Raw genomic sequence first — 72089 nt, 5'->3', positions numbered from 1 at the left:
ATTTCCTTGTACTTCTGGCAGCTTAGCTTTCAGGGTCATGTTGCACAGAATTCTTCCCAGCATATCAAGGTGCAGTCACTAGAAAGCGGTATGGTTGGTGGAAACACAAATTCTTCCAGAACATCAGACAATTAGATGATTGACAATAAAATGCTGTCAGCTACACTTCAACCTATAATGTAAATTCATTAAATGCTTAAATTAATCTTTCACAGCATGTGATTATTTGAATTTGCCTTCACAAAAGAGGAGAAACCTACCAGTAGGATGTGCGGCACAATTGGGAAAGATAAAAATAGATAAATGGCAGTGCTCAATGTAGAAAACTCACCAGGTCTTGATGGGATGGATCCTCGGCTGCTGAAGAGAGTAAGGGTGAAAATTGTGGAGACTCTGGTTACGATTTGTAAAACTTCTATGGATACAACAGAGGTGCCAGAACACAGGAGGGATTACAAAGTGCTGTTCAAAAAAAAACGGAGAGGCCGACAACGGAAATAGGATAGTCAACCTAACATCAATGGAAGACAATGTTCAAGTCAGCAACATCTGGGAGGAAGTTAATTCCCATTGGAATTATGGGTTATTAAACAACAGCTAACAGGAATTTGTAAAAAGCAAATCGTGTCAGAGAAACTTGATTAATTACATTAATAATGGAGAGAGTTGATGAAGATTGGTACATTTTACGACTTTGAAAAAGTGTTTGATGAAGTGATGTGCAAGAGACTTTTGGGCAATATTGAAGGCAATGGGATCAAAGAGGCAGTGGTAACATGGATACCAAAATGGCTAAAGAGAGACAGCAGAGAGTAGCCGTGAATAGTTATGTTCAGACTGTGGGAAGTATACCGCGCTGTCACCCCGGGGTTGATATTAGGAACACTGCCCTTTATGGCGTATATTTATCAGTTAGGTACTTAGGCGCAGGGGTGTAATTTCAAAGTTCACATATACAGAAACTTACAAATGTATTAAACTGTGAAGAAGAAAGTAACAGACTTCAGGAGGACAAAAAAGACTGACGAAGTGGGTACACACATGGCAGATAGAATTTAATGCACAGAAGCGTGAAGTGATGCATTTTGGTAAGAAGAATTATCAAAGACAATACTAGCGAAATGGCACAATTCTAAAGGGAATGCAGGAACATAGAGCTCTGAGGATGCGTGCACACAAATATTTGAAGGAGGCAGGAAAAGTTGATGAGATTGTTAAAAAAAAAAGCATACAGGGCCTGGATTTTATAAACAGATGCATAAAACCAAGGAAGTAAGGCGCAACTTTTATCAATCACGCGTTTAGCCTTTCAAAAGTTGAACTGGACCAATTACCTTTGCTTTATTTGAAATTTACCCAGAATATTAAACAGTCCCGAATACAATTAACATTGTTAATAACAGCAGAATCCAACCCCTGCAGTGACAGCACTTGTGAAAACAATTGAATCTCTCCCCACGCACAGAACATTTAAGTGCCTTCGCTCCCTTGTTAATACACTGGGGTGTGAGCAGATGGGAGGAGTGTTTGAATAGCTTTCCACATACGGAGCGGGTGGATGGCCTCTTCCCAGTGTGACTGTGTCGAATAATATCAAGCTCAAGGGGGTAATTGAATTCCATCCCACAGCCCCACATTTCCACGGTTTCTGTGTGATGTGGGTGTCCTTATGTCTCTACATTGAACACTCAGTTGAATTCTTGATCATACACAGAAGACCTATATGGTTTCTCTTCCCTGTGAATGATGCGATGTTTCTTCAGACTGTATTAATGGTTAAAGCTCTTTCCACAGTCAGTACACTGGAACACTTTCACTTGTATCTTGGTGCTTTTCCAGTCACACTGATGTCTGAAATGGTTTCCCACAGACAAAACATTTTCCTCTCTGCTTGGTTCAGTGCTACACTCAGGAATCCCTTCCCTCTCCTTTCACTGAAAGTACTGTTATGAAGGAAAATAGGAGCAAAAGGAGGCCATTTGGGTGCTTGAAACTGTTCTACATTCTAATAGATCATTCATATTATTATTATTATAGAATATTAACTCGATCTACATGTCTTGTTTTCGTAATCAATCAACCTTGCCAAACCAATGGTTTATCTATGTGAGTGTTCAAATTTTCAATTGTGACCACCTGTCTCAACAGCTGTTTGTAGAGAGAATTACAGATACCCACTACATTTTTCTGAAGGCATGCTTTCTGAAATCAACCCTGAATGGTATAACTTTAATTGTACATTAAGCCCTTTTTCCCTAAACTCCACAATCAAAAGAAGGACTTTCTCCTACCTACCCTATCAAACCATTAATATTCTTAGGAAAAGTGGCTGGGTGCAGTTCTGCACTCACTGGATCCCTACCTTCACCCCTCCTGAAGCTGCTGACTCTGGCTGGGTTCATTTCTGCACTCACTGGTTCTCCTCTCTCTCTCTCCCTCTCCTCCCATGGAGTTGCTAACTCTAACTGGGTTCAGTTCCACATTCACGGGTTTCTCTCCGTCTCTTCCTCTGAAGGTGTTGTCTCTGGCTGGGTTCAGTTGTACAATCAAAGTTTCAACTCCATTTCCTCTCCTGAAGGTGTTGACACATAGAAGGAAACATGATAATAGGAGGAATCCATTCAGCCCTTCGAGCTTACCATATGAACATACAGATTAGGAGCAGGAGTAGGCCACTCAGTCCCTCGACCCTGCTCCGTCATTCAATAAGATCATGGCTGATCTGATTGTAACCTTCACTCCACATTCCGGTTCGCCCCGATAAGTTAGATCCCCTTGCTTATCAAGAATCTATCTACCTCTGCCTTAAAAGACTCTGCTTCCATTGTTTTTTGAGGAAGAGAGTTCCAAAGACTCACGACCCTCTAAGAGAAAAAAAAATCTCCTGATCTCTGTCTTAAATGGGCACCCCTTTAATTTTTAAACAGTGACCCTAGTTCTAGATTCTCCCACAAGCGGAAAACCCTTTACACATCCACTCTGGAAAGACCCTTTGGGATCTTATATGTTTCAATCAAGTCGTCTCTTACTCTTCTAAACGCCAGTGGATACAAGCCTAGCCTGTCCAATCTTTCCTCGTAAGACAGTCCGCCCACTACATGGATGAGTAAACCTTCTCTGAACTACTTCCAATGCATTTACATCCTTCCTTAAATAAGGATACCAGTACTGTACACAGTACTCCAGATGTGGTCTCACCAATGCCGTGTATAACTGAAGCATAACCTCCCTACATTTGAACTCAATTCCCCTCATGATAAATGATAACATGTTCTCAGCTTTCCGAATTACTTGCTGAACCTGCATACAAACCTTTTGTGATTCATGCAATAGGATACCCAGATCCCTCTGCATCTCAGAGCTCTGCAATCTCTCACCATTTAGATAATGTGCTTCTTTTTTATTCTTCATGCCAAAATAGACAATTTCACATTTTCCACATTATATTGCAGTTTCCATATCTTTGCCCACTCACTTAACTTACCGATATCACTTTGTAGCCTCCTTATGTCCTCCTCCCAACTTACTTTCCTACCTATCTTTGTGTCATCAGCAAATTTAGTGACCATACCTTCGGGTCCTTCATCTAAGTCACTTATGTATAGTGTAAAAAAAACTGAGGCCACAGCACTGATCCCTGTGGCACACCACTCGTCACATCTTGCCAACCAGAAAATGATCCATTTATATCTACTCTCTGTTTCCTGTTAGCTAGCCAATCTTCTACCCATGCCAATGTCTTACCCCCTACACCATGAGCTTTTATTTTCTGCAGTAACCTTTGATGTGACACCTTATTAAGTGCCTTCTGGAAATCTGAGTACAATACATCCACTGGCTCCCCTTTGTCCCCAGCACATGTTACTTCTTCAGAGAACTACAATAAATTGGTTCAACATGATTTCCCTTTCACAAAACCATGTTGACTCTGCCTGATTACCTTGAATCGTTCCAAATGTCCTGCAGTAACGTCTTCAATAATAGCTTTTAACATGTTCTCCCCTTCCATCAGATCATTGATCTGTATATTATCTTCATCTATCTTCGTTCGTGACCATTGATATTCTTGCTTAACAAAAGTCTATCAATCTTAGTTTCGAATTAAACAGTGGTGATGATCCCTAAAGAACAGTCGGGTTAATTCCGTTGTTTTGTATGGATAGCTTGATTCTTGAGATGGAAGCTCTCATGTGTCAACCGTGGTAGCTGTCGTGCCCTTCAAGCAAAGGTTGTGTACTCTAGGCTTATATTCTCACTAGATACAGGCGAGATACCAGAGGATTGGAGGTCGGCGAATGTTGTGCCAATGTTTTCAAAACGGTGCAAGGGATAGACCAAATGATTATCAGTCTGACCTCAATAGTGGATAAATTATGAGAATCAATTTTGAAAGACAGAATAAACTGACATTTAGAAAGGCACAGACTGATCAGGGATAGTCAGCATGGATTCGTAAAGGGAAGGTCGTGTCTTACTAACTTGATTGAATTTTTTGAGGAAGTAACAAGGAGGAATGATGAGGGTAGTGCAGTGGATGTGGTCTACATGGATCTTAGTAAGGCAATTGACAAGGTCCCACGTGGTAGACTGGTCAGAAAAATGAAAGTCCCTGGGATATAGGGGAATGGGGCAAGTTGGATCCAAAATTGACTCAGTGACAGGAAACAAAGGGTAGTGATCAATAGATGTTTTTACAATTGGAAAGAGGTTTCCAGTGGCATTCCACAGGGCTCAATATTGGGTCCCTTGCTGTTTGTGGTATGTATGAATGATTTGGACTTAAATGGGGTGGCATGAATGGGAAATTTGTAGCTGACACAAAAATTGACCATGTAGTTGATAGTGCAGAGGATAGCTGGAGACTCCAGAATGATATGAATGGTTTGGTTGAGTGGGCGGAAAAGTGGGAAATTGAATTCAATCTGGATAAGTGTGAGGTATTGCATTTGAGGAGGTCAAACAAAGCGAGGGAATACACAATAAACGAGAGTATATTGTGAGGGATATAAGAAGTGAGACACCTTGGAGTGCATGTCCACAGGTCCCTGAAGGTGGCAGGACAGGCAGATAAAGTGGTGAAGAAGGCATATGGAATGCTTTCCTTTATTGGCCGAGATATGGTATGCAAAAGTAGGGATGTGATGTTGAAACTATATAAAATGCTGATTAGGCCACAGCTGGAGTATTGTGTACAGTTCTGGTCACCACATTACAGGGAGGACATAATTGCTCTGGGGAGAGTACAGAGGAGATTTACCAGAATGTTGCCAGGGCTCGAAAGTTGCAGCCATGAGGAAAGATTGGATTGGCTAGGGTTGTTTAGCTGAGAACAGAGGAGGCTGAGGGGTGACTTAATTGAGGTGTACAAAATTATGAAGGGCCTAGATAGAGTAGAGGGGAAGGACCTGTTTCCCTTGGTGGAGAGGTTGATTACCAGGGGGCACAGATTTAATGTGATTGGTAGAAGGATTAGAGGGGGCATGAGGAAAACCTTTTTCACCCAGAGGTTGGTGGGTGTCTGAAATTCACTGCCAGGATCGGTGGTGGAGGCAAAAACCCTCAACTCATTTAAAAGGTACCTGGACATGCACCTGAAGTGCTGTAATCTGCAAGGCTACAGACCAGGTGCTGGAAGGTGGGATTAGATTGGGCAGCTAGAGTTTTCGGCCGGCGCAGACATGATGGGCTAAATGGCCTCCTTCTGTGCTGTAATTAACTATGGTTCTAATTCGCCAAGCCTCCTTCATCAGAAAATGCATGACTTTTACCACCTGGAGGTATCACGGCAACAGACGCATGGGAACACCACCACCTGCATGTTCCACTCCAAGTCACACACCATCTTGATTTGAGACTATATCTTTGTTCCTTCACTGTCAGTGGGTCAAACTCATGGAACTCCCTTTCAGCAGCAATGTTTTTGTACCGGCACTTCATGGTCTGCAGTAGTTCACTGGCAATTCGGGATGGGCAAAAGAATGCCTGTCTTTCCAGCGAAGCTCGCATCCCATGAATGAATAATAATAATAAAAAGTTATGTTATCAGCACACTAAATATAGCAAAATATATTCCTTCAGTCGTATTTCTAGCGTAATTGAAAGCATGTTTGCGCACAATTTCGCTGGAAATCACAGAAAGATGATACTGTAATGTTTCTGTACATAGTAACGGGAATGTATCTCAGAGAAGTTTCGTTAATGATAATGTAGTAAACAACACATGCACATGTACATTACAATCGTTACAGTCTCTGTCACTGTAATTTGAAGAGCATTTCTTTCATTTTTTTGTCAATATTTTGCAGCTGATGAATTTACCCTTTAAATTACATTCACATCTGTTCCTGCAAAATAATTCGAATGTATATAGTGAGGCAGAAAAATATGAATGTATGGTGTCAATGTTGGGGGAAATACGGAGCTGTACTGAGCTAATGGATGATCAGGTAGTGTCTGCCACATGCTCAATATATAAAGGTACACCACAACATGCATGGCCTTTAAAGTAGTGTATGGCTGCTCCTCCATATGATGTTCCAATAACATCAATGGAAAAACAAGTAACTCCTCCATATGCTATTCCCTGACGTCTAGAATCAATATAACAGTGTGTAACTCCTTCATATGATGTCTCCTGACCATTGACATCAATAGAACAACACAATTCTCCATATTATATTCCTTTATGACTAATATCAGTACAGCAACACTGAAATCCTCCAGTGGTGCAATGGTTAGCACTGCAGCCTCACAGCTCCAGTGACCCGGGTTCGATTCCAGGTACTGCCTGTGTGGAGTTTGCAAGTTCTCCCTGTGTCTGCGTGGGTTTCCTCCGGGTGCTCCGCTTTCCTCCCACATACCAAAGACTTGCAGGGGATGGGCACAATCGAAATGTGGAGCTTATTCAAGGAGCAGCGACTGCGTGTCCGTGATAAGTATGTACCTGTCAGGCAGGGAGGAAGTTGTCGAGCGAGGGAGCTGTGGTTTACTAAAGAAGTTGAAGCGCTGGTCAAGAGGAAGAAGAAGGCTTATGTGAGGATGAGACGTGAAGGCTCAGTTCGGGCGCTTGAGAGTTACAAGCTCACCAGGAAGGATCTAAAGGGAGAGCTAAGAAGAGCAAGGAAAGGACACGAGAAATCATTGGCGGATAGGATCAGGGAAAGCCCTAAGGCTTTCTATAGGTATATCAGGAATAAAAGAATGACTAGAGTTAGATTAGGGCCAATCAAGGATAGTAGTGGGAAGTTGTGTGTGGAATCAGAGGAGATAGGGGAAGCGTTAAATGAATATTTTTCGTCAGTATTTACAGTAGAGAAAGAAAATGTTGTCGAGGAGAATACTGAGATTCAGACTACTAGGCTAGATGGGATTGAGGTTCACAAAGAGGAGGTGTTAGCAATTTTGGAAAGTGTGAAAATAGATAAGTCCCCTGAGCCAGATGGGATTTATCCTAGGATTCTCTCGGAAACCAGGGAGGAGATTGCAGAGCCTTTGTCCTTGATCCTTATGTCGTCATTGTCAACAGGAATAGTGCCGGAAGACTGGAGGATAGCAAATGTTGTCCCCTTGTTCAAGAAGGGGAGTAGAGACAGCCCTGGTAATTATAGACCTGTGAGCCTTACTTCGGTTGTGGGTAAAATGTTGGAAAAGGTTATAAGAGACAGGATTTATAATCATCTTGAAAAGAATAAGTTCATTAGCGATAGTCAGCACGGTTTTGTGAAGGGTAGGTCGTGCCTCACAAACCTTATTGAGTTTTTTGAGAAGGTGACCAAGCAGGTGGATGAGGGTAAAGCAGTGGATGTGGTGTATATGGATTTCAGTAAGGCGTTTGATAAGGTTTCCCACGGTAGGCTATTGCAGAAAAAACGGAAGTATGGTGTTGAAGGTGATTTAGAGCTTTGGATCAGAAATTGGCTAGCTGAAAGAAGACAGAGGTGGTGGTTGATGGCAAATGTTCATCCTGGAGTTTAGTTACTAGTGGTGTACCGCAAGGATCTGTTTTGGGGCCAGTGCTGTTTGTCATTTTTATAAATGACCTGGAAGAGGGTGTAGAAGGGTGGGTTAGTAAATTTGCGGATGACACGAAGGTCGGTGGAGTTGTGGATAGTGCCGAAGGATGTTGTAGGGTACAGAGGGACATAGATAGGCTGCAGAGCTGGGCTGAGAGATGGCAAATGGAGTTTAATGCGGAAAAGTGTGAGGTGATTCACTTTGGAAGGAGTAACAGGAATGCAGAGTGCTGGGCTAATGGGAAGATTCTTGGTAGTGTAGATGAGCAGAGAGATCTTGGTGTCCAGGTACATAAATCCCTGAAAGTTGCTACCCAGGTTAATAGGGCTGTTAAGAAGGCATATGGTGTGTTAGCTTTTATTAGTAGGGGGGTCGAGTTTCGGTGCAACGAGGTCATGCTGCAGCTGTACAAAACTCTGGTGTGACCGCACCTGGAGTATTGCGTGCAGTTCTGGTCACCGCATTATAGGAAGGATGTGGAAACTTTGGAAAGGGTGCAGAGGAGATTTACTAGGATGTTGCCTGGTATGGAGGGAAGGTCTTACGAGGAAAGGCTGAGGGACTTGAGGTTGTTTTCGTTGGAGAGAAGGAGGAGGAGAGGTGACTTAATAGAGACATATAAGATAATCAGAGGGTTAGATAGGGTGGATAATGAGAGTCTTTTTCCTCAGATGGTGATGGCAAACACGAGGGGACATAGCTTTAAGTTGAGGGGTGGTAGATATAGGACAGATGTTAGAGGTAGTTTCTTTACTCAGAGAGTAGTAGGGGCGTGGAATGCCCTGCCTGCAACAGTAGTAGACTCGCCAACTTTAAGGGCATTTAAGTGGTCATTGGATAGACATATGGATGAAAATGGAATAGTGTAGGTCAGATGGCTTCAAAGGTCGGCGCAACATCGAGGGCCAAAGGGCCTGTGATGTTCTAATTCTAATTCTAATAGGTTAATTGGCCATTATAAATTGCCCCTAGTATAGGTAGTTGGTAGGGAAATATAGGGACAGGTGGGGATGTGGTAGGAATATGGGATTAGCGTAGGATTAGTATAAATGGGTGGTTGATGGTCGGCACGGACTCGGTGGGCCGAAGGACCTGTTTCAGTGCTGTATCTCTAAACTAAACTAAATGATGTTCCGTTGATAAACAACTATCGGTAGAACAAGACATAACTCCTCCATATGACATTTTCTGACCACTAGCATCAGGACAACAAGTCACGAAGCCTCCAGAGATTGCTCCCCGGCAAATGTTATCAGCAGAACGACGTCTGACTGTTCCAAATAATGGCCACTGGTATGATTTTAACAGAGGCCATTAACTCTTAAAATCTCGGGATTACGTTATTGAATCGAGGAATGGACTTGTGAATTTGCCGTAGCTACAGTCACATCTGGCATTTGATAAAAGTATACAAAGAACTTGGAAGCCATTCAGCCACTCTAGCCTGTTCTGAAATGTAATTCCTTCATTTTAGATCATCATGTTAACTTCATTCGTCCAGCATGGATCCACTTCCCTTAATAATTTTATCTAACTTTACCACGCTTTAACACTAACTAGCCTCAAGCGTCATTTGGGGGGAGGCGGGGTTGTCTATTTTCACCACTCTGTGAAAAAGTACTTCCTGACCACACGGCTTAATTCTCTAGCTCTATTTTTAAAGTTACCCCTCTTTGAACTCACCACCTGAGAAAACAATTTTTCTTCATCTTTCCCTAATTGAGTGGCTTGCTAGGCCATTCCAGAGGGCATGTAAGAGTTAACCAGATTGCTGAGAGTCTGGAGTCACATGTCGGCCAGACCAGGTAAGGACAGCAAATTTCCTTCCCTAAAGGACATTAGTGAACCAGGTGGGTTTTTACAACAATTGACAATAGTTTCACAGCCATTACTAGACCAGCTTTTTAATTCCACATTTATTAATTGAATTCAAATTCCACCTTCTGCTGTGGTGGGATTTGAGCCCATGTCCCCCAGAGCTATACCCTCGGACCCTGGGTTATTAATCTAGTGACAATACCACTATGCCACCACCTCCCCATCACTTGCAAGGAGATAGAGACAGGTTAAGTGAATGGGAATCAAGGTGACAGATAGATGACAATGTGGGGAAGTATGATGTTATTTACTTTGGTCATAAGAATAGAATAACAGATTTTTTTAAGAGGCATGAAACTTGAAAATGTTGATGTTCAGAGAAAATTGGGTGTTCTCGTACAAGGAACATAAAAAGTTAACATGCAGGCACAATGAGCAATTATGAAAGCAAATGGCACGTTGGCCTTTATTGCAAGGCAATTTGAGTACAAGAATGACGAAGTCTGGCTACAATTGTACATGGTTTTGGTGAGACCACACCAGGAGTACTGTGTGCAATTTTGGTTTCCATATTTGATAGGGTTGTCCACTGATGAGAGGCTGAGTAAATTGGGTATATATTCTCTGGAGATTCGAAGAATGAGAGGTGACCTCATTGAATAAATAAAGATGCTATCGGGGCTTGTCAGTGTAGATACTGAGAGGTTGTTTCCCCTGGCTGGTGAATCTAGAACTAGGGGGCACAGCTTCAGGATAAGGGACAGATCACTTAAAACTGAGATAATGAGACATTTCTTGACTCAAAGGGTTGTGAATCTTTGCAATTCTTCACTTTGGTCCCCAATCTGCTCCACAACTCCTTGTTGTTTTATTATTTTCTTATTGTCTGTTTGCACCTATTATTAATTTTTTACCTCCCCTTTGTACTGAATTTGTTCATCCTGATTCTCCCTTTCACTATCAAGCCGATCTTTAACTCCAATTTACACGGGACAGATACCTGAAATTCGCTGAAAATCGTCCAGCTCCTGTTCAGTATATTTTTTTTAAATTTTAGATTGCTCCTTGTTCTTCTGCAAAACTAATCTAAACATTACAATATTATGGATCACTATTCCTGAGATGCTTATCGATCATGAATTTCTCAGGACTAGAGCTAGCATCACCTCCTTCCTCTTTGGGCAGGAAACAGACCGATAAAAAAAAAATCTTCTGAACATACTTCAGAAATTCATCTCTGCCCTTGACATGATCACTGCCTCATGCAATATTTCTGTAATTAAAATCTCCCATTATCAATACCCGAGAGCTCTTACCTTTCTCGTTATTTTTGATTCACATCTGCTCCTATATGTAGTCCCATTATTTTATGGTCCGTTAAATGCACCAAGTAGCGTAACAGCTCCTTCACTTTTTGCTTCTCAATTACCACGAAATTAATTCTGTCTTTGACGCCTGAAGGACATTCTTTACAGCGCAGCATTTATTTCTTCATCACAACGGCTACACTCCTTTTCCCCTCCCGTTCTTTCCTGAATGTCTTGCATCCATTCATGTTAAACACACAATCATCCCGTATCTTGACCCAGCTTTCAGACGTGGCCAGGACGTCATATTCCCACATGGCTAGTTGTGCCGAAAGCTCACCAACCTTATTAACCACAGTTCGCGGTTTCACACACTTGCACTCCAAACATGTATGTGAATGTTCAGGTAGTAGAGGACAGCTGTTTAATGTATCTTTGCGCTTCCCCAGGTGTGTGGTCAATGGAATAGAACGTACGTGTAATAGAGGATTAAGCAATCAAAGAATCTTTAACCAGACCAAGGTGCTTGGTTAATGGGGTAAAGTGTACAGGCAATAGAGGATTAGCCACTCAAAGTAGTTTTAACTGATCCAATGTGTTTAGTCAATGAGGTAAAATGGACAGGTAATGGGGGATTGACTGATCAATGTAGCTTTGCCCCTGTCCCAGATGTTTGGCGAATGAACAGAATTCTAAACTAATGAAAGCATAGCAGTTGAAATTATTTTATTCAGAACTCAGTGTTTGGTGAACTGAAAAGTAAGTCAAAGTAATAGAAATATGGCTGATCAATGTAGGTTGTTCCCTGGTATTTGTTCTCTCACCACCTGCCTGCCCTGTGAAGGTTTAATGGTGGTCTCCATTACCCAGCGTGCCCTGGGCTCTTGGGTTTACATAGGAACATAGGAGTGTCTTGGAATTTCCATTTTTTGTGTTAACCCTCGGGAATCTATATTTTTTTTAAAAAGCTAAAAAAAAGATTTAATGGACATTGAAACATCTGGAGACAGCTGAACTTTTTGGATGCTTAAAAAAACAGCAAGGTCAACAAGAGGTTCCTGGTTTTAACCAGTAAACAAATACTGGAAACCTGGTGATTTCAAGGAAACCAGAGGGGGGTTTGACCTAAGAGCTACCCTTTGTTCTGACAAGAGAGAATTTATGATTGCCATGGGACTTGCTCATAAAAATTTTAGTTTCACTTTGAACTGTTAAAAGATACTAGATTTTGGACTAAAAGTAGGCAGTTGGAATCTGCATATGGACCTGCCAGGAGATCAGAAGAAAAAACAGATTACTGTTACCTCTCTATGAAGGATCCTTGTTAGTGAAAAGCAAAAGATTGTATGAAAAGGTACTGTTGTTTTAGTTTTTAGAGATACAGCACTGAAACAGGCCCACCGAGTTTGTGCCAACCATCAACCACCCATTTGATACTAATCCTACACTATTTCCACATTGCTACCACATCCCCACCTGTCCCTATATTTCCCTACCTATACTCGGGGCTATTGCTAATGGCTAATTTACCTATCAACCTGCAAGTCTTTGACATATGGGAGGAAACCGGAGCACCCGGAGGAAACCCACGCAGACACAGGGAGAACTTGCAAACTCCACACAGGCAATACCCAGAAGTGAACCCAGGTCGCTTGAGCTGTGAGGCTGTGGTGCTAACCACTGCGCCACCCTGCATTTTTGAAGAAACCCTGAATATTTTCAGAAATCTTGCATCTCCCTCACAGCACACATTCCCACCTAGTTTTGTGTCATCTGCAAACTTGGAAATATTACATTTGATTCCCACATCCAAATCATAGATATATATTGTGAACAGCTGGGGCCCAAGTATTGATTCTTGTGGTACCCCACTAGTCACAGCCTGCCAATGCAAGAATGACCTGTTTATTCCTACTTTCTGTATTGGAGTACAAGAGTAAAGAAGTCTTACTACAATTATACAAGACATTGGTGAGGCCCCACCTGGAGTACTATGTGCAGTTTTGGTCTTATTACCTAAGGAGGGATATACTTGCCCTGGAGGAAATGCAACAAAGGTTCACTAGTCTGGGTCCTGGGATGAGGCAATTGTTCTACTTATTCACAGTATGTGGGTGTTGCTGAAAAGGCCAGCAGTTATTGCCCGTCCCTAATTGCCCTTCAAAAGGTGGTGGTGAGCCGCCTCCTTGAATATAACTGAGTGGCTTGCTAGGCCATTTCATAGGGCAGTTAAGAGTCAACCACATGTGTGTGGATCTGGAGCCACGGAGACCAGATAGGGTAAGGACGGCAGATTTCTTTCCCTAAAGGAAATTAGTGAACCAGGTAGGTTTTTAGGATAATCTGGTAGTTTCTTGGTCACCATTACTGATACTAGCTTTTTTTAAATCCTAGATTTGTTTAATTGATTGAGTTTAAATCCCTAAACTGCAGTGGTGGGATTTGAATTAGTGTCTCTACATCATTAGTCCAGGCCTCTGGATTACTAGTTCAGTAACATAACCACTCTGCTACAGCACCCCCCCACTATAATCCATCTCCTCCTATGAGGAGAGATTGAGTAGACTAGGCCTATATTCCATGCAGTTTAGAAGAATGAAACGTGATCTCACTGAAACATAAATTCTTAAGGACTTGTCAGGGTAGATGCTGAGAAAATGTTTCCCCTGTCTGGGGAATCTAGAACACCGGGTCACAGTCTCAGGATAAGGGGTTGGCCATTTAGGACTGAAATGAGGAGAAATTTCTTCACTGAAAGGGTTGTGAATCTTTGGAATTGTCTACCCCAGGGAGCTGTGGATGCTCAGTTGTTGAGTATATTTAAGACAGAGATTGATAAGAGTTTTGGGTACTGAGTGAATTAAAGGATATGGGGATAGTGCGGGAAGGTGGAGTTGAGGTAGAAGATCAGCCATGATCTTGGTGAATGGCAGAACAGGCTTGAAGGGCCAAATGGCCTCCTCCAGCTCCTATTTCTTATGCTCATTAACCTCAGTCTGGTTCCTCTCAAGCTGCTGAGTGAGTGAATTAAATCTTTCTTGACAAATCACCAAGATACCAGACTACAAGTCATGCCCGAGACATCATTTATTGGTTACAAATCACAACTTAGTTAAATCTGGGCACACAGACACTTTATAGACATGTATAAACACATAGAAATGTAATCAGAGTTACCCAGCAGTTGAGCACAAATAGGGAGAGTATTTCACAGAAACAAGTAACAAATGCAGGGGTGAGAGTGGCCAAAGACCAAAAGGTCTGAAAATTAGTGGCTGAAGACAAGAAAATCTATTCTTTTTTTGACAAGGAATCATGTAATTATAGCACTGTTATTGAAGCAAACTAGTCGAGGAATGACAATTTTGAACAACTTTGCGCATGTAATGAATAAAATTGCGCTATACTCAGAATACAATTTCACAAGAGGGTCACTGACCTGAAATGTTAACTCTGCTTCTCTCTCCACAGATGCTGCTGGACGTGCTGAGTATTTCCAGCATTTCTTGTTTTTATTTCATGAGACTTACCTGACAGCTGATAATTGGTTTTATGGAGCTTCATGTTCTCAATGTCCTGCTTCTGCCCATTTATAGCTTGCTCATGTAAAAGGTGTTCTGTGAAGATGTGTCAACTTTAATAGAGAGCAATATATATAAACATACCAGATGGCACATTCTGATACTTTGGTAAGTGATGTGCACAAATCAGTAGGTATATAAATTCATAAAAAGTAAACATTTCACAGACATTGACAATCCAGAAACTTGAACATAAGTGCTCTTATTTTGTGCTATGACATAATCACCTGAACGAAGCAGAAAGCAAAACCAGGTCGGGAGGATTGTATAATAAAAGCTAAATACTGCAAATGCTGGAAATCTGAAACACAAGCAAGAAATGCTGGAAATACTTAGCAGGTCTGGCAGCATCTGCGGAGAGAGAAGCAGAGTTAAGGCTTCAGGTCAGTGACCCTTCATTAGAACTGGCAGATATTAGAAATGTAAAAGGTTTTAAGCAGGTAAAGCGGGGGTGGGGCAAGAGATAACAAAAGAGGTGTTGATAGGCCAAGGTCACAGGGAATAACTGACTAGAACGTCATGGAACAAAGGCAAATGGTATGTTAATGGTGTGCTGAAAGACAAAGCGTTAGTACAGAGGGTGTGAATGGACAGAAAACTGAGCCACCTGGCCCCAAGCATAAACATGAAAAAAACAGTAGAAACAAACTAAAATAAAATAAACACATAAAAAAGAAAAAGAAAAATAACTAAAAATTAAAATTAAAATGGGGGGCCCCGTCATGCTCTGAAATGATTGAACTCAATGTTCAGTCTGGCAGGCTGTTGTGTGCCTAATCGGTAAATGAGATGCTGTTCCTCGAGTTTGCGTTGATGTTCACTGGAACACTGCCCAGGACAGAGATGTGAGCATGAGAGCAGGGGGGAGTGTTGAAATGGCCAGCAACAGGAAGCTCTGGGTCCTGCTTTTGGACTGAGCAGAGGTGTTCTGCAAAGCGGTCACCCAATCTCCGTTTGGTCTCCCCAGTGTAGAGGAGACCACATTGTGAGCAGCGAATACAGTATTTGAAAGAAGGACAAGTAAATCGCTGCTTCACCTGAAAGGAGCATTTGGGGTCTTGGATAGTGAGGAGAGAAGAGGTAAATGGGCAGGTGTTACACGTCCTGCGATTGCAGGGGAAGGTGCCGTGGGAAGGGGACGAGGTGGTGGGGGTATTGGAGGAGTGGACCAGGGTGTCGCAGAAGGAACAATCCCTTCAGAATGCTGACAGGGGAAGGGAGGGGAAGATGTGTTTGGTAGTGGCATCACGCTGGAGGTGGCGGAAATGACGGTGGATGGTCCTTTGGATGTGGAGGCTGATGGGGTGGAAAGTGAAGACAAGGGGAACCCTGTCGCGGTTCTAGGAGGGAGGGGAAGGGCAAGGGTAAAGGTGCAGGAAATGGGCCAGACGCGGTTGACGGCCCTGTCTGCCATAGTGGGGGGGGAATCCTCGATTGAGGAAAAAGGAAGACATAACAGAAGCACCGTCATGGAAGGTAGCATCATCAGAGCAGATGCGTCGGAGATGGAGAAACTGGGAGAATGGAATAGAGTCCTTACAGGAGGCAGGGTGTGAAGAAATGTAGTTGAGGTGGCTGTGGGAGTCGGTGGACTTATAATGAATATTACTAGACAGTCTATCCCCAGAGATGGAGACAGAAAAGTCGGGAAAGGGAAGGGAAGTGTCGGAGATGGACCATATAAAAGTGAGAGAAGGGTGGAAATTAGAAGCAAAGTTGATAGTTTTCCAGTTCCAGACGGGAGCAGGAAATGGCACCGATACAGTCATCAATGTGCTGGAAAAAGAGGTGGGGGAGGGGGCCTGAGTAGGATTGGAACAAGGAATGTTCAACATATCCAACAAAAACACAGGCATAACTAGGACCCATGTGGGTACCCATAGCAACACCTTTTACTTGAAGGAAGTGAGTGGAGTTGAAGGAGAAGTTGTTCAATGTGAGAACAAGTTCAGCCAAGTGGAGGAGGGTGGTGGTGGATGGAGACGGTTGGGCCTCTGTTCAAGGAAGAAGAGGAGAGCCCTCAAACCATCCTGGCGGAGAATGGAGGTGTCGAGAGATTGGATGTCCATAGTGAAGAGGAGGTGGTTGGGTCCAGGAAACTGGAAATTGTCAAAATGATGTAGGGCATCAGAAGAGTCACTGATGTAGGTGGCAAGAGACTGGACAAGGGGAGAAAAGATGGAGTCAAGACAGAAAGAAATAAGTTCAGTGGGGCAGGAACAGGCTGAAACAATGGGTCTGCCGGGACAGTCCTGTTTGTGGATTTTGGGAAGGAGGTAGAAGCGGGCTGTCCGGGGTTGCAGGACTATGAGGTTGGAAGCTGTAGAAGGAAGATCTCCAGAGGAGATGAGGTCAGTGACAGTCCTGTGGACAGTAGCTTGATGTTCGGTGGTGGGATCATGGTCAATGGGGAAGTAGGAAGAAGTGTCTGAGAGTTGGCGCTGAGCCTCTGCCAGGTAGAGGTCGGTACACCATACAACAACAGCACCACCCTTGTCTGCAGGTTTGATGACAATGTCGGGGTTAGAACTGAGAGAACAAAGTGCGGCAAGTTCAGGGGGGACAGGTTACAGTGAGTGAGGGGGGCAGAGAAATTGAGATGGCCGGGGTGTCGCCAACAGTTTTCAATGAAAAGATCAAGAGCGGGTAAGAGGCCATGGGGAGGGGTCCAGGTAGAGGGAGAATGCTGGATGTGGGTGAATGGGTCTGCGGGTCAGGGGGAGGACTCCTGGTCAAAGAAGTGAGCCCGGAGGTGAAGGCAACAGAAGAAGAGCTCATCATCATGCCAAGCGAGAAATTCATTAAGGTGGGGGCGTAAGGGGGTAAAATTAAGTCCTTTGCTGAGTACAGAACATTCAGCGTTAGAGAGGGGAAGGTCAGAGGGTATAGTGAATACACGGCAAGGGGTCAGATCAGAAGGGGTGGGGTCAGAGGGAAGTGAAAGGGAAACAGGATCTGGAGGGGCATTAATCCCCATCAGCTCCTGGAGTTTGCATTCCTTAACACCTGAACGAAGCAAAAAGCAAAACCAGGTAGGGAGAATTGTCTGCCAGTTATGCAGCCTGTCCAATTTGCTGTCCATTAACTTAAATGGACAGGAATATCACACACTTGCTGTTAGGAGCATGTGATACTCCCGAACCAATTTTCTTTTGGACTATTATTTACCTCCAAGTACAAAAGAGGAAAATAACCTTATTAACTTGAGCAAATGTGGTGCCTCTGTAATCTTAATGAAAAGTAATTAAAAATGTGTCTTTTCCTCTTCAAAGGATCCAAATATTATGCAATGTAAAAATTGTACCAGATCCTGCCAGTGACAGTGAAAAAGTAATGAGACTAGTGTTGAACCTCTAGGAAGCAAATCCTGCACTTCGGGTCCCACTACCTGGTGGGACGTCCTGCCCCATGTGGCCAAAGATCTGCGGCTCGAGAATCGGCCTGTTCAGTGACCTGAAGACCCATGGCAGAAACTGATGACCTGAGTAAAGGTGATCTTCGATTCGAGGGACAGACGATGACGACTTCTCCAGTAAAGCCTGGCTACACGACCCGAACCCGACCAAATCTGTCGGGTTCGGGTCGAGATTCTGTGTTTAGCATTCAGGCTCGGGTCAAGTCGGTTTCGGGTTGACTGTGGTCGGATTTTGTTTTGTATTGTTTTCTTTTTAACCTATGTTTTGATGCAATTTTTTTTTTCTGTATTAATAACATGTTTGATATTTTCAGGTCGGGTCAGGTATGAAAAAAAATTGAAAGACTCGGGCCTGGGTCGGGTTTGGGTTGGCTGTGGTCGGGTCGGGCTTTAATTTTATACCCTAGTCATGCTTTACTCTACAGTAAAAAGTTTGAGGTTCTGTTTCATCATCCCCAAATCAGGCTCAAAAGTTTGGTAATGGCCCTGTGACAATGCAGCAGGTCCAATGGACAGCTGTATATCCCAACAGTGATAAACACTTCTGGCTCCTGTTCTACTGCATCAATTGGTGCAGTGGCAGCTGCATTTAACAGCAAGGTGAGCTGAAAATCATAACTATTGTGTTGGTTTGGAGAAAGGCAGCACTCTGTATATACATATTCATACATGTACAGAGTATTGTGCCATCAGCCTCAGAAACCCAGTGACCATTTATAGTGAGTGCAGAGAGCTCACAGGATAGTTGCACTGTAGCCAATGTACAGCACTTGTGGTGCAGGACAGCCTTTTCCAGATAATCTTAAGCAATGTCAAACCACACATTGAAGAAAGATGGCCAGAGTTATACTCCTTGTCTTGCATCACTATGGTGCAAAAGACAGCTTCACACTGACTCAAGGTTTACAGTGTGACTGGGGCAGTAGACAGTGAAAGTGGAGATGAACAATGAATGGAATTCAGCCATACACCTGAGCAAACTGATAAGTGGAAATTCCAGATCACTTCAGTTGCTGCAAAGTACAGGATATATTCAGTTTATACAGTTCATGCTCACTGCAGGATATTCACATACAGTAACCAGTTTGTGCAGAGTTTTCAGAAATTACTTCAGACACACACTGCTGTGTAAATGGAAGCAAGTTTCAAATTCCTATTGACAGACCAATGTTTTTGCTGCAGACCAGCGACTTGCCAGCTACTGATCCTGAACCATTAATTTTAAGCCAGGTCAAATGAGCTGTGTCAGTTCTCGGGTGGTCTCTGCTAAGATATCCCATGAAGGCAAAAACAAACATTGGGAATTGGTCTGTGTTTACACACACCTCCTTTTTGGCCATTTACAGAAGACTGACACACTGAGGTTGTGAAGCAGTATGCAGTTCCACCCACTTGCTTTCCTGGTTGAAGTTCATTTCCACTGAGGTAGAAGATTATAAAAAATAAAGACGACTTAAAAACAGGTAAAAGGACCTCTGGGTATCTTCGTGATTGGCCGGCTTTAAAAAAAATCAGAACTGACAGGTACAATTTCTTTTGAAGCCAGTCTCTTGGTGAAGGTCGGAAAGGGAGAAGCCAATGGTGGATTTCCGAAACCCTAATGTCAGAAATCTGTTATGTAGCGAACATTTCTCATCCCTGAGTCACTTGTGAACTCGCTGGTGTCTCAGCAGGTTGGATGACCGAGTGAATCTCTTCCCACACTCTGTGCAATTGAACGGCCTCTCCCCAGTGTGAACTCGCTGGTGTCTCAACAGGGCAGATGACTGAGTGAAATCCATCCCACACTCTGAGCAGGTGAACGGCCTTTCCCCAGTGTGAACTCGCTGGTGTGTCAGCAGGTGAGATGGAGTAGTGAATCCCTTCCCACACTCGGAGCAGGTGAATGGCCTCTCCCTGCTGTGAACTCGCTGGTGTTTCAGCAAGTGGGATGACTGAGTGAATCCCTTCCCATATTCTGAGCAAGTGAATAGCCTCTCCCCAGTGTGAACCCGCTGGTGTGTCAGCAGGTTGGATGACTGAGTGAATCCCTTCCCACACTCTGAACAGTTGAATGGCCTTTCCCCAGTGTGAATGCGCTGGTGTCGCAGCAGGTCAGACGACTGAGTGAATCCCTTCCCACACTCGGAGCAGGTGAATGGCCTCTCCCCAGTGTGACCTCGCTGGTGTGTCAGCAGGGCAGATGAATGAGTGAATCCCTTCCCACACTCAGAGCAGGTGAACGGCCTCTCCCCAGTGTGAATGCGCTGGTGTACAATGAGTTCAGATGATCGCCTGAACCTAGTCCCGCAATGAGAGCACCCGTATGGACAATCAGGAGTGTGAACACGTCGATGTGACATCAGATCAGCAGAACATTTATAGCCATTTCCACAGTCTCGACATTTAAAAGGTCTCTCGTCAGTGTGAACTTGCTGGTGTGTCAGAAGTTGGGATGAAGTAGTGAATCCCTTCCCACATACGGAGCAGGTGAATGGCCTCTCCCCATTGTGAACTCGCTGGTGTCTCAGACGATGGGATGAAGTAGTGAATCCTTTCCCACACACTGAGCAGATGAATGGCCTCTCCCCGGTGTGAACTCGCTTATGTGTCAGCAGGGCAGATGAATGAGTGAATCCCTTCCCACATTCAGAGCAGGCGAATGGCCTCTCCCCAGTGTGCGTGCGCTGATGTACAGTGAGGTTGCCTAATTGTCTGAACCCAGTCCCACAGTGAGAACACCTGAATGGTCTCTCGTCAGTGTGAACACGTTGATGAATCATCAGTTCAGCCGAACATTTATAGCAATTCCCACAGTCTTGACATTTAAAAGGTCTCTCCCCAGTGTGAACTCGCTGATGTTTCAGTAGGTCGGATGATTGAGTGAATTCCTTCCCACACTCGGAGCAGGTGAATGGCTTCTCCAGGGTGTGACTGTGTGGATGAGTTTCCAGCTCAAATGGATCATTCAATCCCTTCCCATATTTACGTCGTGTCTTCCCAGTGTGACTACACTTGTGGTTCGACAGGCCAGATGATCGACTGAAACCTCGTCCACACACGGAACACGTGTACGGTTTCTCCCCACTGTGATCGCTGCTTTTTCCTTCCATGTTCAATCTCTGATGATATTCGGGTTGCGATAAATTAGGTGACTCCTTCAGGTCCCGATCAAATGTTTGCTTTGCATTTCACGGCTGCAAATTCTCCCCTAAACCCTGTGAAATTGATTTAAAACAGAAAAAAAGTGTGTGAGAACCCACAAAAACACAAAGGCAGGTTGTGAAATGAAGCTGAATGAATCTGGTAATTTATGGGGCCGACATGGGGAAAAAGTGACCGTGAAAACTGCAGGATTGACTTACAACCCCAACTGGTTCACTCATGTCCTTCATGGAAGGGAACCTGCCACCCATTCTGGAGAGAGAGAGGGTGAGGTGGGAGGGGCAGGGAGAGGAGAAGTATTTTATCCATCTGCAACTCCACCAGAACTTTGACAGAACCTCCCAAACTCTCAACTTCCTGCATCTAGACCAGGGAAGCAGGTGTATGTGTACACCATCACCTCCATGTTCCCCTCCAAGTCACACCCCATCCTGACTTGTCTGACAGCCAGCACTGGACGAACAGAAATTTCCTCCAATCAAATATTGGGACGTCTGAAGCCATTGTCTCCACTCCCTCGCCATCAACTCTATTCCTCTCCCTGGAAACTGTCTGAGGCTAAACCGGAGCATTCGTAACCTTGGTGTCAGATTTGACCCCAAGATGAACTTCCAACTGCATATTGGTGCGATCACTCAGACCACCTATTTCCACCTCAGTAACATTGCCAGACTTTGTCGCTGCCTCAGCTCATCTGCCTCTGAAACGTACATCCATGCATTTGTTATCTCTAAACTTGACTATTCTAACACACTCCTGGCCGGCCTCCCACATTCTACCCTCCGTAAATTTGAGATCATCCAAAACTCTGCTGCCTGTGTCCTTCCTCAGACCCAGTCCTGTTCACCCATCACCACTGTGCTCACTGGCCTACACAGACTCCCAGTTAAGCAGCACCTCAATTTTAACATCCTCATCCTTGTTTTCAAATCCCTCCATTCCCTCACCCCTCACTATCTCTATAATCTCCTCCAGTCCTACAACCCTCCGAGAGATCAGGGATCATCTAATTCTGACATCTTGAACATCCCTGATTTTCATTGCTCCACCACTGGTGACCGTGCCTTCAGCTGCCAAGGCCATAACCTTTGGAAATCCCTCCCTAATCCTCTCCGCCTCTCTACCTCACCTTCCCTGATTCAGACACTGATTAAAACCCACCTCTCTGATCAAGCTTCTGATCATCTGGGTTTTATTAACCCGCCTCCCTCTCGCCTGCTGCATCCGCGCTCTCTGTCTCAGCCAGCCGGCCGCGCATGCTCAGCTCACAATGCCCTCCCGGCTGATTGACGGCGGCTGCTGACCAATAGGAAGAGCGAGGACGGGGGCTGGAGGACCGGGCGGGAAGTGCGTCCTCCAATCATTCAGAGCGAGTGTGGGCGGGACCGAGGCTGGGAGTGGGCGGGTCCGAGGCAAGGAGTGGGCGGGGCTTCTTCTCCTCGGTCCCCTCCCTTTTGCTATTGGTCCACAGCTGCTATCAATTAACAGGACATTTCTGGCTGGCAGGAACTTCCGGAGATAATGGCGCAGGCGCATTACCGCACAGAGTTTGGAACATGTGCAGTGTGATTGGTAAGTGGAGGATGGAGTTGGCGGGCGGGCTTCAGAAACACCCAGTATCGATCTCAACAACATCCATATGAAGCTCCCGGTCCCGCGTTTGCAGCTGCGGGGACAGGCCCGTTGTTAACGGCCGCCAGATTTCCAGCTCTTTTGGAGGAATTAAAGATTAATAAACTGTAACATCAAAGGACAAAACTTTAAAGGAAACTGAGCTCAGTTATCAAGGGGCCTGGGGGAGGGAGGGACCATTTGGCACACAGCACAGGGCAGGAGGTTCCTCCATTTCCTGGTTCCACAAATACGTCTCCTTGGACTGGGCCACACCTGGGCAGGGCTGGCTCAAGGTGCAGGAAGCTGCTAGGCTGAGCTGTGGACTGGGAGGAGTGGGGGGTTTGACTGACAGGCCTGGGGAGGGGGATATCAGGGCAGGTACACACACTGCTTCCCCCTTTTGCTCCTGGGATGTTTTACTGGAGTCGTGTTTCTAAACTCTGTCTCCCTATCCCGGTAATGTCGGTGGATTGTAGGTTACTGTGAGTGTTGGACTATATTGTGTCTCCTCATTCTTACATAAGGTAAGATTGCATGGGGTTCTGGGCAATTTATTAGCTTGGATAGAGGATTGGCTAACCAACAGAAAACAGAGAGGCGGACTAAATGGGTCCTTTTCTGGTTGGCAAGATGCTAACTAGTGGGGTGCCACAGGGTTCAGTCCTTGGGCCCCAACTATTTACAATCTATATTAATGACTTGCATGCAGGGATAGAAGGTACTATAGCCAAATTTGCAGATGACACTAAAATAGGTGGGAAAATAAGCTGCAATAAAGAAATAAGAAATTTACAAATGGATATGGATAGGTTCGGTGAATAGGCCAAAATTTGGCAGATGGAGTTTAACCTGGATAAGTGTGAGGTTATCCATTTTGTTCAGAAGAATAGAAAGGCAAATTATCATCTAAATGGAGAGAAACATCAGAGTACTTCGTTGCAGAGGGATCTGGGTGTCCTTGTGCATGAATCGCAGAAAACTAGTATGCAGGTGCAGCAGGTAACAAGGAAGGAAAATGGAATTTTGGCATTTATTGCTAAAGGAATAGAGTTTCAAAGTAGGGAAGTGTTGCTGCAACTGTACAAGGTGTTAGTGAGATGGCACCTGGAGTATTGCGTACAGTTTTGGTCCCTTACTTGAGGGATGTAGTTGCATTGGAGGAAGTTCAGAGGAGGTTCACTAGATTGATTCCAGAGATGAGGGGTTTGTCTCATGAAGATAGATTGAGCAATTTATGCCTTTACTCTCTAGCGTTTAGAAGAATGAGAGGAGATCTAATTGAGGTATATAAGGGGATTGACAAAGTAAATGAAGAGAAGATATTTCCTCTGGTGGGGCAATTTAGAACAGAGGTCAAGTTTTAAGATAAGGGGTAGCAGATTTAAAACAGAGAGGAGGAGAAATTTCTTCTCTCAAAGGATCATGAGTCTGTGGAATTCTCTACCCCAGAATGCGGTGGATGCCAGGACATTGAGTAAATTTCAGGAGGAGATAGACAGGTTTATAATTAGTAGTGAGTTGAAGAGTTATTGAGAAGGGCAGGCAAGTGGAGTTGAGGCCGAGATGAGATCAGCTATGATAGTATTAAATGGTGGAGCAGGCTCAAGGGGCTGATGTTCTCCCACTCAGTTCCAGGCTGCAGGCTCCAGTGGTTCAATGCACCTGAAATGTTAACTCTGTTTCTCTCTCCACATTAAGCTGCCTGACCTGATGATTATTTCCTGCATTTTCTCCTTTCATTTCAGATTTCCAGGATCCTCAGTATTTTGCTTTTGCTTTATTGCAGGTGCTGTCACAGAACTGAATTGAGAAATACAGATGAACCAATTAAGAGCCGGTTTGTTTCGGGGTGGGTGTTGGAGGTGGAAGTTGGTCTCTGACCTCCTGTGAATGTCTTTTTTGTTACATCAGTTTGAGCAGGAGTGGAGATGGAGGAGAAGCTGCTGGGTTTAACCCCGAGTACTTTTGAGCCCAGTCAGGCCCAACAATATCCAATGCAAGGCATACAAACATGTGAATTAGGCACAGGAGGAGGCCCCTCGAGCCTGCTCCACCATTCAGTAAGATCATGATTGATCTGATTGTAACCTCAACTCCACATTCCCTCCAACCCTGATAACCTTTTAACCCCTTGCTTATCAAGAATCTATGTACTCTGTCTTAAAAATATTCAAAGACTCTGCTTCCACCATATTTTGAGGAAGAGAATTCCAAAGACTCACGCCCCTCTGAAAGAAAACATTTCTCCTCATCTCTGTCTTTAATGGGCGATGCCTTATTTTTAAACAGTGACCCCTAGTTCTAGATTCTCCCACAAGGGCAAACATCCTTTCCACATCCACCCTGTCATGACTCCTCAGAATCTTATATGTTTCAATCAAGCCGCCTCTTACTCTTCTAAACTCCAGCAGATACTAGCCTAGCCTGTCCAACCTTTCCTCATAAGACAGCCCGCCCATTCCAGGTGTTAGTCTCAGTTAGAAAGTTTATTAGACTGTCAAGGGAGGTAGATTCCAGGGGAGATGAGGTTGCTGAACAGATACCAACCACCCAATGTTAAAGAGTATTGTTTTAGTAACAAGTATTTCTGTAGAGGCTTTTAATCCATTTTACATATACAGATTTTTTTACTTCATTCCTGGGATTTGGGTGTCACGAGCCAGACCAGCATATATTGCCAATCCCCAGTTGCCCATTGAGAAGGTGATGGTGGGCCACCTTCTTGAACAGCTGCAGTCTGTGTGGTGAAGGTGCTCCCACAATGGTGTTAGGGAAGGAGTTACAGGATTTTCACCCAGTGATGATGAAGGAACGGTGGTATATGTCCAAGTTAACATCAACTTGTATTTATGTAGCACCTTTAATGTAATAAAATGTTCCAAGGCATTTCACAAGAGTGTCATGAAGCAACATTTGACACTGAGCCACATGCGATATTGGGGCAGATGACCAAAAGCTTGATCAGAGACGTAGGTCCAACATTGATTGGGATTCACTTAGTGTTAGAGGTCTAGATGGAGCAGAATTTGTAAGGAGCATCCAGGAGGGTTTTCTAGAGCAGTATGTAAATAGTCCAACTCGGGAAGGGGCCATACTGGGCCTGATGTTGGGGAATGAGCCGGGCCAAGTGGTTGACGTTTCAGTAGGGGAATACTTTGGGAATAGTGATCACAATTCCGTAAGTTTTAGAATACTTATGGACAAAGACGAGAGTGGTCCGAAAGGAAGAGTGCTAAATTGGGGGAAGGCCAACTATACCAAAATTCGGCAGGAGCTGGGGAATGTAGATTGGGAGCAGCTGTTTGAAGGTAAATCCACATTTGATATGTGGGAGTCTTTTAAAGAGAGGTTGATTAGCGTGCAGGAGAGACATGTTCCTGTGAAAATGAGGGATAGAAATGGCAAGATTAGGGAACCATGGATGACAGGTGAAATTGTGAGACTAGCTAAGAAGAAAAAGGAAGCATACATAAGGTCTAGGCGGCTGAAGAAAGATGAAGCTTTGAAAGAATATCGGGATTGTAGGCACAATCTGAAACGAGGAATTAAGAGGGCTAAAAGGGGTCATGAAATATCTTTAGCAAACAGGGTTAAGGAAAATCCCAAAGCCTTTTATTCATATATAAGGAGCAAGAGGGTAACTAGAGAAAGGATTGGCCCACTCAAGGACAAAGGAGGAAAGTTATGCGTGGAGTCAGAGAAAATGGGTGAGATTCTAAATGAGTACTTTGCATCGGTATTCACCGAGGAGAGGGACATGACGGATGTTGGGGTTAGGGACAGATGGTTGATTACTCTAGGTCAAGTCGGCATAAGGAGGGAGGAAGTGTTGGGTATTCTAAAAGGCATTAAGGTGGACAAGTCCCCAGGTCCAGATGGGATCTATCCCAGGTTTCTGTGGGAAGCGAGCGAGGAAATAGCTGGGGCCTTAACAGATATCTTTGCAACATCCTTAAACACGGGTGAGGTCCCGGAGGACTGGAGAATTGCTAATGTTGTCCCTTGTTTAAGAAGGGTAGCAGGGATAATCCAGGTAATTATAGACCGGTGAGCCTGACGTCAGTGGTAGGGAAGCAGCTGGAGAAGATACTGAGGGATAGGATCTATTCCCATCTGGAAGAAAATGGGCTTATCAGTGATAGGCAACATGGTTTTGTGCAGGGAAGGTCATGTCTTACCAACTTAATAGAATTCTTTGAGGAAGTGACAAAGTTGATTGATGAGGGAAGGGCTGTAGATGTCGTTTACATGGACTTCAGTAAGGCGTTTGATAAGGTTCCCCATGGTTGGCTGATGGAGAAAGTGAAGGCGCATGGGGTCCAAGGTGTACTAGCTAGATGGATAAAGAACTGGCTGGGCAACAGGAGACAGAGTGTAGCAGTAGAAGGGAGTTTCTCAAAATGGAGACGTGTGACCAGTGGTGTTCCACAGGGATCCGTGCTGGGACCACTGTTGTTTGTGATATACATTAATGATTTGGAGGAATGTATAGGTGGTCTGATTAGCAAGTTTGCAGACGACATTAAGATTGATGGAGTAGCAGATAGTGAAGGGGACTGTCAGAGAATACAGCAGAATATAGATAGACTGGAGAGTTGGGCAGAGAAATGGCAGATGGAGTTCAATCAGGGCAAATGCAAGGTGATGCATTTTGGAAGATCCAATTCAAGAGTGAACTATACAGTAAATGGAAAAGTCCTGGGGAAAATTGATGTACAGAGAGATTTGGGTGTTCAGGTCCATTGTTCCCTGAAGGTGGCAACGCAGGTCAATAGAGTGGTCAAGAAGGCATACGGCATGCTTTCCTTCATCGGACGGGGTATTGAGTACAAGAGTTGGCAGGTCATGTTACAGTTGTATAGGACTTTGGTTCGGCCACATTTGGAATACTGCATGCAGTTCTGGTCGCCACATTACCAAAAGGATGTGGATGCTTTGGAGAGGGTGCAGAGGAGGTTCACCAGGATGTTGCCTGGTATGGAGGGCGCTAGCTATGAAGAGAGGTTGAGTAGATTAGGATTATTTTCATTAGAAAGACGGAGGTTGAGGGGGGACCTGATTGAGGTGTACAAAATCACGAGAGGTATAGACAGGGTGGATAGCAAGAAGCTTTTTCGCAGAGTGGGGAATTCAATTACAAGGGGACACGAGTTCAAAGTGAAAGGGGAAAAGTTTAGGGGTGATATGCGTGGAAAGTTCTTTACGCAGAGGGTGGTGGGTGCATGGAACGCATTGCCAGCGGAGGTGGTAGACGCGGGCACGATAGCGTCTTTTAAGATGTATCTAGACAGATACATGAATGAGCAGGAAGTAAAGAGATACAGAACCTTAGAAAATAGGCGACAGGTTTAGATAGAGGATTTGGATCAGCGTAGGCTTGGAGGGCCGAAGGGCCTGTTCCTGTGCTGTAATTTTCTTTGTTCTTTGTTCTTTGTTTGAAGGAGTGTCTCCTCACGACAATGTGCAGCCGGGCGCGTGTGCGGCCATCCTGGGCCAGGAAGCAGGAGGAGACAATGTTGTGAATGTCTATCCTGGACAGTGATGGCTTTTGTAAACTCCTTTTACAGGGGCTTAGAAGGGGAGAATTTACAGTTGGGAAACGCGAACCAAATGTCATGTCAAGATCTGACAGTTGCTCAATTCATCAGAATCTGAATATCATCAACCTTGAACGTGGAAGGAAAAAGGTTTGTCTGTTCTGTCTGTGGGAAAAGATTTCGGGTATCAGTGTGACTGGAAAAGCACTGAGATACACAAAGCCCTGGTTAGACCACATCTGGAGTATTGTGTTCAGTTCTGGGCACCACACCTTAGGAAGGATATATTGTCCTTGGAGGAAATGTGGTGTAGACTTACCTGAATGATACCTGGACTGCAAGGGTTAAATTACGAGGAGAGATTACACAAATGAGTCATTACATAACAGAAGGAGGACATTCAGCTTTTTGATTCCATGCCAGCTCTCTGTACAGCAGTCCAGTCAGTCCCATTCCCCCACTCTATCCCCGTAGTCCTGCAGGTTTGTTTTCCCCAAGTGTCCATCCAATTTCCTTTTGAAATCATTGATTGTCTCCACTTCCACCTCCCTCGTAGGCAGTCAGTTCCAGGTCATTAACATTCATTGTGTTTAAAAAACAAAGTTTTTCCTCACATCCCTCCTGTATCTCTTGCCCAAAACCGTAATCTGTGTCCCCGCGTCCTTCTATCACCAGCTAATGGGAAGAGCTTTACTTTGTCTACCTTATCTAAATCTAACATAATCTTGTACACCTCGATCAGATCTCCTCCTCCACCTGCTTTCCTCCAAGGAGTTCAACCCGGCTTTTCCGACCTAACCTTGTAGCTAACTTCCCTCATGTCTGGAACCATTCTTGTAAATCTGCTCTGCACCCTACCAGTAACTTCACATCCTTCCTAAAGTGTGGTAACTGGAACTGGACACAATATTCTAATTGTGGCCAGACCAGAGCTTTATTAAGGTTCAGGAGTACTTCCCTGATTTAGCATTCAATACCTCTATTTACGAAACCCAAGATCTCAAACGCTTTGCCAACAACTCTTTATGTCCTGCCATCTTTAATGATCTATGGACATGAACCCCAGGTCCCTCAGTCCCTGCACACTCTTTAGAACTATACCATTAATTATATATTGCCTTGCCCTATCCCTTCTGCAAGAGTGCATGAACTCACTGTGGGTTGCATTCCCTGCAATTTAGAAGGCTAAGGAGTATTTGATCAAGGTTTCCAAGATAGGTAGCTCGAAAGAAACTATTTCTGTTGGTTGGAGAATCCATTACTAGGGGGCTTAGTCTAAAACATGGAGACAAACCTTGCAGTAATCCACCCCCGGGCCCTCTAAACCCGAGCATTGATCCACCCCTGGGCCCTGTAAACCCGAGCATTAATCCACCCCTGTGGCCTGTAAACCCGAGCATTAATCCACCCCCGGGCCCTCTAAACCCGAGCATTAATCCACCCGTGGGCCCTCTAAACCCGAGCATTAATCCACCCCTGGGCCCTGTAAACCCCAGCATTAATCCACCCCTGGGCCCTGTCAACCCGAGCATTAATCCACCCCTTGACCCTGTGAACCCGAGCACTGATCCACCCCTGGGCCCTGTGAAGATCATGAAAAATAGGAGCAGGAGTAGACGATTCAGCTGCTTGAGCATGCTCCACCATTCAATAAGATCATGGCTGATCTGATTGTGGCCTTAAATCCACTTTCTGCCAGCCTCCCATAACCCTTGACTGCTTTGTGAATAAAAAGCTGTCTAACTCAGCCTTGAAAATATTCAATGACCCAACCTCCACTGCTCTCTGGGGAAGTGAATTCTGAAGATTAATGAACCTCTGAGAGAAGAAATTCCTCCTCGTCTCCATCTTAAATGGCATACCCCTTATTGTTAAACTGTGCTAGTTCTCGATTCCCCCACGAGGGAAAACATGATCATCTCCACTATCAAGCCCCCTTCGAATCTTGTTTGAATTAGATCATCTCTCATTCTTCTAATTCATTCTACTCCAGTCTGCTCAATACTTCCTCATCAGGCATCCCCTTCATCCCAGGAATCAGCCTAATGAACCTTCTCTGAACTGCTTCCAATGAAAGTGTATCCCTCCTTAAGTAAGGAGACCAAAACTGTACATAGTACTCTAGGTCCGGTCTCCGCAATGTCTGGTACAGTGTCGCAAGCATTCTCTACTTTTACACTCCATCATCCTTGCAATAAAGGACAATGTTCCATTTGCCTTCCTACTTACTTGCTGTTCCTGCATGTTAACGTTTCGTAATTCCTGTACAAGGACACCCACATCCCTCTGTACAGCAGCATTCTGCAGTCTCTCTCCATTTAAATATTCTGCTTTTCTATTCTTCCTATCAAAGTGGACAATCTCACAGTTTCCCACATTATACTCCATCGGCCAAATTTTTGCCCACTCACTTAACCTATCCCTATCCCTTTACAGACTCATTGTGTCCTCCTAACAACTTAGCTTTCCTACCTATTTTGTATCGTCAGCAAATTTGCTATAATACGCTCTGTCCCTTTATCCATGTCATTAATATAGACCATAAATAGTTGAGGTCCCAGCACTGATTCCTGTGGTACTCCACTATTAGTTTGTCAACCTCAAAATGTCCCATCTATCTAGACTCGTCGTTTCCTGTTAGTCAATCCTCTAATCATGCTAATAGGTTGCTCCCAACACCATGAGCTCCTATCTTGTGTAGTAACCTTTTATGTGGCACCTTATCTAATTCCTTTGGAAATTTAAATACACTACATCTACTGGTTCCCCTTTGTCCACCCTGTTCATTATATCCTCAAACAAGTCTAAGTTTGTCAAACGTGATTTCCCTTTCATAAATCCATGTTGCTTCTGCTTGATTGTATTATGATTATCTAAATGTCCGACTGCTTAATAATGTTCTCCAGCAATTTTATTTTTGTTCGTTCATGGAATGTGGGTGTTGCTGGCTAGGATAGCATTTATTGCCCATTTCTAATTGCCCTTGACAAGGTGGTGGTGAGCTGCCTTCTTGAATCGCTGCAGTCCATGTGGGGTAGGCACAGCCACAGTGCTGTTAGGAAGGGAGATCCAGGATTTTGATCCAGCGACAGTGAAGGAACGGCAATATCGTTCCAAGTCAGAATGGTGTGTGGCTTGGAGGGGAACTTGCAGGTGGTGGCGTTCCCATCCCAATGACAGTTGGAGGACCAACCTTCTGCTCAGTCCGCCAGCCCAACCTGCTCTTCCTATTGGTCAGAAGCTCCTGTCATCACCCAGGCAGTCAGAGTGTCTGTAAATGGAGAAATAACTCACTTTTTGAGAGGTTGGTTTGTGTGAACAAATATATCCCTGATTTTACTGAGACTTTTCCGTGTACCAGTTCCTGGCTGTAAAGGGACTGGACTCTCGGGAAGCTCCACACTGCTGGCTGCTTGTGTCCCAGCTCTCCACCCTGGGATTCTCAGTATGAACAGGATGGGATGTGTTTTGAGACAGGATGTCCCAGCTCTCCACCCTGGGATTCTCAGTATGAACAGGGTGGGATGTGTTTTGAGACAGGATGCCGCAGCTCTCCAACCTGGGATTCTCAGTATGAACAGGGTGGGATGTGTTTTGAGACAGGATGTCCCAGCTCTCCACCCTGGGATTCTCAGTATGAACAGGGTGGGATGTGTTTTGAAACAGGATGTCCCAGCCCTCCACCCTGGGATTCTCAGTATGAACAGGGTGGGATGTGTTTTGAGACAGGATGTCCCAGCTCTCCACCCTGGGATTCTCAGTATAAACAGGGTGGGATGTGTTTTGAGACAGGATGTCCCAGCTCTCCACCCTGGGATTCTCAGTATGAACAGGATGGGATGTGTTTTGAGACAGGATGTCCCAGCTCTCCATCCTGGGATTCTCAGTATGAACAGGGTGGGATGTGTTTTGAGACAGGATGTCCCAGCTCTCCACCCTGGGAGTCTCAGTATGAACAGGATGGGATGTGTTTTGAGACAGGATGTCCCAGCTCTCCATCCTGGGATTCTCAGTATGAGCAGGGTGGGATGTGTTTTGAGACAGGGTGTCCCAGCTCTCCACCCTGGGATTCTCAGTATGAACAGGGTGGGATGTGTTTTGAAACAGCATGTCCCAACCCTTCACCTTTAAAGGGACAAGTAGGGGACCAGCTGGGCTGAATGTTGCTGCTTTATGACATCACTGCATTGCCCAGTAACCAACCTCCCTGAGCACTGCTTATTATGGGCTGGGTTTAGTTCAATGCTATTACAGGAAGGGAAGCAGGAGCAGGATTCAAGCCTTTTGGAGCCCGGAATTAACAGGGAGAGATACAGGATCAATTTCTATCTCCAATGAGATTTCGCTTGGGAGCTGATAGGTCTTCAATATTAAGTTGTAAGATTCGGAGAGCATGCCCTATTGTCATAGGGTTTCTCAATGTTGAGACTGGTGGTTCTGGGCTGACTGGGATCCCGCAAGGCAGCTCTTTGGGTCCTTTAATCTTCTCTCGGAATTCAGTCTGCTTCCCCAGGGGCGCCTGGGCACTGACGGGGGTGCAGCGTGATCACTGATCCATTGCCTGCCTTCCGTCCAAATGGAGCAGTCTTGCTGAGCAACATCTACCAGCAGACATCCTTTGGATCAAGGAATGGGAAACATGGGAAGTCACAAACAAGTTCCTTGTGCCAAACTCCATCTATTGAAAGGCCGGTTTTGAAGTACCACGGCGAGAGTGGTCCTTGCTAAACAGGTTCAGGACAAGACAGGGCCCTGCGCAGCCAACCTCCACCACTGGGGCCTCTGTACAAAACCCTTATGGATATTTGGAGAGACACAAACAATGCTGCACATTACCGAGGAGTGTCCCCTCTACAAACTAAGTGATGGACTAATCACCTTAAACTCAGCAAAGGAGGAGGCTTTCGCTTGGCTCTGGGGATCTGTATTTGCTAAATAAAAAATAAAATGTTCCACCTTATTGAGGGAGTGATGTCATTGTCCCAGACACACACTGTCCCTCAGTATCTGTGTTCAGTGGAGAAACTGATGGGTTTGTGTTTCCTTCCTCTAGTTGAATCATTATGCTTATCGAGGTGATGGATGCCGGGGCATGGGACATTTTATTGGTCAAAGAACACAACAAATAGGAGTAGGAGTAGATCATATGGCCCATCGAGTCATTCAGTATGACCATGGCTGATATTGGGCTTCATTGCACTTTCCCACCCGCTCCCCATATCCGTTGATTCCCTGAGAGACCAAAAATTGTATTCAACGATGGAGCATCCACCATCCTCTGGGGTACAGCATTCCAAAGTTTCACAACCCTTTGAGTAAAGTAATTTCTCCTCATTTCTATCCTAAATGATCAGCCTCTAAGACTGTGCCCCCGTGTTTTAGATTCCCCAACCAGTGGAAACGATTTCTCGGTGTGTACCCTATCCAGCCCCTTCAGAATCTCTCATTCTTCGAAACTCCAGAGAGTATAGGCCCAATTTACTCAGCCTCTTATCCTAGGACGACCCTCTCATCCCAGGGACCAATCCAGTGAACCTTCACTGTACTGCCTCCAATGCAAGTATATCCTTGCTTACATATTGAGACAAAGACTGCACACTGTATTCCAGATGTGGTCTCACCAAAACCCTGTATTCCAATCCCTTTGCAGTAAAAGCCAACATGCCATTTGCCTTCCTAATTGCTTACTGTGGCTGCAGGCGAACCTTTTGCGTTCCTTGTACGAGCACACCCAAGTCTCTCTGAACATCAGCATTTAAAAATTTCACCCCTTTCAAAAATATTCTGCTTTTCTATTCTTGTGACCAAAGTGAATAAATTTACACTTCCCCACATTATACTCCATCTGCCATCTTGTTTCCCCACTCACTTAATGGGTTGAGTTTTGTTTAGGTCCTGATGTCAGGATCCATGACGGGGGTTTGGGGGGGAGGGGGGGGGGGTTGGTGGTTGGTGGGTCTGAACATCGTACAGAGGCCCACCACGGATCCCAACACTGGGAAGGCCGGACTCAGTCTTCCTGGTGGCAGCGAGGCACCACCTCTGGGCGATGGGACCTGACTTTAAGTATGTAAATTAAGCAAATGAAATTGACTGCGATCTTACCGGCTGCTGGGATCTTGCGGCTGGGCACTCGCACCTTCACTTTCCCATCCAGGCAAAGCTGGCACCACTGAGGTGGGGGAGCTGAGGACATTTAGTATAGTGGTGGGGAGGGGGTATGGGGTCCAGGCAGCATGTGTAGTGCAGGGGAGGGAGGAGAAGAGGTGACCTATGCACTTTGAACAGTTTGTGGAGGGAAGGTCACATCATCTATTGAAGTGTTTTGGTGGGGGGGGGGGGGGGTGCGAGAGCAACTATTATATGTAAGTGTTATGGGAGGGTGGGGGGGACGATTTTCCTTTTGCTGTGTACACGGGACGTACAGTTTTTAATATTTAGCTCAAGTGGCAGGTCTGGCTGGCCTTTAAAAATGGCACCAGCGCCTGCACAGAGGCTGCGAACGCCATTGCTGTGTCGCAGAGTTGGTCCCCACCTCGTGATTGGGCGGGGGAGGCAGCCCAACTGCCATATTATCATGAGCCACCGCACACTAGATCACGGCGACGTGGGTCGCCATTTTTATGCTCACCACTGCTCCCGGTGGCAGGAATATTAAATCCAGCTCAACCTCTCTCTATCTCTTTGCAGCCTTTCTGTGTCCTCCCCACAGTTTACCTTTCCACCTCGCTTTGTATTGTCAGCAAACGTAGATGTATTACTCTCTTATCTCTTCTTCTAAATCATTAATATAGATTGTAAATAGCTGAGGCCCCAGCACTGATCAGTGCGGCATTCCACAGCCTGCCAACTTGAAAATGCCCCATTTATTCCCACCCTTTGCTTCCTGTCCATTTACCGATCCTCTATCCATGCCAAGAAATTACCCCTAACTCCATGAGCCCTTATCTTGCCTCTTAACCTTTTATGTAGCACCTTATCGAATGCCTTTTGGAAATCCAGATATCAAAGGAAAAAATAGAATGTGAGTAAACTAGTCAGAAATATATAAACAGATTGCAATAGCTTTTATACGTATATAAAAAGGAAGAGAGTAACTAAAGTTAATTTGGGTCCCTTAGAAGCAGAGACAGGAGAAATTATCACAGGGAACGAAGAAATGGCAGAGGCATTGAACAAATATTTTGTGACTGTCTTCACAGTAGAACACACAAGTTGCATACCAGAAAAAGAGTGGCTATAAAGAGTGGAAAAATTAAGGTGATTAATATCGGCAGAGAAAAAGTATTGCAGAAACTTAACTGACTAAAATCTGACAAATCCTTATATTGACTGGTTTCCCTTTATCTACCCTAATAGCGACATCCTCAAAAAGCTCAATAAATATGTCAAACAGGATTTCCCTTTCATAAAACCGTGTTGACTTGTTCTAATCATACTGTGCTTTTCGAAGAGCATTCTTAAGACTTCTTTAATAATAGATTCTAGCACTTTCCCAATGACTGATGTCAGGCTAACCTACTGTAGTTCCCTGTTTTCTCTCTCCCTCCTTTATTGAAAAGCGATGTTACATTTACTAACTTCCAATCTGATGGGACCATTCCTGAATCTAAGGAATTTTGAAAAATCATAGCTACTGCATCCACTATTTCTGCAGCTATCTCTTTTCAAATGCTAGGATGTAGACCATCAGGTCCCGAGATGTCAGATTTTAGTGGTGCTATTTGTACCACTAGTTCATCTATTTTTTAATCAACTTTTTGGTGGCCCTTTGTTGGTTTCTAAAACACTCCCAGTCACCAGACTTGCTACTGTTCTTTGCAACATTAAAAGCTTCTTTGAATCTAATACTATCCTTAACTTCCTGAGCAAGCGATGGATGGGTCTTGCTGAGTTTTTGGTTTTCAATAGAATATATTTTTGTTGAACATTTTGAAGTGTTTCTTTAAATGTTTCCCACTGTTTATTTACCACCGTTCCTTTTAGTCTATTTAGCTAATTAACCTTAGCTAGTTCTCCCCTCATACCTATGTAATTGGCTTTGTTTAAGTTTAAGATTCTTGTTTGTGATTGGAGTATGTTGTTTTCAAACTTCATATGGAATTCAATGGTATTATGATCACTATTTCCCAGTGGATCTTTTACCACAGCATTACTAATTAACCCTGCCTCATTACAGGATCTAATGTAGATCTAAACTGGCTTTATCCCCAGTCGATTCCACAATGTATTGCTCCAATAAACTGTCACAAAATCATTCCACAAACTCATCTCGACTACCCTTGCCAATTTAATTGTCCCAGTCTATATGAAGATTAAACTCCCCACAACTATTACATTGCCTTTGTTACAAGCTCCAGTAATTTCTTTTTAATTGTTCTGTCCATCAATATAACTTCTGTAAAGGGGCCTATGAATTACTTCCACCAGCGTTTTCTGGCTCTTGCTATTCCTGATTTCCACCCACACAGATTGTTCTTCATGATCTAAGCCCAAATCTTTACTCACTAGTGTCCTTATGCCATCCTTTACTATCAGGACTACCCCTCCTAATCTGCCATTCTGTCTGTCTTTCCGAAATATTGTGTACCCTGGAATATTTATTTACCAACCTTGGTCACCTTGTAACCATGGCTCTGTATTGGCTTTTAAACCTAAACCATTTACCACTATTTGCCGCACCACTAGTTCATCTATGTTATTGCAGATGCTACGCACATTTAGATAAAGAACCTTCAATTTCTTTTTTTCTGCTGCTATTCCTGCGTTGACCTTGTTCGCTGATGCACAATTACTGCTAAACTCTTTGTCCCTTCCTGACCCACTCTGCTTCTCTTTGCCCACATCACTACACTGTTCTGTTGCCTCAACTTTACTTGTTGGATTTCTCCATCTCCCTTCACCTGAGCCTTCTCTCCCATTGTTAGTTTAAAGTCCTGTCCACAGCCCTAGTTATACCATTGGCTTGGACACAGGTCCCATCCCGGTTTACATGGAGCCCATCCCAATGGAATAACTCCCTCATCCCCAAGTACTGATGCCAGTGCCCCATGAATCAAAACCCCTTGTTCCCACATCACTCTTTGAGCAGCTGTTGTCAGCATTAAGAGTCCCAGGGCAGGGACATAAGATCATAATAACATAAGGAATAGAAGCAGGACATTTGGCCGCTCAAGCCTTCTGCGCCATTCAGTAAGATTATGGCTGAACTGATTGTAGCCTTAACTCCACTTTCTTGACACCACCATCACTGCCACCCGCTCCCCACCCCCCCCACCCCCACTCCCACCACCCCATGACCCTAGACTTCCTTGTAAATGAAAAATCTGTCTAGCTCAGCTTTGAATATATTCAATGACCAAGTCTCCACTGCTCATGGAAAAGGGAATTCCAAAGATCAACGATACTCTGAGGGAAGAAATTCCTCCTCATCCCTGTCTGGGGGACCCCTTATTTTTAAAGAGTGACCCCTTGTTCGAGATTCTCCCACAAGGGGAAACATCCTTTCCACATCCACCCTGTCAAGACCCCTCAGGATCTTATATGTTTCAATCAAGTCGCCTCTTACTCTTCTAAACTCCAACGGATACAAGCCTAACCTATCCAACCTTTCCCCATAAGACAGCCTGTCCATTCCAGCTTTTAGTCTAGTAAACCTTCTCTGAACACCATTCCAACGAATTTACATCCTTTCTTAAATAAGGAGACCAATACTGTACACAGTACTCCAGATGTGGTCTCACCAATGCCCTGTTTCACTGAAGCATAACCTTTGCTTTTGTATTCAATTGCCCTTACAATAACATTCTATTAGCTTTCCTAATTACTTGCTGAACCTGCAATTCATGCATTAGAACACCCAGATCCCTCTGCACCTCAGAGCTCTGCAATCTCTCACCATTTAGATAATATGCTTCTTTCATATTCTTCCCGCCAAAATGAACAGCTTCACATTTTCCCGCATTATACTCCATTTTCCAGATCTTTGCCCACTCAATTAGCCTATCTATATCCCTTTGTAGCCTCCTTATATCTGCTTCACAGCTTACTTTCCTACCTATCTTTGTGCCATCAGCAAATTTAGCAACCATACCTTCAGTCCCTTCATCCAAGCCATTTATAGAAATTGTAAAAAGTTGAAGCCCCAGCACTGATCCATGTGGCACACCACTTGTTACATCTTGCCAACTAGAAAATGACCCATTTATGTCTACTGTCTGTTTCCTGTTAACTAACCAATCTTCTACCCACGCCATATATTACCCCCTACACCATAAGCTTTTATTTTCCGCAATAACCTTTGATGTGGCCCTTACCAAGTGTCTTCTGGAAATCTAAGCACAGTATGTCTTATCAGTCCCCTTTATCCACAGCACGTGTTACTCCTTCAAAGAACTCCAATAAATTGGTTAAACATGATTTCCCTTTCACAAAACCATATTGACTCTACCTGATTACCTTGAATTTTTCTAAGTGCCCTGCTATAACGTCTTTAATAATACCTTCTAACACTTTCCCTAAGACAGATGTTAAGCTAACTGGCCTGTAGTTTCCTGCTTTCTATCTCCTTCCCTTTTTGAATAAAGGAGTTACATTGGCTATTTTCCAATCTAATGGAACCTTCCCCAAATCTAGAGAATTTTGGAAAATTAAAACTAACCCATCAATTATCTCACTAGCCGCTTCTTTTAAGACCCGTGGATGAAGTCCATCACGACCCAGGGACTTGTCAGTCCGCAGCTCCAACAATTTGCTCAGTGGGCCATTCTGAAACCCTGGCATCTGCTTGAAGCGTTCTCCAGTCAGATACAGCATGGGTTAGATACAGAGTAAAGCTCCTGCTACGCTGTCCCATCTAACACTCCCAGGGCAAGTACGCCACGGGTTAGATACAGAATAAAACTCCCTCTATGTTCTCCCATCAAACACTCCAAATGCAGATACAAGGACGTGTTACCTGCATAGCAAGGCTAGGAGAGGCACTCTGGAATGTATGGGAACCTGAGACTTGTCCATGAAAATATTGGAAGTTTTGAGAACTGAAATAAACCTGAGTAACAATGAGGTGTTAATTGTGGCGCAGAGGTAGCATTCTCAACGCTGGGTCAGTAGTTGTGGGCTTAAATCCATATCCAGAGACTTGAGTGCAAAATTTAGTCTGACATTCCAATGCAGTACTGAGGGAGCTCAGTCAGAGGTTCTATCTTTCAGGTGAGACCTTCAATCAATGGGTATAAATGAAGTGTTATGCACAGGATGAGCCGTGATGAAATTAACAATGAAATGGATGACACTTCATGGATCTTTTATACCCATTGACTGAAGGTCCTCTGCCCCATTTTGACTGTGTATAAGTCTCCATGTTCTTGTTATTTTGTCTTCTGTAAACCACAAACACCTCACTTGGGACTTTAAACTACATTGTATCCTTTTCTCTCGATTTATCTATTCTTGTGCACATATGTGTGGGTGAATGTATGTGTTGAGTGTGGTTGGAATCATTCCAGGGTTTGTTTAAAAATAGTTCTACCTATGAGAGAACCTGTAATTTGTCTGTTTATTTGACCCTAAAGATACTCGGGCTGAAGCATCATTTTAACAAAACATGACTGTAGTCATTTGGGAGGTGAACAGTGGGAACCACCCAAATCCCATAACACCCGTCCGTAATAGAAGCTAGTTTGAAGAACAGGGCAGTTCTCCTCAGAGTCTTGGCCAATCTATATCACTCAATCAACCTCACTAAAACAGGTTATCTGGGTATGATCACTTTGCGGTCTGTGGGAGCTTGCTGTGTGCAAATGAGCTGCCGCAATTTATATATAGTATATATAAATGATTTGGAGGAAAATGTAGCTGGTCTGATTAGTAAGTTTGCGGACGACACAAAGGTTGGTGGAGTTGCGGATAATGATGAGGATTGTCAGAGGATACCGCAGGATATAGATCGGTTGGAGACTTGGGCGGAGAAATGGCAGATGGAGTTTAATCCGGACAAATGTGAGGTAATGCATTTTGGAAGGTCTAATGCAGGTGGGAGGTATACAGTAAATGGCAGAACCCTTGGGAGTATTGACAGGCAGAGAGATCTGGGCGTACAGGTCCACAGGTCACGGAAAGTGGCAACGCAGGTGGATAAGGTAGTCAAGAAGGCGTACGGCATGCTTGCCTTCATCGGTCGGGGCATAGAGTATAAAAATTGGCAAGTTATGCTGCAGCTGTACAGAACCTTAGTTAGGCTACACTTAGAATATTGCGTGCAATTCTGCTCGCCACACTACCAGAAGGACGTGGAGGCTTTGGAGAGTGTACAGAGGAGGTTTACCAGGATGTTGCCTGGTCTGGAGGGCATTAGCTATGAGGAGAGGTTGGAAAAACTCGGATTGTTTTGACTGGAATGACGGAGGTGGAGGGGCGACATGATAGAGGTTTACAAAGTCATGAGCAGCATGGACAGAGTGGATAGTCAGAAGCTTTTTCCCAGGGTGGAAGAGTCAGTTACTAGGGGACGTAGGTTTAAGGTGCGAGGGGCAAAGTTTAGAGGGGATGTGCGAGGCAAGTTTTTTTTTACACAGAGGGCGGTGAGTGCCTGGAACCTGCTGCCGGGGGAGGTGGTGGAAGCAGATACGATAGCGACGTTTATGAGACATCTTGACAAATACATGAATAGGAAGGGAATAGAGGGATATGGGCCCCGGAAGTGCAGAAGGTTTTAGTTTTGACAGGCATCAAGATCGGCGCAGGCTTGGAGGGCCGAATGGCCTGTTCCTGTGCTGTACTGTTCTTTGTTCTTTGCAATTCCACCTTTACAACATTGGCTGCACTTCGAAAGAACTTAATTAGTTCTAAAGTACTTTGCAATGTCCTGATGTCATGAAAGGCACTACAAAAAAATACAAATCTTTGTTTAGCAGAGGAGAAAAGGCCCAAAATTGGAACGGTCAACAGCAGCATTTCAATTAGTCTCCTCTTATCCCGGAAAAAAAACAAATATTCCACACTGTGTGTTGGAAACAAAACTCTGATTTATTCAATATTTAGCCACAATATTATACTCCAGCCAAGTTATAGGGTTATTAACATCAGCAGAAACAAATAGCTATTTGTCAGAATGAACATGGTTCAGTCCAGGATGTGATGTGGGCATCGCTGGCAAGGCCAGTATTTGTTGCCCATTCTGAATTGCCCTTGACAACTGAGTGGCTTGCTCGGTCATTTCAGAGGGTAGTTAAGAGTCAAACACATTGCTGTGGGTCTGGAGTCACATGTAGGACAGCAGATTTCCTTCTCTAAAGAACATTAGTGAACCAGATGGGTTTTTTTTATGACAATCGATGATAGTCTCAGTAATGGTGCTATGAAACTAGCAATTAATTAAATTTAAATTCCACCAACTGCCTTGATAGAATTTGAATCCATATCTCTGGATTACCAGTTCAATGACATTACCACTACACCACCGTCTCCACTTTATTAACAGCAATAATAACAGCAGAATCCAATGCCTGCAGTTACTTGTGAACTCGCTGGTGCTTCAGCAGGTGGGATGACTGAGTGAATCCCTTCCCACTCACGGAGCAGGTGAATGGCCTCTCCCCAGTGTGAACTCGCTGGTGCATCAGCAGGATGGATGAATGAGTGAATCCCTTCCCACACACGGAGCAGCTGAATGGCCTCTCCCCCGCGTGAGTGCACTGGTGTTTCAGCAAATCTGTTGTGCTTTTGAAGTTGTCCTCACAGTCAGAACATTTAAACGGTCTCACCTCAGTGTGAACAAGTTGGTGTCGAAGCAGAGCAGTTGACTGAGTGAATCCCTTCCCACACACAGAGCAGGTGAATGGCCTCCCCAGTGTGAGTGCATTGGTGTCTCAGCAGATCCTTTTTCCTTTGGAAGCTCTTTTCAGAGTCAGAACATTGAAGAGGTTTCTTATCAGAGTGAACTCGCTGATGTGTCACCAGGGTGGATGACTGAATGAATCCTTTCCCACACATGGAGCAGGTGAACGGCCTCTCCCCAGTTTGACTGCGTCGATGAGTTTCCAGTTCGGATGGACATTTGAATGTCTCCCCACATTCCCATGGTTTCTCCCTGATGCGGGTGTCCTTGTCTCGCTGCAGGTTGGATGATCAGTTGAAGCTTAGTCTACACACAGAACATGTGTATGGTTTCTCTGTGCTGTGAATGGTGTGATGTTTTTTCAGTCTGTAACTGGTTAAAGCTCTAAAGTGCACTGGAACACTCTCACTCGGGTATGCAAGTCTCGATGTGTTTCCGGTCACACTGATGTTTGAAATCTTTTCCCACAGACAACATTTCTTCTTCCACATTCAAAGGTCGATGATATTCAGGTCCTGATGAATCGAGTGACTGTCAGATCTTGATGTGATGGTTGGTTTGAGTTTCCCAGCTTCAAATCCTCCCCTTCTAATACCCTGTAAAAGGAATTTACAAAAGTCATCACTGTCAGCCCAGGATAGAAATTCACAACATTTTTGCTTCCTGCTTCCTAGTCCAGGATGGCCATGCACGCTTCCTACTCTGCATTTCCTCCTATAAAGATGGCAACTGTTAACCCGGGCCTGTCCCTGCAGCTGCCTCCCCGCTCAGTACAAACACGGGACTGGAAGGTTCTTATTCAGGGTTTGAGACCTACACCGGGTGTTTGTAAATCGGATAATGTTCCCTGTTTTATATTGGGATCTGGGAATACACTCGGTGTGTGTGACACTCGCATTGCCCCAGGGTTTATTAGCCTGCTCCCTACAGCCTCCTCCTTCCAATTCCATTCCCTCCGTTTTTGCCCTCTCCCAGAAGCACTACAGGGTTCCCCTTGTCCTCAACATCCACCCTACCAGCCTCCACATTCAACACACCATCCTCCATCATTTCCCCCCACCTCCAGTGGGATGTCACGACCAAACACATCTTCCCCTCTCCTTTCATCACTGTGGTGGGACTATTCCCTCCGCAACACCCTGGTCCAACACCCCCTCCCCTTCCCATGCAAGCACAGGAGATGTAACACCTGCCTTTTAACTCCTCCCTTCTCACTGTCCAAAGCCACAAACACTCCCTCAAGGTGCATTAGTGATTTAGTTTAGTGTTTAGTTTAGAGATACAGCACTGAAACAGGCCCTTCGGCCCACCGAGTCTGTGCTGACCATCAACCACCCATTTATACTAATCCTACACTAATTCCATATTCCGACCACATCCCCACCTGTCCCTATATTCCCCTACCACCTACCTACACTAGGGGCAATTGCTAATGGACAATTTACCTATCAACCTGCAAGTCTTTGGCATGTGGGAGGAAACCGGAGCACCCGGAGGAAACCCACGCAGACACAGGGAGAACTTGCAAACTCCACACAGGCAGTACCCAGAATTGAACCCAGGTCGCTGGAGCTGTGAGGCTGCGGTGCTAACCACTGCGCCACTGTGCCGCCCCTTGTACTTGGTCTACTGTATTCACTGTCCACAGCGCAGGCTCCTCTACACTGGTGAGACCAAAAGCAAATTAGGTAACTGCTTTGCTGAACACCTCCATTCAGTTGACAAGCATGACGCTGAGCTTCTGGTTGCCTGCCATCTTAATTGACTGTTCCATTCCCTCAGCCTCCTACACTGTTCTAATGAAGCTCAACAAAAGCAAACACGGGGCCTGTGGCCTCTTATTCAGCATCTCCAGCACCCGCATGGCTCTGATCACACTGACACTGCGCATGCTCCAGATATAGGACGCCTGTGCGCTGGGCTCCTGTGGAGTGAATAGGGCACATTCACTGCTGCTGAGGCTGCTGAGTAATAGACCAGCCATTGGCCACCACAATTAGTGACTAAAAGTGATACACTATGCTCAGATTGTGATAAAATTATTGAACTCATTAAAAAAAAATGCACGGACTCTCTGTGATCGTAGAGTCCCAGCAGTGATTAATAACAGTTTTGGATATAATTGTCTGAGAGTAGCCTCTCTTGTCTGATTCTACGATTGTCTTATGAGGACAGAGTGAGTAGAAGGGACTTATATTCCTTCCAGCTTGATGAATTTCAGGTGATCGCATTGAAACATATAAAATTCTTACGCAGCTTGACGGAGTAGATGCTGGGGAAGGTGTTTCCCCTGGCTGGTGAGTCTAGAACTAAAGGTCACAGACTCAGAATAAGAGTTAGCCATTTAGGATTTTTCTTTATTTTATTCTTTCATGGGATGTGGGCATCGCTGGAAAGGTCAGCATTTGTTGTCCATCCCAAATTGCCCTCGAGAAGATTGCACTGAGCAGATGTGATTCCAGGATGGTATGTTGCCTCCCTGGTGCAAGGGTCATGGATATCACTGAGGGCTACAGAGCATCCTGGAGGGCGAGGGTGCACAGCCAGAGGTTGTGGGCCACATGGTACCAACGATATAGGAAGAAAGAGGGATGAGTTCCTGCAGGCTGAGTTTAGGGAGTTAGGAACGAGATTAGCAAGCAGAACCTCAAAGATAGTAATCTCCAGATTACTCCCAAGGCCACGTGCTAGTGAGTGTAGAAATAGGAAAATACACCAGATGAATGCATGGCTGGAGAGATGGTGCAGGAGGGAGGGCTTCAGATTTCTGGGGCATTGGGACCAGTTCTGGGGAAGGTGGGACCCGTACAAGCCGGATGGTCTGCACCTGAACAGGACTGGGACAAATATCCTTGCAGGAAGGTTTGCTAGTGCTGTTGGATTGATTTAAATTGGCTTGGCAGGGGGATGGGAACCTGAGCGCAGTCTTAGATAGGACTATTTCAGAGCAGGGAACAGGAGACAAAAAATTAGTGAGTGACTCTGAAAGAGAGAAGAAGCAAAGGTTAAAAAGTGTGCAACACAGGAATTTGGCAGTGTTAAAGGGTATTTATTTAAATGCAAGGAGTATAGTAAATAAAGCCGATGAGCTGAGGGCACAGATAGACACATGGCAACACAATATTGTTGCTATAATGGAAACGTGTCTTAAAGAAGGGCAAGAATGGCAACTCAGCATCCCTGGATATCGAGTTTTCAGGTGGGATAGAGAGGGAGATAAAAAGGGAGGGGGTGCAGCATTATTAGTTAAGGAATCAATAACAGCTTTGAGGAGGGATGATATGCTAAATGAATCATCAAATGAGGCTGCATGGGTGGAGAATAGAAATAAAAAAAGGGGCAGCCACACTACTAGGAGTGTACTATAGACTCCCAAATAGTGAGAGGGAGGTAGAACAAATATGTAGACAAATTTCTGAGTGCAAAAACTATAGGGCAATAATAGTTGGGGATTTCAATTACACCAATATCAACTGGGATACAAACAGAGGAGACAAAATTCTTGAACTGCATTCAAGAACATTTTTAGCCAGCACGCAACAAGCCCAACGAGAGGGGGTGCAATTCTAGATTTAGTCTTCGGTAATGATGATGGGCAAGTGGAGGAAGTAACAGTGGGTGACCATTTTGGAGATAGTGACCATAATACAGAACATTTTAGCATAATCATGGAAAAGGGCAAAGATAAAATAGGAGTAAAAGTTCTAAATTGGGGGAAGGCAAATTTTAAGAAACTGAGAGGTGACCTGGTGAAAGTGGACTGGATACATCTGCTTGACGGAAAATCAGTGGCAAACCAGTGGGAGGCATTCAAAAGTGAGATACTACAGGCACAGTGCAGGCATGTTCCCACTAAGATAAAGGGTGGTACGGCCAAATCTAGAGCCCCCTGGTTATCTAGAAGCTTACAGGGTAAGTTAAAGCAGAAAAAGAAAGCTTATGATGATCATAAAAATCTTAATACGTTAGAAAGCCTAGGGGAGTACAGATAGTGCAGGGGTGAAGTAAAAAAGGAAATTAGAAAAGCAGAGAGGACATAAATTATTGGCAGGTAAAATCAAGGAAAACCCAAAGATGTTTTATCAGTACATTAAAAGCAAGAGGATAACTAAGGAAAGGGTAGGGCCTATCAGAGATGAATATGGGAACATATGCGTGGATGCAGAAGATGTGGGCAGGGTTCTTAATGAGTTTTTTGTCTCTGTCTTCACAAAGGAGAGGGTTGATGTAGACATTGTAGTTAAAGAGGAGTGTGAAATATCAGATACGATAAGCATAATGAGAGAGGACGTACTAGAGGGTCTGACATTCTTGAAAATGGATGAATAGCCAGGGCTGGATGGATTGCATCCCAGGTTGTTAAAGGAAGCCAGGGAGGAAATAACGGATGTGCTGAGGATCATTTTCAAATCCTCACACTAGATACCGGAGAGGTACCAAACGATTGGAGGTCTGTGAACATTGTACCATAGTTTAAAAAGGGTGCGAGGGATAGGCCAAATAATTATAGGCCAGTCAGTCTGACCTCAGTGGTGGGTAAATGGTTAAAATCTATTCTGAGGGACAGAATAAACTGCCACTTAAAAGGGCACGGATTAATCAGGGATAGTCAGCATGGATTTGTGAAGGGAAGGTCATGTCTTACTAATTTAATTGAGTTTTTTGAGGAAGTAACAAGAAGGATTGATGAGGGTAGTGCAGTGGATGTGGTCTACATGGACTTTAGTAAGGCATTTGACACGGTCCCACATGGCAGACTGGTCAGTAAAATGAAAGCCCATGGGATACAGAGGAATGTGGCAGGTTAGATCCAGAATTGGCTCAGGGACAGGAAACAAAGGGTAGTATTCGATGGATGTTTTTATGAATGGAAAGCTGTTTCCAGTGGCATTACACAGGGCTCAGTGTTGGGTCCCTTGCTGTTTGTGGTATATATTAATGATTTGGAATTAAATATGGGAGGCGTGATTGGGAAATTTGCTGATGACACAAAAAATGGCCGTGTAGTTGATAGTGATGAAGATAGCTGTAGACTCCAGAAAGATATTAATGGTTTTGGTTGAGTGGGTGGAAAAGTGGCAAATGGAATTCAATCCAGAGAAGTGTGAGGATAATGCATTTAGGGAGGGCAAATAAAGTGAAGGAATACACAATAAATGGGAGGATATTGAGAGGGGTAGAAGAAGTGAGACACCTTGGAGTGCATGTCCACAGGTCCCTGAAGGTGGCAGGACAGGTAGATAGAGTGGTGAAGAAGGCATATGGAATGTTTTCCTTTATTGGCCAAGGTATAGAATTCAAAAGCAGGGATGTAAAGCTGGAACTGTATAAAACGCTGGTTAGGCCACAGCCAGAGTATTGCGTACAGTTCTGGTCGCCATATTACAGGAAGGACATAATTGCTCTGGAGAGCGTACAGAGGAGATTTACAAGAATGTTGCCAGGGCTTGAAAGTTGCAGCTATGAGGAAAGATTGAATAGTCTAGGCTTATTTTCCTTAGAACAGAGGAGGCTGAGGGGTGACTGAATAGAGGTGTACAAAATTACGAGGGGCCGAGATTGAGTAGACAGGAAGGACCTGTTTCCCTTGGTGGAGAGGTTGATTACCAGGGGGCACAGATATAATGTGATTGGTAGAAGGATTAGAGGGGACATGAGGAAATCCTTTTTCACCCAGTGGGTGGTGGGTGTCTGGAATTCACTGCCAGGAATGATGGTGGAGGCAGAAACCCTCAAATCTTTTAAAAGGTACCTGGACATGCACCTGAAGTTCATACTGAGAATCCCAGGATGGAGAGCTGGGACATCCTGTCTCAAAACACATCCCACCCTGTTCATACTGAGAATCTAAGGGGAAGGACCAAGGCCCAGAGTGTGGAACAAAACAAATGGGGGAAAGAGGAGGAGAGAATAGGAGGCAAATCAGGACTAAGGGACACCGGGCGTCAGTTTTAGGGCCTGTAGACTTCAGGAAGGGAAGACTGAGTTTAGTAGTTTTAGGATCTAGGAAGAGAACAAGGAGCAGATGGGGAGACTGGTGTGGATTCCAGCACAGTGAGGATGTAGGAGGAGGGAGATTGTGTAGGGCTGTGTATTAGGGATATAGGAGGGACAAGAGAGGAAAGGCCACTGGAGTAATTACTGCAAGTGTTCATAAATGGTGAGAGAGAGAGAGAGAGAGAGATGGGGGTGGGGGGTGTGGTTAGAGTGGACTATGGACAGTCTGTTAAACTGTCTCTCTGCTGTGACAAGTTTCCTTCTGTTAAAAATAACCTCCTGTAGCCCAGTGACACAAACAGCCCAATAAACTCCACCAATGTCCTTTGGTCTGGTGAGGTCTCCCTTTGTGAAACATCAGCTGTCGTTAAAGCTTTTCATTCTGACACACTCAGTGTGAAATGAGCTGCAGAACTGCCAACACCATCAGATTTAAGGAGACATTTCCCTTTGGAGATGGGATTGTTCACTGAGTTTGATCAGGGGGATATAGGACAGGAAGCACACAGCACAGACATTACACTGCAGTGAGATATGTGAGAGTGTTACAGTGAGGCTATATTAAACACACACAGCAGAAGCACAGTAATCTGCTCGGAGATCACATACACATGAGCAGCCAGCGGTGTGGAGCCTCCTGAGAGTCCAGTCTCTTTACAGTCAGTATTTACAGGAGCTGAAACATGGAAAGAAGTCACAGTAAAATCAGGGATATATTTGTTCACACAAACCAACCTCCCAAAATACTGAGTTATTTCTCCATTTACAGACTCACCGACCCCCTGGGTGATTGACAGGAGCTCTAGAGCAACAGGAAGAGTGGGTCTTCCCCCTTTTGTTCTCCTTCCCTCCTCCCCGCATTCACTTGCTCAAAGCCTATTTATTACATTTCTAACCTTTGCCAGTTCTGATGAAAGGTCACAGACCTGAAACATGATCTCTGTTTCGCTCTTCACAGGTGCTGTCAGAACTCGGAACATAGGAGTAGGAGCAGGCCATTCAGCCCATCAAGACTGCTCCACGTACAATTAGATCTTAGCTGATCATCTACCTCAATGCCTTTCCCATTAGATTATATCAGCGCTATCCCAATATCCCTTGATGTCATTAGTGTCCAGATATCTACCGATTTGTGTCTTGAATCTGCTCAATGATTGAGCGTCCAGAGCCCTCTGGGGTAGAGAATTCCAAAGATTCACCACTTTCTGAGTGAATAAATTCCTCCTCCTCTCAGTCTAAAATGGCCTTCCCCTTATTCTGAGACTGCTGAGTATTTCCAGCACTTTCTGCTTTTATTTCAGAGAATAGTGGTTAATGGATGTACTTCAGACTGGAGGCATGGAAACAGTGGTATCCCTCAGGGTCAGTGCTGAGACCATTGCTCTTCTCAATACAGAGAAATTATCTGGGTTTGGGTAAATGGGCACAAGATCGAAATCTCCAGATGACTTTGAAATAGGGAGCGTGGGGAACTGTGAATAGGAACTCAGTGTGAATATACAGATTAGTAAATGGGACAGGTAAATGCAAGATTAAATTTATCACATAGAAATGTGATATGATAGCTATTTAAAGGAAGGGAAAAAGGAGGAAATTTATATTTAATGGTAAAAGTTTAAAAGAATTAGAGGAACAAAACAGTAAAGAAGTGGAATATTCTAGCTAACACCTTGTCTTATTAACTAGCAGGTTTGAGAGTCCAGTCTCAGCAACTTTAATACATTAAGAAATGTAAGCTGAGCAGATTCTCTGTCCTCTACTGTATCTTATACTGATCCATCAATCAGAGTAAACATGCAAGTCCCACGTCTCCACAGTCACTTACACGAAGTCAGCCCGTTGGATGGAACCTCAGACACCCTGAGCTTGATCTCTGGCGTCTCCAGTCCCGACTGCCCCCTTACATCAGTATCCCCTCACTTTTATACCCTGTAGTTATCCAGCTCTGGCACCTGACTCTTTGTCTTCTCTGCTGGGTTTTGGCAGGAAGTGAGGAAAAGACCGCTGGAACTTCCCTAATCTGTGATTTACAAGGACACATTCCCTGGTTCCCAGCAGTTACTTTTCTTCAGTAATTTTCTCATCATCTCCAAACTACCCTGCCTACTGTTAATTCCATTATTTTTTATAGTTTTGCAATTATAGATATAAACATCACACATTATAATCTAATGTATTCTATTCCTCACACTGGTTTCAGTTTATATTGTGGTTGATAACAGACAAATCTTGTCCTTTCCCCTGATCTGATTAGAGTTTCCAATGAGTTTATTCTGTGGAACGGAATGTCTTATCAGTGTTGCCATGGTGACCTGTCTGCAGTGAAGTGCCTGTTTAAGTTTCGAACTCAAGACTAAACTCTCTATCCCATAATACACATGATATCAGACATTTGATGTCTATGTATTTCAGCCAGGTTATGTCAATAACCTAAAACCTACAGGGGTCCAGAGAAACATTGCTTAAAAAGTGGGAGGACAAGTTGATAAAGTAGTTAAAAAGCACATTGGATGCTAGGTTTTATAATTCGGATGTCGAGTACAAAAGGTCAGAGATCATGTAAACCTGTACAAATCATTGGTTAGGCTGCAGTTAGAATATTGGGTCAAGTTTTGGGATCTTACACCAAGAAGGATGTCAAGGCCCATGGAGAGGGTGCAGAAGAGATTCACTGAGATGATACCAGGGAAGAGAGGCTTTAGTTATCAGGAGAGATTAGAGAAACTGGGGTTCTTTTCCGTAGAACAAAGGGTCATTGGAGATCTGAGGGAGGGCTTCAAAATTTCATCAGGTAAACGATGGAACTATTTCCACTAGTCGGTGAGTCAGTAACTAGAGGACATCAAATTCAAATCATCACGGAAAGGCTCAGACCCAGGAATGAAATATCTTGCAGTCTGTACAAAAATGTTCGGGACACTCACTGTCCCTCCAGATCTGTGTCTGGGGAAGAAACTGATGGGCTTCTCTCATCTCTGTGTTAAATGTTGTTTTCAGAGGTGATGGATTTCTGGGCTGGTGAATGGGGTATTCTGAGCGCTGAGTTTCTGCTTGAATCATTCTCCAGTCAGATACAGCACGGATACAGAGTAAATCTTCCTTTACACAATCCCATCTAACACTCCGAGGGTAGCTGCGGCATAGATTAGATACAGAATATAGCTCCCTCCACACTGTCCCATCAAACTCTCCAAGGACAGATATACAGGTGTGTTACCACTACCTTCCCTTGATACCAAGACTAGGAGAGGCACTCCAGAATGTGTGGGGAGCTGGGACTTGTCCATGAGACTATACAAAGGTCTGAGAACTGAAATAATCCAGAATGATGAGGTGTTTGTTGTGGCTCAGTGATTACATTCTCATCTCCGAGTCAGTAGGTTGTGGGTTCAAAGCTATCTCCAGAGACTTCAGTGCAAAACCTAGGGTGATATTCCACTGCAATATAGAGGGGGTACCGCACTGTCAGAGGTCCTGTCTTTCACACGATACCTTCAACCAAGACCCCATCTGTCCTCTCAAACGATCCCATAAAGTTATTTTGAAGAGCAGGGATGTTCTCCCCGGTGCTACCAATATTTATCCCTCAATCAACATCACTAAAATGATTATGTGGTCACAGCCTCCTTTCTGTATGTGGGATCTTGCTGTGTGCAATTTTCCTGCCCCATTTCTGACATTAAAAGAAGGACTTGCATTTATATAGCGCCTTTCATGACCTCAGGATATTCCAAAGCATTTTACAGCCAATGAAATACTTTTGAAGTGTGGTCACTGTTGCAATGTAGGAAACACAGCAGCCAATTTGTACACAGCAAGATCCCAGAAACAGCAATGTCATAATGACCAGATCATCTGTTTTACTGATGTTGATGAAGGGATAAATATTGACCAGGACACCGGGGATAACTCCCCTGCTCCTCTTTGAAACAGTGCCACAGGATATTTTACAACCACCTGAGGGGGAAGACTGGGCGTCAGTTTAATGTTTCATCTGAAAGATGGCACCTCCGACCGTGCAGCACTCCCTCAGTACTGCACTGGAGTGTCAGCCTTGATTTTTGTGCTCAGGTCCTGGAGAAATCTTGAAACCACGACCTTCTGACTCAGAGGTGAGAGTGTTACCCACTGAGCCACAGCTGTCAACAGCACTGAGTAAACATCAAAAGAACTTCATTAGCTGTAAAACATTGTGGGTCATCGTGAGGTCATGGAAGGTGCTATACAAATATCAAAGGGGAAAAGGCCCAAAATGGAACAGTCAGTAACAGGACAAGTCTCTTATCTTGGAGAAATCAAGAGCTCGAACATTGTGTGTTTGATGCAAAGCTGATTTATTTAACATATCCAGAAAATTAAACTCCAGTCCCAGTTAGTGGGTTATTAACATTAGCAGAGACAAACCCAAATTGTCAGAATGAATATAGTTCAGTCTGGATGTGATTAACAGCAGAATCCATTACCTGCAGTCACTTGTGAACTCGCTGGTGTCTCAGCAAGTTGCATAACTGAGCAAATCCCTTCCCACACTCCGAGCAGATGAATGGCCTCTCCCCAGTGTGAACTCGCTGATGCGTCAGCAGGTTGGATGATCGAGTGAATCCCTTCCCACACTCTGAGCAGATGAACGGCCTCTCCCCACTGTGAACTCGGTGGTGTGTCAGCAGGTGGGATGACTGAGTGAATCCCTTCCCACACTCGGAGCAGGTGAACGGCCTCTTCCCAGCGTGAGTATGTTTGTGTTTCATCAGATCATTTCTGCTTTTAAAGCTCTTTTCACAGTCAGAACATTTAAAAGTTTTCTTATCAGAGTGAACAAGTTGGTGTTCAGTGAGGTGGGATGACTGAATGAATCCCTTCCCACACACAGAGCAGGTGAACGGCCTCTCCCCAGTGTGAACTCGCTGGTGTGTCAGCAGGTGGCATGACTGAGTGAATCCTCTCCCACACACAGAGCAAGTGAACGGCCTCTCTCCAGTGTGAACAAGTTGGTGTTCAGTGAGGTGGGATAACTGAGTAAATCTCTTCCTACACTCAGTGCAGGTGAACGGCCTCTCCCCAGTGTGAACTCGCTGGTGTGTTAGCAGATTGGATAACTGAGTGAATCTCTTCCCACACACGGAGCAGGTGAACGGCCTCTCCCCAGTGTGAACTCTCTGGTGTTTCAACAGATCATCTTTGATTTTAAAACTCTTCTCACATTCAGAACATACAAAACATCTCTTACCAGAGTGAACAAGTTGGTGTCTAAGGAGACTGAATAACTGAGTGAATCCCTTCCCACACTCTGAGCAGGTAAACGGCCTCTCCCCAGTGTGAGTGCGTCGATGAGTTTCTAGCAGGGATGGATAATTGAATCCCTTCCCACAGTCCCCACATTTCCATGGTTTCTCCCTGGCGCGGGTGTCCTTGTGTCTCTCCAGGTTGGATGATCAGTTGAAGCCTCGTGTACGCACAAGAACACGTGAATGGTGCAATGTTTTGTCAATCTGGGTAACTGGTTAAGGCTTTTTCCACAGTCAGTGCACTGGAACACTCTCACTCGGGTGTGTGTGTCTCGGTGCTTTTCCAGTCACACTGATACCTGAAATCTTTTCCCACAGACAAACATTTCTCCTTCCGCATTCAAAGGCCAATGATATTCAGGTTCTGATGAATCGAGTGACTCTGTCACATCCTGATGTGATGTTTGTGAATCCTTCCCTTCTCATACCCTGCAAAAGGAGTTTACAAACATCATCACTGTCAGTACAGGATAGAAATTCAGAACAGACAATTCTAGTTTCTATGGAACATTCCTCTCGTTTCCCCAAACATGTGATGCATTGAAACTGGAAGAAGTCAAATTCAGCAACAAAGTGCCAACAAAAGCAAAGAAAAACTTCCCAAGTAAACCAGAATGTCGTTACCAGTGTCTATGAGACAGTCTGTACCCTGAGGTGCCCACCGGTTGTGGAAGGTATCAAGCCAATCAATGGACACCACATGCAACCCCCCCCCCCCCCCCCCCCCCATGGCTCCAGGGCTACCTGGGCATGGACAAGACCATGGGAAGATCTCCTGACTTACCCACCTGCACTCCCACCATCCCCCTCCCCCCTTCACTCGGGTGGCAAAGGTTAGGAGCATGGAGCTAAACTGTAACTACACGGGCTGCAAACTCTCGCACTGAATACAGGAACACAGGAGCAGGAGTAGGCCATTCAGCCCTTCAAGCCTACTCCACCATTCTAGATCATGGCTGATCGTCTACCTCAATGCCATATTGGGCGGCGCAGTGGTTAGCACCGCAGCCTCACAGCTCCAGCAACCCAGGTTCAGTTCTGGGTACTGCCTGTGTGGAGTTTGCAAGTTCTCCCTGTGACCGTGTGGGTTTCCGCTGGGTGCTCCGGTTTCCTCCCACAGCCAAAGACTTGCAGGTTGATAGGTAAATTGGCCATTGTAAATTGCCCCTAGTGTAGGTAGGTGGTAGGAGAATGGTGGGGATGTGGTAGGGAATATGGGATTAATGTTATCTTTATCTCTATCTTATCTTTGGCCTCCTTGTCTCGTGAGACAATGGGTAAGCGCCTGGAGGTGGTTTGTGGAGCAAATTAATGTAGCATTAGTATAAATGGGTGGTTGTTGGTCAGCACAGACTCGGTGGGCCTGTTTCAGTGCTGTGTCTCTAAATAATTCTTTTTTAATAAATAAATATTCCCCCACTATCCCCAGAATCCCTTGATGTCATTAACAACTAAAAATCTATTGATTTCTGTCTTGAACTTACTCAGTGACTGAGTTTCCACCACCCTCTGAGGCACAGAATTCCAAAGATTCACCACCCTCTGAGTGACGAAGTTCCTCCTTATCTCATTCCGAAATGGCTTGCCCTTTATTCTGAGATTGTGTCCTCTGGTTCTGGACCCTACGACCAGGGAAAACACGCTTGCTGCATCTGCCCTGCCTATCTTTTTAAGAATTTTGTAAGATTCTCTGAAATCGCCTCGCATTCTTCTACACTGCAGAGGATACAGGCCCAGTCTCCTCAATCTCCCCTCATGGGACAATCCCACCAGCCCAGGAATCCGTCTGGTGAATATTGGGTGAAACTGCTTAAAACCCTGCTGTCCAGGATGGCAAATCCGACTGCACTAGGACCCAGTTGGGAACAGAGACCCTGAAGCCCCGTCCACTCCCTGTGCCCTCACCAAGATGGCAGCCAATGCGCCCGCTCCCCCGGACCTGTCACTGCGGGGTAAACACGGGGCCTGTGGCCTCTGATTCAGGGCTTCAGGCCGACCCCGGGTGTTTATGAAGCTTCCCAGCCCACCCACCCACGGCTCCAATTCCTCCCCTGTGCCCACAATCTCCTCCCGAGCCGCCTGTTCCGCCTCAGTCGGTCAGTGTTTCTGGTTTTTTATGCCTGGTCTCCCTTCAATCGGGGAACTTAGTCCCTCCTTTTAATTTATTATTAGTTTCAAACAGGGCCTGTCACCGGGAGAAGCCCCGCAGCTGCCGTCCCGCTCGGTGCAAACGCGGGACCTGGAGCTTCTTGTTGGGATCTTGCGGCCTGCACCGGGTGTTTCTGAAGCCTCCCCGCCGACTCTCACCTGCTGCAAAACCGTCTCCAGCAACTGCGCCTGTGCACTAGGCTCCTATTGAGTGAGTAGGCCACATTCACTGCTGCGGGGGATGTTGGGTAACTAGCCTGCCATTGGTAACCCCGATTAGTGCATTAAAATGATGTTCTGCGTTCAGATTGTGGTGAAATTATGAAATAACTCATATTGAAACCCAAGTGTATAGAAACACGGAAAATAGGAGCAGGAGTAGACCATTCGGCCCTTCAAGCCTGCACCGCCATTCAATATGATCATGGCTGATCATCCAAACTCAGTACCCTGTTCCCGCTTTCTCCCCACATCCCTTGATCCCTTTAGCCCCAAGAACTATCTCTTACTCTTTCTTGAATATATTTAATGATTTGGCCTCAACTGCTTTCTGTGGTAGAGAATTCCACAAGTTCACCACTCTCTGGGTGAAGAAATCCCTCCTCATCTCAGTCCTAAATGGCTTACCCCTTATCCTTAGATTGTGACCCCTGGTCCTGGACTCCCCCGGCATCAGGAACATCCTTCCAGCATCTAGTCTGTCCAGTCCTGTTTGAATTTTGTAGGTTTCTCTGAGATCCCCTCTCATTCTTCTAAACTCAAGCGAATACAAGCCTAAACGACCCAATCTCTCTTCATACGTCAGTCTTGCCATCCCAGGAATCAGTCTGGTGAACCTTCTCTGCACTCCCTCCATAGCAAGAACATCCTTCCTCAGATAAGGAGACAAAAACTGCACACAATACTCCATACGTGGTCTCATCAAGACCCTGTATAATTGTAGCAAGTCATCCTTGCTCCTGTACGCGAATCCTCTCGCTATGAAGGCCAACATACCATTTGCCTTCTTAACTGCCTGCTGCACCTGCATGCTTACTTTCAGCGACTGGTGCACAAGGGCACCTAGGTCTCGCTGCATCTCCCTCTTTCCCAATCTATACCATTCAGATAATAATCTGCCTTTCTGTTTTTGCCACCAAAGTGGAAAACCTCACATTTATCCACATTATACTGCATCTGCCATGTATTTGCCCACTCATTCAACCTGTCCAAATCACACTGGAGCTTCTCTGCATCCTCGTCACAGCTCACACTCCCACCCAGCTTAGTGTCATCTGCAAACTTGGATATATTACATTTAATTCCCTCATCTATATCATTAATATATATTGTGAACAGCTGGGGTCCTAGCACTGATCCCTGCGATACCCAACTAGTCACTGCCTGCCACTCGTAAAAAGACCCGTTTATTCGTGCAGAGAGATCGACTATTGACATGCTGTTCTCCCTTCGTCAGATACAGGAGAAATGCCGTGAACAACAGATGCCCCTCTACATTGCTTTCATTGATCTCACCAAAGCCTTTGACCTCGTCAGCAGACGTGGTCTCTTCAGACTACTAGAAAAGATCGGATGTCCACCAAAGCTACTAAGTATCATCACCTCATTCCATGACAATATGAAAGGCACAATTCAACATGGTGGCTCCTCATCAGAGCCCTTTCCTATCCTGAGTGGTGTGAAACAGGGCTGTGTTCTCGCACCCACACTTTTTGGGATTTTCTTCTCCCTGCTGCTTTCACATGCGTTCAAATCCTCTGAAGAAGGAATTTTCCTCCACACAAGATCAGGGGGCAGGTTGTTCAACCTTGCCCGTCTAAGAGCGAAGTCCAAAGTACGGAAAGTCCTCATCAGAGAACTCCTCTTTGCTGACGATGCTGCTTTAACATCTCACACTGAAGAATGCCTGCAGAGTCTCATCGACAGGTTTGCGTCTGCCTGCAATGAATTTGGCCTAACCATCAGCCTCAAGAAAACGAACATCATGGGGCAGGATGTCAGAAATGCTCCATCCATCAATATTGGCGACCACGCTCTGGAAGTGGTTCAAGAGTTCACCTACCTAGGCTCAACTATCACCAGTAACCTGTCTCTAGATGCAGAAATCAACAAGCGCATGGGTAAGGCTTCCACTGCTATGTTCAGACTGGCCAAGAGAGTGTGGGAAAATGGCGCACTGACACGGAACACAAAAGTCCGAGTGTATCAGGCCTGTGTCCTCAGTACCTTGCTCTACGGCAGCGAGGCCTGGACAACGTATGCCTGCCAAGAGCGACGTCTCAATTCATTCCATCTTCGCTGCCTTCGGAGAATACTTGGCATCAGGTGGCAGGACTATATCTCCAACACAGAAGTCCTTGAAGCGGCCAACATCCCCAGTTTATAAACACTACTGAGTCAGCGGCGCTTGAGATGGCTTGGCCATGTGAGCCGCATGGAAGATGGCAGGATCCCCAAAGACACATTGTACAGCGAGCTCGCCACTGGTATCAGACCCACCGGCCGTCCATGTCTCCATTATAAAGACGTCTGCAAACGCGACATGAAATCGTGTGACATTGATCACAAGTCGTGGGAGTCAGTTGCCAGCATTCGCCAGAGCTGGCGGGCAGCCATCAAGACAGGGCTAAATTGTGGCGAGTCGAAGAGACTTAGTAGTTGGCAGGAAAAAAGACAGAGGCGCAAGGGGAGAGCCAACTGTGCAACAGCCCCAACAAACAAATTTCTCTGCAGCACCTGTGGAAGAGCCTGTCACTCCAGAATTGGCCTTTATAGCCACTCCAGGCGCTGCTTCACAAACCACTGACCACCTCCAGGCGCGTATCCATTGTCTCTCGAGATAAGGAGGCCCAAAAGAATATTGTGAACAGCTGGGGTCCTAGCACTGATCCCTGCGATACCCAACTAGTCACTGCCTGCCACTCGTAAAAAGACCCGTTTATTCCAATGCTTTGTTTCCTGTCTGCCAACCAGTTCTCTATCCATGTCAGTACCTTACCCCCAATCCCATGTGCTTTAACTTTGCACGTTAATCTCTTATGTGGGACCTTATCGAAAGCCTTCTGAAAGTCCAAATATCCACTGGTTCTCCCTTATCTATTCTACTAGTTACATCCTCAAAGAATTCCAGTAGATTTGTCGAGCAGGATTTCCCTTTGGTAAATCCATGTTGACTTTGTCCAAACCTGTCACTGTTTTCCAAGTGCTCTGCTATTACATCTTTTATAATGGACTCTAGCATTTTCCCCACTACTGATGTCAGACTGACTGGTCTATAATTCCGTGTTTTCTCTCTGCCTCCTTTTTTTAAATAGTAGGGTAACATGAGCTACCCTCCAATCCGTTGGAACTGTTCCAGAGTCTATAGAATTTTGAAAAATGACCAGCAATGCATCAATAATTTTAGGGCCACTTCCTTACGTACTCTGGGATGTAGATTATCAGGCCCTGGGGATTTATCAGCCTTCAATCCCAACAAGTTCCCTAACACCATTTCCTTACTAATACTGATTTCATACAGTTCCTCCTTCTCACTAGACCCTATGTTACCCAACATTTCTGGGAGGTAATTTGTGTCCTCCTTTGTGAAGACAGAACCAAAGTATGTATTTAATTGGTCTGCCATTTCTTTGTTCCCGATTATAAATTCCCCTGTTTCTGACTGTAAGGGACCCACATTTGTCTTCACTAATTTTTTTCTCTTCACATATCTATAGAAGCTTTTACAGTCAGTTTTTATGTTCTCTGCAAGTTTACTCTCATACTCTATTTTCCCCTTCTTAATCAATCCCTTTGTCCTCCTTTGCTGAATTCTAAACTGCTCCCAAACATCAGGTTTGCTGCTTGTTCTGGCCATTTTATATTTCCCCTCCTTGGATCTAATACTATCCCTAATTTCTTTTTTAAGCCACGGTTGAGCCAGACAGGAATGAACAATTGTTGTAATTCATCCATGCGCTCTTTTAATGCTAGCAATTGCCTATCCACTGTCAACCCTTTAAGTAACATTCCCCAATCTATCATAACCAACTCGCACCTCATGCGTTCATAGTTTCCTTTATTTCGATTCAGGACCCTAGTCTCGGAATCAACTCCCCATCTTAATGAAGAATTCTATCATGTTAGGGTCGCTCTTCCCCAAGGGACCCTGCACAACAAGATTGTTAACTAATCCTTTCTCATTACACAATACCCAGTCTAGGATGGCCTGTTCTCTCGTTGGTTCCTCAACGTATTGGTCCAAAAAACCATCACGTACGCACTCCAGGAATTCCTCCTCTACAGTATTATTGTTAAGTTGGTTTGCCCAATCTATATGGAGATTAAACTCACCCATAATTACAGTTATACCCTTATTGCATGCAATTCTAACTTCCTGGTTAATGCCATTCTCTACATCACCACTGCTATTTGGGGTTCTATATACAAAACCCACCATTTTCTGCCACTTGGTGTTTCTTAGCTCCACCCATACAGATTCCACACCAGGATTCTCTAAGCTAATATCCTTCCTCACTATTGTATTGATTTCCTCTTTGACTAATAATGCTACTCCACCTCCATTCCTTTTTTGCTTGTCCTTCCTAAATATTGAATACCCCTGGATGTTCAGTTCCCATCCTTGGTCACCCTGCAGCCATGTAATTGCGACTATATCGCAACCATTTACATTTATTTGCACGGTTAATTCGCCTACCTTATTGCGAATTCTCCACACATTGAGACACAATGCCTTTAGGCTTGTCTTTTTAACATTCTTAGTCATCTTAGCATTATTTCACACTCTGGCCCTATTTGTTTCTTGCCCTTGATTTCTATGCCTTCCACTTTTGCCTTTTTGTTTCCTGTCTTTTCTTTCTATGCTTGTTTCCTCCTCCTCAGTCTCCCCGCTCAGGTTTCCATCCCCCTGCCATTCTAGTTTAAATCCTCCCCAACAGCAATCGCAAACACGCCTGCAAGGACATCGCTTCTGGTCCTGTCTAGGTGGAATCCATCCTGCTTGTACAGGTCCCACCTTCCCCAGAACCAGTCCCGATGTCCCAGGAATCTAAATCCCTCCCTCCTGCACCATTTCTCCAGCCACGCATTCACCTGGTCTATTCTCCTGTTCCTCCTGAGGGCTTCTGTGATCACTGAGTCCCGGCAGTGATTAATAACAGCTTTGGATATACTTGCCTGAGAGGGAGTGCAATGAAGGCTCTCTGGACTGATTCTATGATTGTCCTAACAGGAGAGATTGAGTAGAAGAGGTCTATATTCCTTCGAGTTTGCTGAATCTCACTTAAACATATAAAATCCTTAAGGGACTTGACAGTAGATGCTTGGAAGATGTTTCCCCTGGCTGGTGAGTCTCGAACTTGTGGTCACAGTCTCACAGTAAGAGTTCAGCCATTTCGGATTTTTTAATTTATTCTTTCATGGGATGTGGACATCTTTGGTAAGACCAGCATTTATTGCCTTTGAGAAGGTTGTGCTGAGCCAATATCATGAAAATTGTTTTCAATGAAAGGATTAAAATTCTCCACCCCAAAGAGCTGTGGATGTGCAGTTATTGAGTATAATCACAGAGATTGATAGATTCTTGGATGGTAAGGGAGTGAAGGAATATGGGGATAGTGAGGGAGGGTGGTGTTAGTTTAGTTTAGAGATACAGCACTGAAACAGGCCCTTCGGCCCACCGAGTCTGTGCCGACCATCAACCACCCATTTGTACTAATCCTACACTAATTCCATATTCCTACCACATCCCCACCTGTCCCGATATTTCCCTACCACCTACCTATACTAGTGACAATTTATAATGGCCAATTCACCTATCAACCTGCAAGTCTTTGGCAAGTGGGAGGAAACCGGAGCACCCAGAGGAAACCCACGCAGACACAGGGAGAACTTGCAAACTCCGCACAGGCAGTACCCGGATTTGAACCCAAGTCACTGGAGCTGTGAGGCTGCGGTGCTAACCTCTGCGCTGTTGAGGTAGCAGACCCACCATGATCTTGTTGAGTGTCGAAGCAGACTCAAAAGGGCGTTCAGCCTACTGCTCCTATTTATGTTCTTATGCTCCTCTGCTGAAGGTGCTGATTCCGGCTGGGATACAGAGTAAAGCTCTCTCTACGCTGTCCCATCAAACACTCCCAGCTCTGAATGTGCTCAGGGAGGTTGGTTACTGGGCAATGCTGTGAAGTCATAAAGAAATGCCTTTCATCCCGGCTGGTCCTCTCCTCGTCCCTTTAAAAGTGGAGAGCTGGGACATCCTGTCTCAAATCACATCCCACCCTGTTCATACTGAGAATCCCAGAGTGGAGAGCTGGGACATCCTGTCTCAAAACACATCCCACCCTGTTCATACTGAGAATCCCAGGGTGGAGAGCTGAGACATCCTGTCTCAAAACACATCCCACCCCGTTCATACGAGAATCTCAGGGGAAGAACCAAATCCCAAAGTGTGGACCAAAACCAAGGGGGGAAATAAAAGGAGAGAACAGGAGGTAAATCAAGGACTGGGGACTGAGGGACACCAGGCTTCAGCTTCAGAGCCTGTTGTCTTCAGGAGGGGAAGACTCAGTTCAGTAGCTTCAGGATCCAGGAAGAGAACAAGGAGCAGATGGGGAAACTGGTGTGGATTCCAGCACAGTGAGGATGTAAGGGGAGGGAGATTGTGTAGAGCTGTGTATTATGGTATAGGAGGAACAAGTAAGGAAAGGTCAGAGGAGCAATTACTGCAGCAGTGTCTATAAGTAGTGAGAGAGAGTGGGGGTTAGAGGGACCATGGACAGTCTGTTAAAACTGTGTTTACTGTAACCAGTTTTCCTTCGGTTAAAAATATCCTCCTGTAAACCAGTGACACAAACAGCCCATTAAACTCCACCATTATCCTTTGGTCTGGTGAGGTCTCCCTTTGTGAAACATCGGCTGTTGTTAAAGCTTTTCATTCTGACACACACACAGTGTGAAATGAGCTGCAGAACTGCCAACACCATCAGCTTTAAGGAGACATTTCCCTTTGGAGATCAGATTGCTCATTGAGTTTGATCAGAGGGATATTGGACAGGCGACACACAGCATGGACATTACACTGCAGCTGGGATATGTGAGAGTGTTACAGTGAGGCTTTCACACACAGCAGAAGCACATTAATCTGATAGGAGATGACTTACCCACGGGTTGCCAGCGGTGTGGAGCCTCCCGAGAGTCCCTTTACAGCCAGTATATTGGACATGGAAAAGATTCTCAGTAAAATCAGGAATATATTTGTTCACACAACTAAACTCCCAAATATATCGAGTTATTCCCTCTTCATTTACAGATACTCGGACTGTCATGTGATGGCTAACAAACGCTGGCCTTGCCAGCAACGCCCACATCCCATGAAAGAATAAAAAAGTTATTGACGGGAGCTCCAAGCAATAGGAAGAGCACGGGCGTGGCTGGAGGACCAAGCAGGAGGTTGGTCCTCCAACCAATTGGAGTGAGGGGCGGGGCTGAGCCCAGGTCTCTCTCATTGGCTGAAACTCTGCATTATTTTGAAACTTGATTTCTCAAACTTCAGGAGCAAACTGGCCCTTTCTGTTGTGACAGGACAGGTTTAGAGCAGAGTCAATAAAGCATATAGCATCCTAGGATTTATTAACAGATGCATAGAGTACAAAAGCAAGAAAGTCACGTTAAACTTATACAGAACACAGGTTGGCCTCAACTGGAATACTGCATCCAGTTCTGGGTGTCACACTTTCGGAAAGATGTGAAGGCATTAGAGAGAGTGCAGAAGAGATTCACAAGAATGGTTCCAGGGATGGGGAACTTCAGTTACGTAGATAGATTGGAGAGATTGGGATTGTTTTCCTTGGAGAAGAAAAGGTTGAGAGTTGATTTGATAGAGGTATTCAAAATCATGAGGGGTCTGGCCAGAGTACAAAGGGAAAAGTGTTCTCATTGGTGGAAGAATCGAGGGCACAGATTTAAGGTAATTAGCAAAGGAAGCAATGACGAAATGAGGAAAAACTTTTTCATGCGAGTGATTAGGATCTGGAATGCAATGGCTGAGAGTGTGATGGAGGCAGGTTCAATTGAGGCATTCAAGAGGGAATTGGATTGTTATCTGAAAAAGAAGAATGTGCAGGGCTACAGGGAGAAGGCGGGGGAGTGGCACTAGGTAAATTGCTCCTTCAGAGAGCCAGTGCAGACATGATGGGCTGAATGGCCTCATTCTGTACTGTAACAAATCTGTGAATAACTATCACTAGAGAAAAGGTCATCGGAAAACTATTGCGAGTAAAGGCTGAGAAGAGCCTTAGACCTGACGGCCTGCATCCTAGGGCCTTAAAAAGTGGCTGCAGAGATAGTATCTTCCAAAATTCCCCAGATTCCGCAAGGCCCCAGCAGATTGGAAAACAGCGAATGTAATGGCTCTTTGCAAGAAAGGAGGGAGCGAGAAAGCAGGAAACGATAGGCCAGTTCGCCTAACATCTGTCATTGGGAAAATGCTGGAGAACCTTATTGAGGAAGTAGTAGGGCATTTAGATAATCATAATAAAACTGAGGTACCTCTGCTTGATTGTATGAAAGGGAAATCATTTTTGACAAACTTATTAGAGTTGGTGGAGGATGTAACGAGAAGTGTAGATAAAGGAGAACCAGTAGATGTAGTGTATTTGGATTTCCAAAGGCAATCGATCCGGTGCCACAAGATAGGAGCTCATGGTATTGGGAGTAATATATTACCATGGATAGAGGATTGGCTAACAGGAAACACAGAAGTGGGATAAATGGGACATTTTCAAGTTGGTAAGCTGTAACTAGTGGAGTGCCACAGGGATCAGTGCAGGGGCCTCGACTATTTACAATCAATATTAATGACATGGATGAAGGGACTGAGTGGATTGTAGCCAAATTTGCTGACAATACCAATGTAGGTAGAAAACCAAGTTGTGAGGAGGACACAAAAAGTCTACAAAGGGAAACAGATAGTTAAGTGAGTGGGCAAAAAATTGGCAGATGGAGTGTAATGCAGGAAAATGCAAGGTTGTCCATTTTGGTGGGAAGAATAGAAAAGCAGAATATTTAAATGGAGAGAGACTGCAGAATGCTGCAGTACAGAGGGATCTGGGTGTCCTTCTACAGGAATCACAGAACGTTCGCATGTAGGTTCACTGCAGCAAGACAAATGGAATGTTGACCTCATTGCAAAAGGAATGGAGTATAAAAATAAGGAAGTCTTGCTGTACATGGTATTGGTTAGACAGCATCTAGTGACTGTCACTTCAAAAGAGTAATGTGAAGAAAAAAAAGTACTTTAGAACATCAGACATAACAAGGAACAGGGTCTCTTCCCTTATCCCACATCACTGCATCAGGTATCTGAATATACAAGTTTGGTCTAACATAACTAATGGGATTACTGATGGCTGTACAGTTTTGGTCTCCTTACTTAAGGAGGGCTATACTTGCATTGGAAGTAGTTCAGAGAAGGTTCACTGGGCTGATTCTTGGAATGAAGGGAGGAAGGGTTGAGCAGGTGGGGCCTATAGTCAGTGCAGTTTAGAAGAATGAGAGGTAATCTTATTGAAGCACGTAAGATACTGACGGGACTTGACAGGTAGATTCAGAGAGGATGTTTTCCCCTCATGGGGGAATCTAGAACTAGGGGGCACAGTTTAAAAATAAAGAGTCTCCCAATTATGACAGAGAGGAGGAGGAATTTCTTCTCTAAGGGTCGTTAATCTTTGGAATTCTCTTCCCCAGAGAGCAGCGGAGGGCTGGGTCATTGAAAAAATTCAAGGCTGAGTTAGACAGATTTTTGATCTACAAGGGAGTCGAGGGTTATGGGGGGCAGAAAGGAATGTGGAATTAAGGCCACAATCAGATCAGCCATGATCTTATTGAATGGTGGAGCAGGTTTGAGGGGCTGGAAAGCCTACTCCTGCTCGTATTTCATATGATCTTCACAGGGCCCATGGGTGGATTCACGCTGGGGTTTAGGGGGCCCAGGGGTGGATTAATGCTCGGCCTAGTGGGCCCAGGGGGGGATTCAGGCTCGGGTTTACAGGGCCCGGGGGGGGGGGCGGATTCAGGCTCGGGTTTACAGGGCCTGCAGTGGATTAATGAAAGCTCTGCCTCGAAATTTTTGACTATGCCCCTAGTACGATTGGAATTGATTTATCTCTATCTATTTCTATCTTGAAAACTTGTATCAAATCACAGCTTAGTCTTCTAAATTCCAGGCTATACAACCATCACCGTGAGGTGATGCATTCTGGCAGAAGCAATAGGAAGAGGCAATATATACTTAATGGGACAGTTCTAAAGAGTGCAGGGACAGAGGGACCTGTGGATTCATGTGTATAGATGATTGAAGGTGGTAGGACATATTGAGAGGGTAGTTGGCAAAGCTTTTGGGAATTTTGGCATCATAAATAGAGGTACTGAACACAAAAGCAGGGAAGTTACGCTGAATCTTTACAAAGCTCTGGTTAGGTCACACTTTAGGAAGGAAGTGAAGGTCCTTGAGAGGGTGCAGGTTGGAGAAGCTAGGGTTGTTTTCCTTGGAGCAAAGGAGATTGAAGGATGATATGATAGAAGTGTTCAAAATGTTGACAGGTTTAGATAAAGTAGACAAGGAAAAACTGTTTCCATTAGATGACTGGACAAGGACTAAGGGACACAGATTAAGGTTTTAGGCGAGGGATAAGGGGGATGTGAGGAAGAACCTTGTTCCACAGTGAGTGATAATGACATGGAACTCGCTGCCTACGAGGGTGGTGCAAGTGGACATGATCAATGATTTTAAAAGGACATTGGATGGGCATTTGAGGGAAATAAACCTGCAGGAACATGGGGATAGAGCGGGGGAATGGGACTGACTGGATTGATCTACAGAAAGCTGGCATGGAATCAAAAAGCTGAATGCCTTCCTTTGGTGCTGTAGTGACTGTAATCTTTCCTCATTTGTGTAATCTTTCCTCATAATGTAACCCTTGGAGTCCAGGCATCATTCGGGTAAATCTACGCTACACTTTCTCCAAGGCCAATATATCCTAAGGTGTGGTGCCCAGAACTAAACATCGTACTCCAGGTGTGGTCTAACCAGGGCTTTGTGCATCTCAATGCTTTTCCAGTCACACTGATACCTGAAATCTTCTCCCACAGACGGAACAGACAAAGCTTTTCCCTTCCACATTCAAAGCCAATGATATTCAGGTCCTGTTGAATCGAGTCACTCTGTCAAATCTTGATGTGATGTTTGGTTTGAAATTCCCGTCTGCAAATCCTCCCTTTCTAAGCTCCTGTAAAAGCAGTTTACAAAAGCCATCACTGTCAATCCAGGATAGAAATTCACAACATTTTCTTCTCCTGCTTCCTGGCACAGGATGGCTGCACGAGACCTTTCAGGTCAGTGACCCTTCTTCAGAACTGACTTGAAATGTTAACTCTGCTTCTCTCTCCACAGTTGCCGCCAGACCTGCTGAGTATTTCCAACATTTCTGGTTTTTATTTCAGATTTCCAGCGTCTGCAGTATTTTGCTTTTATTATGGTGCCACGGACTTGGCTCTGGCTGCACTCCCCAGATGAACCATTGCTATCCTCAGTATTCAGAACTAAATACTGTTTGGAGAGCGAGCTGTACTCAGGGATCATCAGCACTACCTGCCTGATTCTTCTTGACTGTCTGTTGGCTCTCTTCCTGCATAATCTTAATCTGTGGGGTGATCGCATTAATAAACGTGCTATCCAGTGACACCAGCTACTGCTCATGCTCCAAAACACGGAGCACGAGCTGCTGCAACGGAAGTCATTTCATGCAACACGTTAAGTGTACTGGAGTACCCACATAGCACAGGATATGCAATTCAGAAGTTGGAGCAGTCCTGCCATTCCTCTATTTAATAATAAACCTTGTTACTGCTAATAAACCTGACCAATACTAATAAACTTCATTACTTAAACGTAAAAGAGAAGGTTTACCAGCTACTCAGCTCCCTTCTGTTGGTGTCACTTAAATCCAGGGAAGAAAACTGGAATGTTTAATTTCCAGCTCCTTGGACTAACTGATTTTGGAGAAAGGGACACAAAACTACAACTCTGAGCAGCCAATCAACTCACAGGCTTCCTGACTCGATGGAAACGCGAGAAGAAACCCGGAAGCGGCGGCGAGGATGGGGAAGGAGCTACACCATCGCTTTAATGGTGCCCCTTCCTTCCCCCGGGGGCCCTCGCCGCACGTCCGCCGAACCCAGCAGCTCCACTTCGGGGTCTGGGAATGGCTGATCGGTGTTGCCGAGGCTCCGCTCAACTTCCTGGAATCGTATCGCGCATGCTCGGCGCAGACAGGCGTTTCCGGGGAGGGCGGTATCTCACCGCGCCTGCGCGGTGGGACCATTCTGATGGTGAGACGCCGTATTCATCCGCGCCGAGCATTCTGGGCAGGGTTGTCTGCCATTGCTCTATAATAGAATGGAGAGGAAGTCCATATTTCATACAAAGCAAAATACAATGAGGAAAATTATATTGAGGACGCTTTTGTTGCCAGCGCAATCACGAGGTGGCGCACTACTGACACATGCGCAAATGCAGCCTCATTGACTGAAGCCCGGGGTTCCTGACCAGACCTGCACTGCACCTGGCAGGAAGATCTCTGATAGTCTCGTGCTACTCAGGGATACGATTGCCGATGTACGGGACAGGAGGGTGGACAATTGCCTCATCAGCCTTAACCAGGAAAAGGCTTTTGATAGGATATCGCACACATACATGCTGGAGGTGCTTTCCAAAATGGGGTTTGGGGAGGGAATCTGGAATTGGATCAAACTGCTCTACACAAACATCAGTAGCGCAGTCTCAATCAATGGGTAGGAGTCAGAAAGTTTCCTGATCCAATCTGGAGTCAGACAGGGCTGTCCTCTCTCCCCTGTCTTGTTTGTTTGCTGTATTGAACCCTTTGCTGAGTCTATTCGGAAGGATGCGAGCATAAGGCAGGGTGACAATCCCAGGCACTGGAGGCACTCAGATTAAAACTCCCCTATACATGGATGACGTCGCCATCTTCTGCTCGGATCCGCTGGGCGTTCACAGACTGATGAGCATCTGCGACCAGTTTGAACTGGTCTCGTGAGCCAAAGTTAACCACGGCAAAAACGAGGCCATGTTCTTTGGGAGCTGGGCTGACCGATCCTTTGTCCCCTTCACCGTCAGGTCAGGCTACCTGAAAGTGTTGGGGATATGGTTCGGAAGGGCTGGGCCCAGGCACCAAAACCTGGAAGGAGCGAGTAGCCAGGATACACCATAAGCTGAGCTTTGTGGGAGCAGCAATCACTTTCCATTCTGGGTAAGAACCTGGTCATCAGATGCGAGGCGCTCATGTTGTTGCTATACGTGGTGCAGGTCTGGTCCATACCCCACTCGTGTGCTGTGGCGGTCACCCGAGCCATTTTTTTTAATATAGAGATACAGCACTGAAACAGGCCCTTTGGCCCACCGAGTCTGTGCTGACCATCAACCACCCATTTATACTAATCCTACACTAATCCCATATTCCTACCACATCCCCACCTGTCCCTATCACCTACCTATACTAGGGGTAATTTATAATGGCCAATTTATCTACCAACCTGCAAGTCTTTTGGCTGTGGGAGGAAACCGGAGCACCCGGAGAAAACCCACGCAGACACAGGGAGAACTTGCAAACTCCACAGAGGCAGTACCCAGAATTGAACCCAGGTCACTGGAGCTGTGAGGCTGCGGTGCTAACCATTGCGCCACTGTGCCGCTTCTTATGGGGATCCAGAATGGACCGGGTCCAGAGGGACACGATGTTCAAACCTCTTGATAAGGGCGGGAAAAATGTACCCAAGGTCACCCTCATCCTGATGACCACCCTCGTGTGTGGCTGCATCAAGCTGTGCATAGATCCCCAGTACGCAAACTCCAAGTGTCACTACGTGCTGAGGTTCTGCCTGTCCCCAGTGTTGAGAAGGATGGGCCTGGTCTCATTGTTGCGGAACATTCCATCCAGTTGGACCGTGCCATACCACCTATCCCTCGTGGAAAAATTTCTGCGGAAAAACACCTTTGAGCACCAATCCATCAGGCAGTGGTCTGCACAGAACGTCCTCAAGCTCTACGTGAAAAGGATATGGTGGATCCGGTTGGCTGGTTCCCCGAGCCGACTGCCAAATTCATTTGGCGGAATGCCTCATCACCAGAACATTCAAACAAGCACCAAGATGTAGCTTGGCTGGTAGTGAGAAGAGCCCTCCCCATCAGATCCTTCCTGCACGCCTGGAATCTCACTGCCTCCGCACAATGCCCTCGCGGTGGCTGTGGTGGGGAAGAGACGGTTGCCCACCTCCTGCTGGAATGTGCCTTTGCAAAGCAGGTGTGGAAAGAGATGTAGTGGTTTTTGTCGAGGTTCATCCCAAGCAGCTCTGTAACACAGGAGTCTGTGCTCTACGGGCTGTTCCCAGGGACGCACACTGAGATAAACATCAACTGCTGCTGGAGGACTATCAGTTCGGTGAAAGACGCCCTTTGGTCTGCCCGAAACTTGCTGGTCTTCCAGCGCAAAGAGTTGGCCATGAACAAATGTTGCAGACTGGCACATTCCAAGGTCCAGGACTACATGCTGAGGCAGCTGTGGCAAAGGCTCGATGGGGAAAGACCACTGTGTAAGGTCCCCCCAACAAGGTGAACTGAGAGGCTGGATCCATGGAAAGCCCCTCGGGCTGTATCCAGAAAATATTTGTTTGCTGCAAAAAGCACATGGCATGTAAAATGAAATGGGAGGGTTGTGAGGCAACTCACTCCTGTATTGAAGGAAACTGATCTCCTTTGCACTCTTTGTATTGTTGACTTGGTGCTGTTTTGTACTGATTTGTAATGTATTTTTTCACAAATAAAGTATATTTTGGAAATATAAAAAAATAGGCCCGGGGTTTACAGCCGCCAGATTTCCAGCTCTTTTGGAGGAACTAAGGATTAATAAACTGGAACATCAAAGGACAAAACTTTAATGGAAACTTAGTTCAGTTATAAAGGGGCCTGGGGGAGGGGAAGGAGGGAGGAACCATTTGGGACACAACACAGGGCAGGAGGTCCCCCCTCCCCCACTCCCTGGTTCCACAAAGACTCCCCTTGGACTGGGCCACACCCGGGCAGGGCTGGCTCAAGGTTCAGGAAGCTGCAAGCTGATAGGCTGAGCTGTGGACTGGGAGGAGTGGGGGGTTTGACTGAAAGGCCTGGGGGAGGGGGATATCAGGGCAGGTACACACACTGCTCCCCCTTTTCCTCCTGGGATGTTTTACTGGAGTCGTGTTGCTGAGTGTTTCTAAACTCTGTCTTCCTATCACGGTAATGTCGGTGGATTGTAGGTTGTTGTGACTGTTGGATTATATTAGATTAGAGATACAGCACTGAAACAGGCCCTTTGGCCCACCGAGTCTGTGCCGAACATCAGCCACCCATTTATACTAATCCTACACTAATCCCATATTCCTACCACACATCCCCACCTGTTCCTATATTTCCCTACCACCTACCTATGCTAGAGACAATTTATAATGGCCAATTTACCTATCAACCTGCAAGTCTTTTGGCTTGTGGGAGAAAACCGGAGCACCCGGAGAAAACCCACGCAGACACAGGGAGAACTTGCAAACTCCACACAGGCAGTACCAGGAATCGAACCCGGGCCCCTGGAGCTGTGAGGCTGCGGTGCTAACCACTGCGCCACTGTGCCACCCTAATGCAGCCCGTTCAACTAAAACGTCACAGTCAGCGAGCGCTGCTCAAATAATCACACATGGCAACGTAAACATATTGCCTCTCCTCATTCTTCCTCCTTCTCTCACTCTGAGTTCCAGGTTTCAGGCTCCGGTGGCTCAATGCGCCTGAAATGTTAACTCTGTTTCTCTCTCCACAGATGCTGCCTGACCTGCTGAGTATTTCCAGTATTTTCTCCTTTTATTTCAGATTTCCAGTATCCACAGTATTTTGCTTTTGTTTCATGGTCGGCGTTGATCACAGAACTGAGTCGAGAAACGCAGACGGACCAATTAAGAGCCGGTTTGTATCGGGGTGCGTGTTGGATGCAAAAGTCAGTCCTTGACCTCCTGTTTAGGTCTTTTTTGTTCCATCAGTTTGATCTGGAGTGGAGATGGAGGAACAGCTGCTGGGTTTAATCCCGAGTACTTTTAAGCCCAGTCGGGCCCAACAATTTCCAATGTGAGACTGTCAAGGGAGGTAGATTTCAGGGGAGATGAGGTTACTAAATGGGCACCAGCCACTTAATGTGGAAGAGTATTGTTTCAGAAACAAGTATTTCTGTAAAGGCTTTTAATCTATTTTACATATATAAATTTTTTACTTCATTCGTGGGATATGGGCGTCACTAGCCAGACC

The 72089-nt window shown here is 45.2% G+C and overlaps 1 protein-coding gene and 1 long non-coding RNA gene across 2 annotated transcripts; one reads left to right on the top strand and one right to left on the bottom strand.

Annotated features, from left to right (window-relative positions):
* Nucleotides 1–14226: 14226 nt before the first annotated feature.
* LOC137348709 (zinc finger protein 721-like) lies at nucleotides 14227–62567 on the bottom strand. The gene is made up of 11 exons (XM_068013965.1): nucleotides 62493–62567; nucleotides 52734–53680; nucleotides 44057–44230; nucleotides 43888–43930; nucleotides 42375–42541; nucleotides 42041–42271; nucleotides 41209–41312; nucleotides 34535–34615; nucleotides 28749–28764; nucleotides 22548–22944; nucleotides 14227–21304 (listed from the first exon to the last, which is right to left on the bottom strand). Exons 1-11 carry the CDS (start codon nucleotides 62565–62567, stop codon nucleotides 19778–19780), a joined length of 3762 nt encoding a protein of 1253 aa, XP_067870066.1. The 3' UTR covers nucleotides 14227–19777.
* On the top strand, nucleotides 22801–49457 carry LOC137349194 (uncharacterized). The gene is made up of 3 exons (XR_010969281.1): nucleotides 22801–22850; nucleotides 24679–24741; nucleotides 49222–49457. It is a non-coding gene; the product is annotated as an uncharacterized lncRNA (long non-coding RNA).
* Nucleotides 62568–72089: the final 9522 nt, after the last annotated feature.

This window comes from Heterodontus francisci, chromosome 34 (assembly GCF_036365525.1).
Source record: "Heterodontus francisci isolate sHetFra1 chromosome 34, sHetFra1.hap1, whole genome shotgun sequence".
NCBI classification, from domain to species: Eukaryota; Metazoa; Chordata; class Chondrichthyes; order Heterodontiformes; family Heterodontidae; genus Heterodontus; species Heterodontus francisci.
Note: the sequence above shows the minus strand (reverse complement) of the source record. Positions and strands in the feature narration are given on the sequence as shown.

What these genes read in the sequence shown, in the direction of transcription:
- LOC137348709 (XM_068013965.1), bottom strand. Translation starts at nt 62,567, where the DNA reads ATGGTGGAGTTTAATGGGCTGTTTGTGTCACTGGTTTACAGGAGGATA. An exon ending in CAGTGAATACAGTAGACCAA is followed by an intron (nt 42,542 to 43,887) that starts GTACAAGGGGCG and finishes TCCAACCTGCAG; the next exon opens with CGAGACAAGGACACCCGCAT. An exon ending in TCCATCCTGCTGATGCACCA is followed by an intron (nt 41,313 to 42,040) that starts GCGAGTTCACAC and finishes ATTTTTTTGTAG; the next exon opens with TGCCTTTCATGACATCAGGA.